A 72,089-nucleotide genomic window follows, 5' to 3' on the forward strand; every position below is an offset into this window, starting at 1 on the left:
TTGTCCTTCTAAATCGAGATACGTTTCTACGGAAACGATAGGATTTTCTTTGGGGTTCCGAGTATCACTTTTCCAATGCGTTATTCCTCCTTTACTGCATTTCTCGCTCCCTCACATTGACGAATTAACACACAATTTGCGTCCATATGAAATACTCTGGATTCCCTGCATTGTCCTTCTAAATCGAGATACGTTTCTACGGAAACGAGAGGATTTTCTTTGGGGTTCCGAGTATCTCTTTTCCGATGCATTATTCCTCCTTTACTGCATCCCTCGCTCCCTCACATTGACGAATTAACACACAATTTGCGTCCATATGAAATACTCTGGATTCCCTGCATTGTCCTTCTAAATCGAGATACGTTTCTACGGAAACGATAGGATTTTCTTTGGGGTTCCGAGTATCTCTTTTCCGATGCATTATTCCTCCTTTACTGCAGCCCTCGCTCCCTCACATTGACGAATTAACACACAATTTGCGTCCATATGAAATACTCTGGATTCCCTGCATTGTCCTTATAAATCTTTATTCGTTTCGACGGAAACGACAGGATTTACTTTGGGATTCCGAGTATCTCTTTTCCGATGCATTATTCCTCCTATACTGCATCCCTCGCTCCCTCACATTGCCGAATTAACACACAAATTGCGACCATTAGAAATACTCTGGGTTCCCTGCTTTATCTTTCTAAATCGAGATACGATTCTACGGAAACGATAGGAATTTCTTTTGGGAGTCGAGTATCTCTTTTCCGATGCATTATTCCTCCTTTACTGCATCCCTCGCTCCCTCACATTGACGAAATAACACACAATTTGCGTCCATATGAAATACTATGGATTCCCTGCATTGTCCTTCTAAATCGAGATACGTTTCTACGGAAACGATAGGATTTTCTTTGGGGTTCCGAGTATCTCTTTCCGATGCATTATTCCTCCTTTACTGCATCCCTCGCGCCCTCACATTGACGAATTAACACACAATTTGCGTCCATATGAAATACTCTGGATTCCCTGCATTGTCCTTCTAAATCAAGATACGTTTCTACGGAAACGATAGGATTTTCTTTGGGGTTCCGAGTATCTCTTTTCCGATGCATTATTCCTCCTTTACTGCATCCCTCGCTCCCTCACATTGACGAATTAACACACAATTTGCGTCCATATGAAATACTCTGGATTTCCTGCATTGTCATTCTAAATCGAGATACGTTTCTACGGAAACGATAGGACTTTCTTTGGGGTTCCGAGTACCTCTTTTCCGATGCATTATTCCTCCTTTACTGCATCCCTTGCTCCCTCACATTGACGAATTAACACACAATTTGCGTCCATATGAAATACTCTGGATTCCCTGCATTGTCCTTCTAAATCGAGATACGTTTCTACGGAAACGATAGGATTTTCTTTGGGGTTCCGAGTATCTCTTTTCCGATGCATTATTCCTCCTTTACTGCATCCCTCGCTCCCTCACATTGCCGAATTAACACACAATTTGCGTCCATATGAAATACTCTGGGTTCCCTGCATTATCTTTCTAAAACGAGATACGTTTCTACGATACGATAGGATTTTCTTTTGGGAGTCGAGTATCTCTTTTCCGATGCATTATTCCTCCTTTACTGCATCCCTCGCTCCCTCACATTGACGAATTAACACACAATTTGCGTCCATATGAAATAATCTGGATTCCCTGCATTGACTTCTAAATCGAGCTACGTTTGTACGGAAATGATAGGATTTTCTTTGGGGTCCCGTGTATCGCTTATCCGATGCATTATTCCTCCTTTACTGCATCCCTCGCTCCCTCACATTGACGAATTAACACACAATTTGCGTCCATATGGAATACTCTGGATTCCCTGCATTGTCCTTCTTAATCGAGATACGTTTCTACGGAAACGATAGGATTTTCTTTGGGGTTCCGAGTATCTATTTTCCGATGCATTATTGCCCCTTTACTGCATCCCTCGCTCCCTCACATTGACGAATTAACACACAATTTGTGTCCATATGGAATACTCTGGATTCCCTGCATTGTCCTTCTAAATCGAGATACGTTTCTACGGAAACGATAGGATTTTCTTTGGGGCTCCGAGTATCTCTTTTCCGATGTATTATTCCTCCTTTACTGCATCCCTCGCTCCCTCACATTGACGAATTAACACACAATTTGCGTCCATATGAAATACTCTGGATTCCCTGCATTGTCCTTCTAAATCGAGATACGTTTCTACGGAAACGATAGGATTTTCTTTGGGGTTCCGAGTACCTCTTTTCCGATGCATTATTCCTCCTTTACTGCATCCCTCGCTCCCTCACATTGACGAATTACCACACAATTTGCGTCCATATGAAATACTCTGGATTCCCTGCATTGTCCTTCTAAATCGAGATACGTTTCTACGGATACGATAGAATTTTCTTTGCGGTTCCGAGTATCTCTTTTCCGATGCATTATTCCTCCTTCACTGCATCCCTCGCTCCCTCACATTGACGAATTAACACACGATTTGCGTCCATATGAAATACTCTGGATTCCCTGCATTGTCCTTCTAAATCGAGATACGTTTCTACGGAAACGAGAGGATTTTCTTTGGGGTTCCGAGTATCTCTTTTCCGATGCATTATTCCTCCTTTACTGTATCCCTCGCTCCCTCACATTGACGAATTAACACACAATTTGCGTCCATATGAAATACTCTGGATTCCCTGCATTGTCCTTCTAAATCGAGATACGTTTCTACGGAAACGATAGGATTTTCTTTGGGGTTCCGAGTATCTCTTTTCCGATGCATTATTCCTCCTTTACTGCATCCCTCGCTCCCTCACATTGACGAATTAACACACAATTTGCGTCCATATGAAATACTCTGGATTCCCTGCATTGTCCTTCTAAATCGAGAAACGTTTCTATGGAAACGATAGGATTTTCTTTGGGGTTCCGAGTATCTCTTTTCCTATGCATTATTCCTCCTTCACTGCATCCCTCACTCCCTCACATTGACGAATTCACACACAAATTGCGTCCATATGAAATACTCTGGGTTTCCTGCATTGTCCTTCTAAATCGGGATTCGTTTCTACGGAAACGATAGGATTTTCTTTGGGGTTCCGAGTATCTTTTTTCCGATGCATTATTCTTCCTTTACTGCATCCCTCGCTCCCTCACATTGACGAATTAACACACAATTTGCGTCCATATGAAATACTCTGGATTCCCTGCATTGTCCTTCTAAATCGAGATACTTTTCTACGGAAATGATAGGATTTTCTTTGGGGTTCCAAGTATCTCTTTTCCGATGCATTATTCCTCCTTTACTGCATCCCTCGCTCCCTCACATTGACGAATTAACACACAATTTGCGTCCATTTGAAATACTCTGGATTCCCTGCATTGTCCTTCTAAATCGAGATACGTTTCTACGGAAACGATAGGATTTTCTTTGGGGTTCCGAGTATCTCTTTTCCGATGCATTATTCCTCCTTTACTGCATCCCTCGCTCCCTCACATTGACGAATTAACACACAATTTGCGTCCATATGAAATACTCTGGATTCCCTGCATTGTGCTTCTAAATCGAGATACGTTTCTACGGATACGATAGAATTTTCTTTGCGGTTCCGAGTATCTCTTTTCCGATGCATTATTCCTCCTTCACTGCATCCCTCGCTCCCTCACATTGACGAATTAACACACGATTTGCGTCCATATGAAATACTCTGGATTCCCTGCATTGTCCTTCTAAATCGAGATACGTTTCTACGGAAACGAGAGGATTTTCTTTGGGGTTCCGAGTATCTCTTTTCCGATGCATTATTCCTCCTTTACTGCATCCCTCGCTCCCTCACATTGACGAATTAACACACAATTTGCGTCCATATGAAATACTCTGGATTCCCTGCATTGTCCTTCTAAATCGAGATACGTTTCTACGGAAACGATAGGATTTTCTTTGGGGTTCCGAGTATCTCTTTTTCGATGCATTATTCCTCCTTTACTGCATCCCTCGCTCCCTCACATTGACGAATTAACACACAATTTGCGTCCATATGAAATACTCTGGATTCCCTGCATTATCCTTCTAAATCGAGATACGTTTCTATGGAAACGATAGGATTTTCTTTGGGGTTCCGAGTATCTCTTTTCCGATGCATTATTCCTCCTTCACTGCATCCCTCACTCCCTCACATTGACGAATTCACACACAAATTGCGTCCATATGAGATACTCTGGGTTTCCTGCATTGTCCTTCTAAATCGGGATTCGTTTCTACGGAAACGATAGGATTTTCTTTGGGGTTCCGAGTATCTTTTTTCCGATGCATTATTCCTCCTTTACTGCATCCCTCGCTCCCTCACATTGACGAATTAACACACAATTAGCGTCCATATGAAATACTCTGGATTCCCTGCATTGTCCTTCTAAATCGAGATACTTTTCTACGGAAATGATAGGATTTTCTTTGGGGTTCCGAGTATCTCTTTTCCGATGCATTATTCCTCCTTTACTGCATCCCTCGCTCCCTCACATTGACGAATTAACACACAATTTGCGTCCATATGAAATACTCTGGATTCCCTGCATTGTCCTTCTAAATCGAGATACGTTTCTACGGAAACGAAAGGATTTTCTTTGGGGTTCCGAGTATCTCTTTTCCGATACAGTATTCCTCCTTTACTGCATTCCTCGCTCCCTCACATTGACCAATTAGCACACAATTTGCGTCCATATGAAATACTCTGGATTCCCTGCATTGTCCTTCTAAATCGGGATTCGTTTCTACGGAAACGATAGGATTTTCTTTTGAGTCCCGAGTATCTCTTTTCCGATGCATTATTCCTCCTTTACTGCATCCCTCGCTCCCTCACATTGACGAATTAACACACAATTTGCGTCCATATGAAATACTCTGGATTCCCTGCATTGTCCTTGTAAATCGAGATACGTTTCTACGGAAACGATAGGATTTTCCTTTGGGAGTCGTGTATCTCTTTTCCGATGCATTATTCCTCCTTTACTGCATCCCTCGCTCCCTCACATTGACGAATTAACAGACAATTTGCGTCCATATGAAATACTCTGGATTCCCTGCATTGTCCCTCTAAATCGAGATACGTTTCTACGGAAACGATAGGATTTTCTTTGGGGTACCGAGTATCTCTTTTCCGATGCATTATTCCTCCTTTACTGCATCCCTCACTCCCTCACATTGACGAATTAACACACAATTTGCGTCCATATGAAATACTCTGGATTCCCTGCATTGTAATTCTAAATCAAGATACGTTTCTACGGAAACGATAGGATTTTCTTTGTGGTTCCGAGTATCTCTTTTCCGATGCATTATTCCTCCTTTACTGCATCCCTCGCTCCCTCACATTGACGAATTAACACACAATTTGCGTCCATATGAAATACTCTGGATTCCCTGCATTGTCCTTCTAAATCGAGATACTTTTCTACGGAAACGATAGGATTTTCTTTGGGGTTCCGAGTATCTCTTTTCCGATGCATTATTCCTCCTTTACTGCATCATTCGCTCCCTCACATTGACGAATTAACACACAATTTGCGTCCATATGAAATACTCTGGATTCCTTAAATTGTCCTTCTAAATCGAGATACGTTTCTACGGAAACGGTAGGATATTCTTTGGGTTCCGAGTATCTTTTTTCCGATGCATTATTCCTCCTTTACTGCATCCCTCGCTCCCTCACATTGCCGGATTAACACACAATTTGCGTCCATATGAAATACTCTGGGTTCCCTGCATTATCTTTCTAAAACGAGATACGTTTCTACGGAAACGATAGGATTTTCTTTTGGGAGTCGAGTATCTCTTTTCCGATGTATTATTCCTCCTTTACTGCATCCCTCGCTCCCTCACATTGAAGAATTAACACACATTTTGCGTCCATATGATATACTCTGGATTCCCTGCATTACCCTTCTAAATCGAGATACGTTTCTACGGAAACGATAGGATTTTCTATGGGGTTGCGAGTATCTCTTTTCCGATGCATTATTCCTCCTTTACTGCATCCCTCACTCCCTCACATTGACGAATTAACACACAATTTGCGTCCATATGAAATACTCTGGATTCCCTGCATTGTCCTTCTAAATCAAGATACGTTTCTACAGAAACGATAGGATTTTCTTTGGGGTTCCGAGTATCTCTTTTCCGATGCATTATTCCTCCTTTACTGCATCCCTCGCTCCCTCACATTGACGAATTAACACACAATTTGCGTCCATATGAAATACTCTGGATTCCCTGCATTGTCCTTCTGAATCGAGATACGTTTCTACGGAAACGATAGGATTTTCTTTGGGGTTCCGAGTATCTCTTTTCCGATGCATTATTCCTCCTTTACTGCATCATTCGCTCCCTCACATTGACGAATTAACACACAATTTGCGTCCATATGAAATACTCTGGATTTCTTGCATTGTCCTTCTAAATCGAGATACGTTTCTACGGAAACGATAGGATTTTCTTTGGGGTTCCGAGTATCTTTTTTCCGATGAATTTTCTCCTTTACTGCATCCCTCGCTCCCTCACATTGCCGAATTAACACACAATTTGCGTCCATATGAAATACTCTGGGTTCCCTGCATTATCTTTCTAAAACGAGATACGTTTCTACGGAAACGATAGGATTTTCTTTTGGGAGTCGAGTATCTCTTTTCCGATGCATTATTCCTCCTTTACTGCATCCCTCACTCCCTCACATTGACGAATTAACACACAATTTGCGTCCATATGAAATACTCTGGATTCCCTGCATTGTCCTTCTAAATCAAGATACGTTTCTACAGAAACGATAGGATTTTCTTTGGGGTTCCGAGTATCTCTTTTCCGATGCATTATTCCTCCTTTACTGCATCCCTCACTCCCTCACATTGACGAATTAACACACAATTTGCGTCCATATGAAATACTCTGGATTCCCTGCATTGTCCTTCTAAATCAAGATACGTTTCTACAGAAACGATAGGATTTTCTTTGGGGTTCCGAGTATCTCTTTTCCGATGCATTATTCCTCCTTTACTGCATCCCTCGCTCCCTCACATTGACGAATTAACACACAATTTGCGTCCATATGAAATACTCTGGATTCCCTGCATTGTCCTTCTAAATCGAGATACGTTTCTACGGAAACGATAGGATTTTCTTTGGGGTTCCGAGTATCTCTTTTCCGATGCATTATTCCTCCTTTACTGCATCATTCGCTCCCTCACATTGACGAATTAACACACAATTTGCGTCCATATGAAATACTCTGGATTTCTTGCATTGTCCTTCTAAATCGAGATACGTTTCTACGGAAACGATAGGATTTTCTTTGGGGTTCCGAGTATCTTTTTTCCGATGCATTATCCTCCTTTACTGCATCCCTCGCTCCCTCACATTGACGAATTAACACACAATTTGCGTCCATATGAAATACTCTGGGTTCCCTGCATTATCTTTCTAAAACGAGATACGTTTCTACGGAAACGATAGGATTTTCTATTGGGAGTCGAGTATCTCTTTTCCGATGCATTATTCCTCCTTTACTGCATCCCTCGCTCCCTCACATTGACGAATTAACACAAAATTTGCGTCCATATGATATACTCTGAATTCCCTGCATTGTCCTTCTAAATCGAGATACGTTTCTACGGAAACGATAGGATTTTCTTTGGGGTTCCGAGTATCACTTTTCCAATGCGTTATTCCTCCTTTACTGCATTTCTCGCTCCCTCACATTGACGAATTAACACACAATTTGCGTCCATATGAAATACTCTGGATTCCCTGCATTGTCCTTCTAAATCAAGATACGTTTCTACGGAAACGAGAGGATTTTCTTTGGGGTTCCGAGTATCTCTTTTCCGATGCATTATTCCTCCTTTACTGCATCCCTCGCTCCCTCACATTGACGAATTAACACACAATTTGCGTCCATATGAAATACTCTGGATTCCCTGCATTGTCCTTCTAAATCGAGATACGTTTATACGGAAACGATAGGATTTTCTTTGGGGTTCCGAGTATCTCTTTTCCGATGCATTATTCCTCCTTTACTGCATCATTCGCTCCCTCACATTGACGAATTAACACACAATTTGCGTCCATATGAAATACTCTGGATTTCTTGCATTGTCCTTCTAAATCGAGATACGTTTCTACGGAAACGATTGGATTTTCTTTGGGGTTCCGAGTATCTCTTTTCCGATGCATTATTCCTCCTTTACTGCATCCCTCGCTCCCTCACATTGACGAATTAACACACAATTTGCGTCCATATGAAATACTCTGGATTCCCTGCATTGTCCTTCTAAATCGAGATACGTTTCTATGGAAACGATAGGATTTTCTTTGGGGTTCCGAGTATCTCTTTTCCGATGCATTATTCCTCCTTTACTGCATCATTCGCTCCCTCACATTGACGAATTAACACACAATTTGCGTCCATATGAAATTCTCTGGATTTCTTGCATTCTCCTTCTAAATCGAGATACGTTTCTACGGAAACGATAGGATTTTCTTTGGGGTTCCGAGTATCTTTTCTCCGATGCATTATCCTCCTTTACTGCATCCCTCGCTCCCTCACATTGCCGAATTAACACACAATTTGCGTCCATATGAAATACTCTGGGTTCCCTGCATTATCTTTCTAAAACGAGATACGTTTCTACGGAAACGATAGGATTTTCTTTTGGGATTCGAGTATCTCTTTTCCGATGCATTATTCCTCCTTTACTGCATCCCTCGCTCCCTCACATTGACGAATTAACACACAATTTGCGTCCATATGATATACTCTGAATTCCCTGCATTGTCCTTCTAAATCGAGATACGTTTCTACGGAAACGATAGGATTTTCTTTGGGGTTCCGAGTATCACTTTTCCAATGCGTTATTCCTCCTTTACTGCATTTCTCGCTCCCTCACATTGACGAATTAACACACAATTTGCGTCCATATGAAATACTCTGGATTCCCTGCATTGTCCTTCTAAATCGAGATACGTTTCTACGGAAACGAGAGGATTTTCTTTGGGGTTCCGAGTATCTCTTTTCCGATGCATTATTCCTCCTTTACTGCATCCCTCGCTCCCTCACATTGACGAATTAACACACAATTTGCGTCCATATGAAATACTCTGGATTCCCTGCATTGTCCTTCTAAATCGAGATACGTTTCTACGGAAACGATAGGATTTTCTTTGGGGTTCCGAGTATCTCTTTTCCGATGCATTATTCCTCCTTTACTGCATCCCTCGCTCCCTCACATTGACGAATTAACACACAATTTGCGTCCATATGAAATACTCTGGATTCCCTGCATTGTCCTTCTAAATCGAGATACGTTTCTATGGAAACGATAGGATTTTCTTTGGGGTTCCGAGTATCTCTTTTCCGATGCATTATTCCTCCTTTACTGCATCCCTCGCTCCCTCACATTGACGAATTCACACACAAATTGCGTCCATATGAAATACTCTGGGTTTCCTGCATTGTCCTTCTAAATCGGGATTCGTTTCTACGGAAAAGATAGGATTTTCTTTGGGGTTCCGAGTATCTTTTTTCCGATGCATTATTCCTCCTTTACTGCATCCCTCGCTCCCTCACATTGACGAATTAACATACAATTTGCGTCCATATGAAATACTCTGGATTCCCTGCATTGTCCTTCTAAATCGAGATACTTTTCTACGGAAATGATACGATTTTCTTTGGGGTTCCGAGTATCTCTTTTCCGATGCATTATTCCTCCTTTACTGCATCCCTCGCTCCCTCACATTGACGAATTAACACACAATTTGCGTCCATATGAAATACTCTGGATTCCCTGCATTGTCCTTCTAAATCGAGATACGTTTCTACGGAAACGAAAGGATTTTCTTTGGGGTTCCAAGTATCTCTTTTCCGATACAGTATTCCTCCTTTACTGCATTCCTCGCTCTCTCACATTGACCAATTAACACACAATTTGCGTCCATATGAAATACTCTGGATTCCCTGCATTGTCCTTCTAAATCGAGATACGTTTCTACGGAAACGATAGGATTTTCTTTGGGGTTCCGAGTATCTCTTTTCCGATGCATTATTCCTCCTTTACTGCATCATTCGCTCCCTCACATTGACGAATTAACACGCAATTTGCGTCCATATGAAATACTCTGGATTCCCTGCATTGTCCTTCTAAATCGAGATACGTTTCTACGGAAACGATAGGATTTTCTTTGGGTTCCGAGTATCTTTTTTCCGATGCATTATTCCTCCTTTACTGCATCCCTCGCTCCCTCACATTGCCGAATTAACACACAATTTGCGTCCATATTAAATACTCTGGGTTCCCTGCATTATCTTTCTAAAACGAGATACGTTTCTACGGAAACGATAGGATTTTCTTTGGGTTCCGAGTATCTTTTTTCCGATGCATTATTCCTCCTTTACTGCATCCCTCGCTCCCTCACATTGCCGAATTAACACACAATTTGCGTCCATATTAAATACTCTGGGTTCCCTGCATTATCTTTCTAAAACGAGATACGTTTCTACGGAAACGATAGGATTTTCTTTTGGGAGTCGAGTATCTCTTTTCCGATGCATTATTCCTCCTTTACTGCATCCCTCGCTCCCTCCCATTGAAGAATTAACACACATTTTGCGTCCATATGATATACTCTGGATTCCCTGCATTGTCCTTCTAAATCGAGATACGTTTCTACGGAAACGAAAGGATTTTCTTTGGGGTTCCGAGTATCTCTTTTCCGATGCATTATTCCTCCTTTACTGCATCCCTCACTCCCTCACATTGACGAATTAACACACAATTTGCGTCCATATGAAATACTCTGGATTCCCTGCATTGTCCTTATAAATCAAGATACGTTTCTACGGAAACGATAGGACTTTCTTTGGGGTTCCAAGTATCTCTTTTCCGATGCATTACTCCTCCTTTACTGCATCCCTCGCTCCCTCACATTGACGAATTAACACACAATTTGCGTCCATATGAAATACTCTGGATTCCCTGCATTGTCCTTCTAAATCGAGATACGTTTCTACGGAAACGAGAGGATTTTCTTTTGGGAGTCGAGTATCTCTTTTCCGATGCATTATTCCTCCTTTACTGCATCCCTCGCTCCCTCACATTGAAGAATTAACACACATTTTGCGTCCATATGATATACTCTGGATTCCCTGCATTGTCCTTCTAAATCGAGATACGTTTCTACGGAAACGATAGGATTTTCTTTGGGGTTCCGAGTATCTCTTTTCCGATGCATTATTCCTCCTTTACTGCATCCCTCACTCCCTCACATTGACGAATTAACACACAATTTGCGTCCATATGAAATACTCTGGATTCCCTGCATTGTCCTTATAAATCAAGATACGTTTCTACGGAAACGATAGGACTTTCTTTGGGGTTCCAAGTATCTCTTTTCCGATGCATTACTCCTCCTTTACTGCATCCCTCGCTCCCTCACATTGACGAATTAACACACAATTTGCGTCCATATGAAATACTCTGGATTCCCTGCATTGTCCTTCTAAATCGAGATACGTTTCTACGGAAACGAGAGGATTTTCTTTGGGGTTCCGAGTATCTCTTTTCCAATGCGTTATTCCTCCTTTACTGCATTTCTCGCTCCCTCACATTGACGAATTAACACACAATTTGCGTCCATATGAAATACTCTGGATTCCCTGCATTGTCCTTCTAAATCGAGATACGTTTCTACGGAAACGAGAGGATTTTCTTTGGGGTTCCGAGTATCACTTTTCCAATGCGTTATTCCTCCTTTACTGCATTTCTCGCTCCCTCACATTGACGAATTAACACACAATTTGCGTCCATATGAAATACTCCGGATTCCCTGCATTGTCCTTCTAAATCAAGATACGTTTCTACGGAAACGAGAGGATTTTCTTTGGGGTTCCGAGTATCTCTTTTCCGATGCATTATTCCTCCTTTACTGCATCCCTCGCTCCCTCACATTGACGAATTAACACACAATTTGCGTCCATATGAAATACTCTGGATTCCCTGCATTGTCCTTCTAAATCGAGATACGTTTATACGGAAACGATAGGATTTTCTTTGGGGTTCCGAGTATCTCTTTTCCGATGCATTATTCCTCCTTTACTGCATCATTCGCTCCCTCACATTGACGAATTAACACACAATTTGCGTCCATATGAAATACTCTGGATTTCTTGCATTGTCCTTCTAAATCGAGATACGTTTCTACGGAAACGATTGGATTTTCTTTGGGGTTCCGAGTATCTCTTTTCCGATGCATTATTCCTCCTTTACTGCATCCCTCGCTCCCTCACATTGACGAATTAACACACAATTTGCGTCCATATGAAATACTCTGGATTCCCTGCATTGTCCTTCTAAATCGAGATACGTTTCTATGGAAACGATAGGATTTTCTTTGGGGTTCCGAGTATCTCTTTTCCGATGCATTATTCCTCCTTTACTGCATCATTCGCTCCCTCACATTGACGAATTAACACACAATTTGCGTCCATATGAAATACTCTGGATTTCTTGCATTCTCCTTCTAAATCGAGATACGTTTCTACGGAAACGATAGGATTTTCTTTGGGGTTCCGAGTATCTTTTTTCCGATGCATTATCCTCCTTTACTGCATCCCTCGCTCCCTCACATTGCCGAATTAACACACAATTTGCGTCCATATGAAATACTCTGGGTTCCCTGCATTATCTTTCTAAAACGAGATACGTTTCTACGGAAACGATAGGATTTTCTTTTGGGAGTCGAGTATCTCTTTTCCGATGCATTATTCCTCCTTTACTGCATCCCTCGCTCCCTCACATTGACGAATTAACACACAATTTGCGTCCATATGATATACTCTGAATTCCCTGCATTGTCCTTCTAAATCGAGATACGTTTCTACGGAAACGATAGGATTTTCTTTGGGGTTCCGAGTATCACTTTTCCAATGCGTTATTCCTCCTTTACTGCATTTCTCGCTCCCTCACATTGACGAATTAACACACAATTTGCGTCCATATGAAATACTCTGGATTCCCTGCATTGTCCTTCTAAATCGAGATACGTTTCTACGGAAACGAGAGGATTTTCTTTGGGGTTCCGAGTATCTCTTTTCCGATGCATTATTCCTCCTTTACTGCATCCCTCGCTCCCTCACATTGACGAATTAACACACAATTTGCGTCCATATGAAATACTCTGGATTCCCTGCATTGTCCTTCTAAATCGAGATACGTTTCTACGGAAACGATAGGATTTTCTTTGGGGTTCCGAGTATCTCTTTTCCGATGCATTATTCCTCCTTTACTGCATCCCTCGCTCCCTCACATTGACGAATTAACACACAATTTGCGTCCATATGAAATACTCTGGATTCCCTGCATTGTCCTTCTAAATCGAGATACGTTTCTATGGAAACGATAGGATTTTCTTTGGGGTTCCGAGTATCTCTTTTCCGATGCATTATTCCTCCTTTACTGCATCCCTCGCTCCCTCACATTGACGAATTCACACACAAATTGCGTCCATATGAAATACTCTGGGTTTCCTGCATTGTCCTTCTAAATCGGGATTCGTTTCTACGGAAAAGATAGGATTTTCTTTGGGGTTCCGAGTATCTTTTTTCCGATGCATTATTCCTCCTTTACTGCATCCCTCGCTCCCTCACATTGACGAATTAACATACAATTTGCGTCCATATGAAATACTCTGGATTCCCTGCATTGTCCTTCTAAATCGAGATACTTTTCTACGGAAATGATACGATTTTCTTTGGGGTTCCGAGTATCTCTTTTCCGATGCATTATTCCTCCTTTACTGCATCCCTCGCTCCCTCACATTGACGAATTAACACACAATTTGCGTCCATATGAAATACTCTGGATTCCCTGCATTGTCCTTCTAAATCGAGATACGTTTCTACGGAAACGAAAGGATTTTCTTTGGGGTTCCAAGTATCTCTTTTCCGATACAGTATTCCTCCTTTACTGCATTCCTCGCTCTCTCACATTGACCAATTAACACACAATTTGCGTCCATATGAAATACTCTGGATTCCCTGCATTGTCCTTCTAAATCGAGATACGTTTCTACGGAAACGATAGGATTTTCTTTGGGGTTCCGAGTATCTCTTTTCCGATGCATTATTCCTCCTTTACTGCATCATTCGCTCCCTCACATTGACGAATTAACACGCAATTTGCGTCCATATGAAATACTCTGGATTCCCTGCATTGTCCTTCTAAATCGAGATACGTTTCTACGGAAACGATAGGATTTTCTTTGGGTTCCGAGTATCTTTTTTCCGATGCATTATTCCTCCTTTACTGCATCCCTCGCTCCCTCACATTGCCGAATTAACACACAATTTGCGTCCATATTAAATACTCTGGGTTCCCTGCATTATCTTTCTAAAACGAGATACGTTTCTACGGAAACGATAGGATTTTCTTTGGGTTCCGAGTATCTTTTTTCCGATGCATTATTCCTCCTTTACTGCATCCCTCGCTCCCTCACATTGCCGAATTAACACACAATTTGCGTCCATATTAAATACTCTGGGTTCCCTGCATTATCTTTCTAAAACGAGATACGTTTCTACGGAAACGATAGGATTTTCTTTTGGGAGTCGAGTATCTCTTTTCCGATGCATTATTCCTCCTTTACTGCATCCCTCGCTCCCTCACATTGAAGAATTAACACACATTTTGCGTCCATATGATATACTCTGGATTCCCTGCATTGTCCTTCTAAATCGAGATACGTTTCTACGGAAACGATAGGATTTTCTTTGGGGTTCCGAGTATCTCTTTTCCGATGCATTATTCCTCCTTTACTGCATCCCTCACTCCCTCACATTGACGAATTAACACACAATTTGCGTCCATATGAAATACTCTGGATTCCCTGCATTGTCCTTATAAATCAAGATACGTTTCTACGGAAACGATAGGACTTTCTTTGGGGTTCCAAGTATCTCTTTTCCGATGCATTACTCCTCCTTTACTGCATCCCTCGCTCCCTCACATTGACGAATTAACACACAATTTGCGTCCATATGAAATACTCTGGATTCCCTGCATTGTCCTTCTAAATCGAGATACGTTTCTACGGAAACGAGAGGATTTTCTTTTGGGAGTCGAGTATCTCTTTTCCGATGCATTATTCCTCCTTTACTGCATCCCTCGCTCCCTCACATTGAAGAATTAACACACATTTTGCGTCCATATGATATACTCTGGATTCCCTGCATTGTCCTTCTAAATCGAGATACGTTTCTACGGAAACGATAGGATTTTCTTTGGGGTTCCGAGTATCTCTTTTCCGATGCATTATTCCTCCTTTACTGCATCCCTCACTCCCTCACATTGACGAATTAACACACAATTTGCGTCCATATGAAATACTCTGGATTCCCTGCATTGTCCTTATAAATCAAGATACGTTTCTACGGAAACGATAGGACTTTCCTTGGGGTTCCAAGTATCTCTTTTCCGATGCATTACTCCTCCTTTACTGCATCCCTCGCTCCCTCACATTGACGAATTAACACACAATTTGCGTCCATATGAAATACTCTGGATTCCCTGCATTGTCCTTCTAAATCGAGATACGTTTCTACGGAAACGAGAGGATTTTCTTTGGGGTTCCGAGTATCTCTTTTCCGATGCATTATTCCTCCTTTACTGCATCCCTCGCTCCCTCACATTGACGAATTAACACACAATTTGCGTCCATATGAAATACTCTGGATTCCCTGCATTGTCCTTCTAAATCGAGATACGTTTCTACGGAAACGATAGGATTTTCTTTGGGGTTCCGCGTATCTCTTTTCCGATGCATTATTCCTCCTTTACTGCATCCCTCGCTCCCTCACATTGACGAATTAACACACAATTTGCGTCCATATGAAATACTCTGGATTCCCTGCATTGTCCTTCTAAATCGAGATACGTTTCTATGGAAACGATAGGATTTTCTTTGGGGTTCCGAGTATCTCTTTCCCGATGCATTATTCCTCCTTTACTGCATCCCTCGCTCCCTCACATTGACGAATTCACACACAAATTGCGTCCATATGAAATACTCTGGGTTTCCTGCATTGTCCTTCTAAATCGGGATTCGTTTCTACGGAAAAGATAGGATTTTCTTTGGGGTTCCGAGTATCTTTTTTCCGATGCATTATTCCTCCTTTAGTGCATCCCTCGCTCCCTCACATTGACGAATTAACACACAATTTGCGTCCATATGAAATACTCTGGATTCCCTGCATTGTCCTTCTAAATCGAGATACGTTTCTACGGAAACGATAGGATTTTCTTTGTGGTTCCGAGTATCTCTTTTCCGATGCATTAATACTCCTTTACTGCATCCCTCGCTCCCTCACATTGATGAATTAACACACAATTTGCGTCCATATGAAATACTCTGGATTCCCTGCATTGTCCTTCTAAATCGAGATACGTTTCTATGGGAACGATAGGATTTTCTTTGGGGTTCCGAGTATCTCTTTTCCTATGCATTATTCCTCCTTTACTGCATCCCTCGCTCCCTCACATTGAAGAATTAACACACAGTTTGCGTCCATATGAAATACTCTGGATTCCCTGCATTGTCCTTCTAAATCGGGATTCGTTTCTACGGAAACGATAGGATTTTCTTTGGGGTCCTGAGTATCTCTTTTCCGATGCATTATTCCTCCTTTACTGCATCCCTCGCTCCCTCACATTGACGAATTAACACACAATTTGCGTCCATATGAAATACTCTGGATTCCCTGCATTGTCCTTCTAAATCGAGATACATTTCTACGGAAATGATAGGATTTTCTTTCGGGTACAGAGTATCTCTTTTCCGATGCATTATTCCTCCTTTACTGCACCCCTCGCTCCCTCACATTGACGAATTAACACACAATTTGCGTCCATATGAAATACTCTGGATTCCCAGCATTGTCCTTCTAAATCGAGATACGTTTCTACGGAAACGAAAGGATTTTCTTTGGGGTCCCGAGTATCTCTTTTCCGATGCATTATTCCTCCTTTACTGCATCCCTCGGTCCCTCACATTGACGAATTAACACACAATTTGCGTCCATATGATATACTCTGGATTCCCTGCATTGTCATTCTAAATCGAGATACGTTTCTACGGAAACGATAGGATTTTCTTTGGGGTTCCGAGTATCACTTTTCCAATGCATTATTCCTCCTTTACTGCATTTCTCGCTCCATCACATTGACGAATTAACACACAATTTGCGTCCATATGAAATACTCTGGGTTCCCTGCATTGTCCTTCTAAATCGAGCTACGTATCAACGGAAACGATAGGATTTTCTTTGGGGTCCCGTGTATCGCTTATCCGACGCATTATTCCTCCTTTACTGCATCCCTCGCTCCCTCACATTGACGAATTAACACACAATTTGCGTCCATATGAAATACTCTGGATTCCCTGCATTGTCCTTCTAAATCGAGATACGTTTCTACGGAAACGATAGGATTTTCTTTGGGGTTCCGAGTATCTCTTTTCTGATGCATTATTCCCCCTTTACTGCATCCCTCGCTCCCTCACATTGACGGATTAACACACAATTTGCGTCCATATGGAATACTCTGGATTCCCTGCATTGTCCTTCTAAATCGAGATACGTTTCTACGGAAACGATAGCATTTTCTTTGGGGTTCCGAGTATCTCTTTTCCGATGCATTATTGATCCTTTACTGCATCCCTTGCTCCCTCACATTGACGATTTAACACACAATTTGCGTCCATATGAAATACTCTGGATTCCCTGCATTGTCCTTCTAAATCGAGATACGTTTCTACGGAAACGATAGGATTTTCTTTGGGGTTCCGAGTATCTCTTTTCCGATGCATTATTCCTCCTTTACTGCATCCCTCGCTCCCTCACATTGACGAATTAACACACAATTTGCGTCCATATGAAATACTCTGGATTCCCTACATTGTCCTTCTAAATCGAGATACGTTTCTACGGAAACGATAGGATTTTCTTTGGGGTTCCGAGTATCTCTTTTCCGATGCATTATTCCTCCTTCACTGCATCCCTCGCTCCATCACATTGACGAATTAACACACAATTTGCGTCCATATGAAATACTCTGGATTCCCTGCATTGTCCTTCTAAATCGAGATACGTTTCTACGGAAACGAGAGGATTTTCTTTGGGGTTCCGAGTATCTCTTTTCCGATGCATTATTCCTCCTTTACTGCATCCCTCGCTCCCTCACATTGACGAATTAACACACAATTTGCGTCCATATGAAATACTCTGGATTCCCTGCTTTGTCCTTCTAAATCGAGGTACGTTTCTAAGGAAACGATAGGATTTTCTTTGGGGTTCCGAGTATCTCTTTTCCGATGCATTATTCCTCCTTTACTGCATCCCTCGCTCCCTCACATTGACGAATTAACACACAATTTGCGTCCATATGAAATACTCTGGATTCCCTGCATTGTCCTTCTAAATCGAGATACGTTTCTATGGAAACGATAGGATTTTCTTTGGGGTTCCGAGTATCTCTTTTCCGATGCATTACTCCCCCTTTACTGCATCCCTCGCTCCCTCACATTGACGAATTAACACACAATTTGCGTCCATATGGAATACTCTGGATTCCCTGCATTGTCCTTCTAAATCGAGATACGTTTCTATGGAAACGATAGGATTTTCTTTGGGGTTCCGAGTATCTCTTTTCCGATGCATTATTCCTCCTTCACTGCATCCCTCGCTCCATCACATTGACGAATTAACACACAATTTGCGTCCATATGAAATACTCTGGATTCCCTGCATTGTCCTTCTAAATCAAGATACGTTTCTACGGAAACGAGAGGATTTTCTTTGGGGTTCCGAGTATCTCTTTTCCGATGCATTATTCCTCCTTTACTGCATCCCTCGCTCCCTCACATTGACGAATTAACACACAATTTGCGTCCATATGAAATACTCTGGATTCCCTGCTTTGTCCTTCTAAATCGAGATACGTTTCTACGGAAACGATAGGATTTTCTTTGGGGTTCCGAGTATCTCTTTTCCGATGCATTATTCCTCCTTTACTGCATCCCTCGCTCCCTCACACTGACTAATTAACACACAATTTGCGTCCATATGAAATACTCTGGATTCCCTGCATTGTCCTTCTAAATCGAGATACGTTTCTATGGAAACGATAGGATTTTCTTTGGGGTTCCGAGTATCTCTTTTCCGATGCATTATTCCTCCGTTACTCCATCCCTCGCTCCCTCACATTGACGAATTAACACACAATTTGCGTCCATATGAAATACTCTGGATTCCCTGCATTGTCCTTCTAAATGGAGATACGTTTCTACAGAAACGATAGGATTTTCTTTGGGGTTCCTAGTATCTCTTTTCCGATGCATTATTCCTCCTTTACTGCATCCCTCGCTCCCTCACATTGCCGAATTAACACACAATTTGCGTCCATATGAAATACTCTGGGTTCCCTGCATTATCTTTCTAAAACGAGATACGTTTCTACGGAAACGATAGGATTTCCTTTTGGGAGTCGAGTATGTCTTTTCCGATGCATTATTCCTCCTTTACTGCATCCCTCGCTCCCTCACATTGACGAATTAACACACAATTTGCGTCCATATGATATACTCTGGATTCCCTGCATTGTCCTTCTAAATCGAGATACGTTTCTACGGAAACGATAGGATTTTCTTTGGGGTTCCTAGTATCACTTTTCCAATGCATTATTCCTCCTTTACTGCATTTCTCGCTCCATCACATTGACGAATTAACACACAATTTGCGTCTATATGGAATACTCTGGATTCCCTGCATTGTCCTTCTAAATCGAGATAGGTTTCTACAGAAACGGTAGGATTTTCTTTGGGGTTCCGAGTATCTCTTTTTCCGATGCATTATTCCCCCTTTACTGTATCCCTCGCTCCCTCACATTGACGAATTAACACACAATTTGCGTCCATATGGAATACTCTGGATTCCCTGCATTGTCCTTCTAAATCGAGATACGTTTCTACGGAAACGATAGGATTTTCTTTGGGGTTCCGAGTATCTCTTTTCCGATGCATTATTCCTCCTTTACTGCATCCCTCGCTCCCTGACATTGACGAATTAACACACAATTTGCGTCCATATGAAATACTCTGGATTCCCTGCATTGTCCTTGTAAATCGAGATACGTTTCTACGGAAACGAAAGGATTTTCTTTGGGGTTCCGAGTATCTCTTTTCCGATGCATTATTCCTCCTTTACTGCATCCCTCGCTCCCTCACATTGACGAATTAACACACAAATTGCATCCATATGAAATACTCTGGATTCCCTGCATTGCCCTTCTAAATCGAGATACGTTTCTACCGAAACGATATGTACAGGATGGCGGGTATGGGCAGGCGGTGGGCGTTGCGGAATAATAGGGTAATTTTTAGACAAAGGCCATTTATTGGCTAAAGCATGATGAAAAGGGGCTACATAGGCCTAGGGAGGTGAGGGTGAGCCAGAACTTATAATGTGGCGAACATTGTTCGCGAAGCTACCGAAAGTTGTTGTCTGCCATAACTAAGTCCACAGTGCCGTAGCACCGGGAGAAGCGGGAGATGTTCAATGCTACAGGGCGCGCATCCGACTCGCGGGTGAGCAAGAATACAAGAGAGCGGGCCCGGCGACGGGCGGCCGGGTATATTCGACGCACCACGCGGCTTCCTCCACCCTGATTGGTCAGGACCGAGCAAACCGTGCGGGCGGCATGGAACTTTCCAGAGCGTTGCCTGCTAAGCGACGCCTGGGACGGCGTTACCTCGTCAGCACACGAGAGAGGCGCGTGAACAAGGTGCCCTTTCTTGGTGCTGACTTCCTGTTACTAGACCGTGGGACGAAAGAATTTACAGGCAGCTAACACTGCCGGCCGTGGCTTGGCCGTAATGGAAAAATTAAGTTACCGTTTGGAGGCTCATATAATAAAATAAAATCCCTTATTGTCTGGCTCATCCTTTACATTCCTCCCCCTTCCGTGGGAGCGGAGAACGTACGTGAATTCGCTCAATGTAATTACTATTTGAATGTAAACAAATTTAGCTTGTAAAACAAAGTAATTATTACTTGATTAAGAATGGCCCTCACGGAAGACGGCAGGGGTCTTAGTCTATGGGAGGGTATAGAGACTCTAAAGACGTCCTAAGGGTCGCAAGGGGACTTACACATGTCGACAATATTGTGTGTATACAAGAATCATCATAAAACATCAAAACATAGTAAAACATCTGAACATCATAAAATATCATAGAAAATCAAAACAAAATTAGGACACAACATAGCAGTGTGAATTAGATAAATATGTCAAGTTTTCTTGTTGCTAAGTTGAATTAAAAATGTCTCTTTTTTTTCTTTTGTTGGAATAAGTTGAAAATATAAACATATCACCACTGATGAGTCACGGCGAGGGCGACAGACGCGAGGCGGCGTGGTATGTTGTCCTCAGCGGGCAGCGCGCAGGCTGCCGGCGGGTAGGGGGCGTGGCCGTGGCCAGGTCCGTGCACTGGAACTCAGCGCAGGGGGGGTATGAGGGGAGGTCCACATGTTTCAAAACACAGTTGAAAAGGGAGTTATCACTAAGGGAACACTTCACTACACTACGCTAGTTTTTCCACATTAACTGATATCTCAGTTTCACTCTTAAAACTAAGGGAGGGCACATGCCTGATGGGTTCTTGTTTTCTCTTTTTTGTTTAGTTTAGTTTGTGGCTGTTTGTCATTCATTCAAGTGTGCCAACAGGCGAACGTAAGAAATTTGTCCTTTCTCATGTTTTAGCAAGTCATCAATTGACGATAGGTGATCATTTTATTTCTTAGATAAAGCAGGGAATCACGAAAATGCTCCCAGGTATAAAAAACAAAAGTGGCGCGAATACTAAGTGAGTAAGCCGTAGAGGCATGAAAGGTTATTAATGGCGTTCCGACAGGAGCCGTTTGCTAAAGATCTGCGCGGAGGCTACGTCAAAGTATCAGCTGACTGCAAGGCCGAATCTCGAGCTACGTCAGAAACAAGCGCGGTAGATAATTTCGAAGGCCAGCGCGGCGTCAGAGCTGCACGCGGCAGCTGAGTAGCCAAGCCGAGGCGGCTACGTGCGCACGCAGTGCGCACGTGCGCGGCGCAGGAAGCATGCGTCAGGTGTAAGAGCGAGAGAGAGATGAAGCATACCGACGCTGTCCACTGCGCTGTCCGTACTTTACACACTCTCTACATGTTCGTGGGCTCCTGCGCCCGAGGGGCTTATTTATGTGCTCCAAAATGAGAAGTGACAAATATTGTCACAAAAGGCGTATACTGTTACTGAATAAAAGGGAAGTGCGCAATCGATTTGGTTTACTCAACGATGACCAACAAAACACAAGTGGGATTACTCGTGACATCACGCTAGATGAGTTGTTACAGTGGGTTCTGTTTAAAATTACATTATGCATCAGTAAATTGGTTAATAACATGAAAATATAAAAATGAGTTACACAAGTATTATGAATTGCTGCATGGGCTATATCAATACGTAAACAAAGAAAGTTAAGTGCCTCTTTGGGCTGACCCTAACGTGTAATGACGTTCACATTATGAGAAGTTTCTCATGCATCAATGTATTTGCTGAACATATCAAGTGAAATTAACAAAGAAAAGTGACACCAGTTTGGTGCAGGTGGGGTGCAGATTGTGTCGTTGGATGTCAAGGCTGTTGCTAACAAGAGGAGAAAAATGAAACTCGAAGAGAAGCTAGAGACTTCTATAGTGGGAACAGAAAGTGTAAGAATTTGAATTAGAAAAGACTAAGTTGAGCGTAATTTCTGAAGGACTTTTCCTTTATGAAGGTATAGTGCACGGCGCATCGTTGACACGACGTTATCGCCTACTTAACTGTGTATTTGACAATGCTGCGACTCCAAGATAGCTACTTCATACTTCTTCTACAAACTCGACTTCTCTCACATAAAAAAAACTTTACTGTGCGACAAAATTCGCCGTCTTTATCCTCTCAACATCTTGCGAATAACTTTACTTTGCGACCAAATTCACCGTCTTTATCCTCTCAACATCTTGCGACTAACTTTACTTTGCGACCAATTCGCCGTCTTTATCCTCTCAACATCTTGCGACTAAACTCGCCGTCTCTATAACTCCGTGGTGCTGGCCTCCTCGGGCCCAGCTTGTTGCTTAAAACTCCGTCTATCCTTGGTTATATCGCAGTGTCCTGGGACACGTCGTACGGTTAAATGCTACTACTTCAATAGTCGGTATTCCTTCGGAAAATACAATGGAAAACAAAGAAGGCTCAAGGTTTTGAACAGAGATTTCCGCTTACTGGCGTTTAGCTGCGGGCTAGACGCGGTCAGCGTCTGATGTTGCCTGATCAGCTGTCGTCAGAGAGCACGGAACACTGTTCTCGTGAACTCTTCTTCGAGATGGAAGATCAAAGTCTGGGCTGAATAGTTTTGTGTCTGTTGAAATTTGACAGATGAAAGTGGGTAGGTTGGACTATGTCGCGAAACGGAAAAGTGAAGAAACGACACAGACAGCTAAGGGTCCGCGCGGGAGCCAACCGCGTCACGTAAGGTACGTGCCCTTGCGGGTGGTTCATGACTCTTCAAGTGTTGTGTTGAGAGAGGAAAGATGAAAGTGGGTAGGTTGGACTATGTCGCGAAACGGAAAAGAGAAGAAACGACACAGACAGCTAAGGGACCGCGCGGGTGCCAGCCGCGTCACGTAAGGTACGTGCCCTCGCGGGTGGTTCATGACTCTTCAAGTGTTGTGTTGAGAGAGGAAAGATGAAAGTGGGTAGGTTGGACTATGTCGCGAAACGGAAAAGAGAAGAAACGACACAGACAGCTAAGGGACCGCGCGGGTGCCAGCCGCGTCACGTAAGGTACGTGCCCTCGCGGGTTGTTCATGACTCTTCAAGTGTTGTGTTGAGAGAGGAAAGATGAAATTGGGGAGGATGGACTATGTCGCGAAACGGAAAAGTGAAGAAACGACACAGACAGCTAAGGGACCGCGCGGGTGCCAGCCGCGTCACGTAAGGTACATGCCCCTGCGGGTGTGGTTCTCTTGTTCATCCAACAGACTTGGTATATAGTCAAAACTTGCTCGTTCTGGGGGTGTGATTCACTCTGTTTACGTTATCTATCACGGGGGTAGGCATGTGGTATGTCCCTCCAAATAAACATTCAAATACAAATGAAAATAAAGCATGGTTACATCCTAAATTACTCTTCCAAAACAATTTATCACCTAAGACATCATTATTATTAAACAAATAATTGGCAGTACTCGGGAACTTACTTTAGCATATTTGAAATCCTACAAAATGATTATCCTCATCAATATAGTAACACAGCGACACATGGAAACACTAGGTTGATACAAATACTAAATTACTGGTGCTGGCCAAACTTTAGCAAAATTCTCTAAATAGGTAGTAATAAAACAGTCAAAATGAACAACAATAATACATGGACTTAAATAATTGGACACAAGTAATTAGACACAAGTAATTAGACATAAGTAATTTGACATAAGTAATTGGCAACTCGTCATAGTGATACTACAAGACATGGCAAAACCGCAACAAAGCAAAAGTTTAAAATATTATTTCTTTTAAACAAAACTTCCTTATCCTCCAGTTACATTTCGTAGCAAAATGAATGTAAGCATCCCTTGGTATTCCTTTATGCTCTCGTTTGTATTTTCATTCGAACTAATCTTTGGTACTTCTACCCACAAGAAAACTGCCATTAAGTAATGGCAAAGTTGTGTGTAATGCTATGGAAGTGTGATGTCACGTTAATACTTCCTTTAACAAGACTCTGATGAAAAGTGGTTTTGTGTCGCCTTCAATGAACAGACCAATAATTATTAAACATGTGATATGCTGTTTGCTGTGTTGATTTGTTTTTGCAAATATTTGTGATTATCAGTCACCCAGTCAATCGTTCAGGGATATGATTGTTGTTCCTTTTGTTAATTCTCTCCGTTACCTGCTTCCATATAATCAATATCGGCGGCTCGACGAAGCTGGTTGCATCTCGAAGACGTTGATATGACTTACCTGTCGGTGCTTTGGTTTATAATAAAATTAGAGTTCATTTGTCATATAAAAAGTGTGTAGGGAGCAAAGTAAGTTCCTGACTATTGAAAATGTGCATAAAGTTATTCAAAGGGTTCGTTATACAATGGTTAAGTATTTCTGTGTTGAGATTCAGTGCAGCTTGAGGTGCTAAGGTGCGACAGGCGTCGCCCTCGCGAGATTGTAAGTTGCTGACAGTACAGCTGACAGTACGGCTGCGTCCGGTTTCACTGGCTCGGCAGCATAACTGGCGTTCACGCTCGGTCCGTCCTCTTGCTACGCGTGGAGTTTAGTCTCTCGGTACTGTCACTAAACTTCCTTCCAGAATTAGCTTATGTTGTTCACGACAGTTATGCATGGGGGATGTTCTTCTCTAAGGGACTCTAATAACTTCAATCGTTAGAGGTCACAAAACTATCGGGTTCCAATTATTTTATTTAAACACTCTGTTCTTCTAAAATTTAGGTAACTGGCAGGTGTTAGGCTTCTATAGAAACTGTATTTTGCGATGGCATTCCAAACCCAACTCCTTGGCTAACGCGTTTCCCACACAGCGGTCGTTTACAGGACAGATATAGCGGCAAGTGCCGGCTTCCTTGACACCATATAGATCCGTTTATTAACCGTGGTGGTAATACAACATAGCTGGAGATCGATCTGAAATTCCAATGTTTTCTAATCCTGATAGTTTCCACAATGCGTACCAGGAAAAAGTTCTCTCTCCGACAACACAAATAGATCCCCATCTTAGATCAGGCTAGTAAAATCTGTAGGGCAATATTAAGCTGGTGAATTTATTTCTATAATTATCACTTTAGGTTTGCTGTTTAAACTGCAACGTACGAATGTACCAATGTGTAGCGTGGCTGACGCACGTGGCGTGCAGGGCGAAGGGAGGGTGGTGAGGAGGGGCGACGGGAAAGGTGCAGATACTGTACGCGCCAAAGACAGTGGCGGTGGGTGGGGAAGGGGGAACTGCAATGGCCGCTCTCTCGGCAGGCTGGTGAGAGGGAAGGGAAGGGGGCCGCGTCGCCAGCTGACAGTGAGGGGCGGGACTCGGCGCATGTTGAACAGCTGTAGACAACAGCGGCGGTATTTACGCGACTCCTTTCGTGGCATTTGATATACAGAAATATGTGGTACCAAAAAACTTACCTTGTTGTTTGTTCAACATCGCATCATGAAAACAATAAAACAGCACTTGTGGAAGACTCCTTTTCTTTAGAATAACATATTGGTTGTTTAACTTGGACATACTTATTCTTGTTATTATCGTTGTGTGATCATTTAGCGACACATACATGTAATTGGGCGTATTTCAAAGGACAGGTAGACGGCAGCATGTAGTCACTGATCTACTGGCAGTTACGAAGGCGTGTTACTATCATGTTTTTATGGTAAAGCTGTGTTCGTTCACTATTCACTAAATTAACAGGTGAAATGTGAAACACTTTGATATATTCTAGATTAACTGATTCTTTCTCTAAGTGTTCTGTTGACAAGGACAACTTTTCCCTTAATCCCATGATCAAAAAATGGTTGTTTTTTTAATTCTCGACTGCTACGATAACATTACTGGAGACATTAAAAGACAAGACAAAATGATTACATAACTTCAATCACTTCCATTAACATGTGACGTCATAAATTCTATTACCAGTTACCAACAGTTGCCAATTCTTATATCTACTTATAACTAACATGCACAATTTAATTAAATGTATAGTAACTACGGTGTTTTCCGTCAATTGATTCTCTTGCTTCATGCAGGACTTTTTCAACTGTTTACATACCATTTCAGACCTACTTACTGGAACGCAAATCATAGGGGTTTGACCTTAGAGCATATCTACGTTGCTGTCTAGGCGGTTGTATTACCTTCTTTCTTGCTTTTTTGGGTGGAACTACTGGCGTAATAGGCCCGGTTTCACTGTTAGGTGGGGGTGGCTCGGGTCCTTTATACAGTTTCAATCTGTCAGAATGAACGATCACTGTCCGTTCCGCTAACTGAATTTCCGCATTTACTGGTGAAGTAAGCCGGATGATACGGTACGGTCCTTCGTAAGTAGGTGTAAACTTTTTGGTTCTTCCCTTTTTAACTACTGGATTGCTCAACATTACTAGGTCTCCTACCTTGTACTCAGGCATTTTTGCTTTTTGATTACTTCTCTTTAACTGTTGGGCGGTGGCTCGGGCATTGTTCCCTCTTACTTTTTTCCAAATGGATTTTAGACGTCGAGCTAGACCTTTCACAACTTTGGATTTAATTCCAGGGGGCAGTTTGTCGATTTCAAAAGGCGAATTCATAGGGCGGCCATATACTGCTTCATAAGGTGAGTACCCTGTAGCTTCATGGACACGGCTGTTATATGCTGACGTAACGTACTGAACATACTTGTCCCAGTCAGAGTGATGTTTATTAACATAGTAAGACAGCATGCGCATAACGGTGCGGTGGACTCGCTCCAGGCGACCGTTTGCTTTTGGGTGGAACGGCGTCGTTCGCCACTTTTTAATTCGCAATAACCGACAAACTTCGGTAAATACCGCAGACATGAAATTCGTACCCTGGTCTGTGAGTACAGCTTCAGGGCTTCCGTATGGTAACACCAAATTGGTGACAAAAGCACGCGCTACGGTTTCAGCGGACATATCTGGTATAGGAATGAGAATCAAGAACCTAGAGAAATGATCTATAAGGGACAGAATATACCGATTGTTTTGGGGGCTCACAGGGAAAGGACCGACAATATCTGCTGCTACTACTGCCCAGGGATAAGTGGCTTCTGGTACCTGCTGTAAAGGCACTTTCGTTCGAGGTGGTAATGACCTCTTAACACAAGGTAGACAATTTTGTATATACTTTTGCACGTCTTTCCGTCTTCCTGCCCAGAAATAACGGGCGGCTATTCGGCAGTTTGTGGCGCGAAGGCCGTTATGACATGCCTGCAGGCTATCGTGACACTGCGCGATAATCTTGGAACGTAATTCTTTCGGGATTACTGCCTGTTTACCCAAGTGGGTCTTTCGGTATAAAATTCCATCTTCAACTGAAAACTCAGGCAAAGCCACATATTTCTGACATTCGACGTCTCTTTGCTGTGCCTCCCTTAATTCTTCAATAGAAACGTCATTAGCTACGATCACTCTGACTTTTCGGCTTAATGCGTCGGCGTTTTGATGTAACTTGCCCGGTTTGTGTTTCACCTCATACTCAAATTCGCTCAATTTCAAAGCCCAACGAGTGAGCCTACTACTAGGGTCTTTTAAGCTCAACATCCACTGTAACGCGGCGTGATCAGTGATGACAGTGAATTTTCTCCCATACAAATAACATCGGAAATAAGTTACACCAAACATGAGTGCTAGAAGTTCCTTCTCAGTTGTGCTATAATTTGACTCTGCTTTATTTAGCTGTCGAGACGCATAACCAATTGGTAGTTCTTCGCCATCTATCTCTTGTGACAGGATGGCTCCTACAGCATAATCTGAGGCGTCCACTGACAGTATGAATGGTTTTTCAAAATCCGGGTACGCTAGTACAGGGGCTCTAGTTAAAACATGTTGAATTTGTTGCATAGCTTTATCACATTCTTTGGTCCAAATAAAACTAACTCCTTTTTTCAATAAATTAGTCAGGGGCTTAGCAAGGGTGGCATAATTATTCACAAAACGTCTGTAGTAGTTTGCAAGGCCTAAAAATGACTGTAGTTCTTTGACATTTGTCGGTGTTGGAAATTCCTTTACTGCGGTGGTCAAACGGGGGTCCGGTTTGACACCTTCTCCACTTATTATATGACCTAAATATTGTACTTGTGACTGGGCGAAAGCACACTTTTCTAATTTTACACTCAAATGAGCTCCTTTTAACCTTTGCAAAACATCCCTCAGTCTTTCTGCATGTTCTTTTATCGTTTTAGAAAAAATAATAATGTCATCTAAATACACCAAGCATGTTGTAGGTTTCAACCCACGCAGCAGCAAGTCTGCAAATCTTTGAAAAGTGGCAGGGGCGTTTCTCAATCCAAATGGCATCCTTACAAATTCATACAATCCTGTAGGTACAACAAAAGCAGTTTTATGGCGGTCCTGGGGTGCAACAGGGATTTGATGGTACCCAGGACGCAAATCAAGGGTGGTAAAATACTTACAGTTGCCCAATCGGTCCAATGTTTCATCAATGCGCGGTAACGGATATGTGTCTGGTGTCGTTACCCGATTTACTGCCCGCATATCGACACATAGGCGATAGGCTTTCTCCCCATTTACTGATTTCTTTGGCACAACGACCACGGGAGACGCCCACGCACTCGAGGAGGGTTGTATGATTCCTGCAGCTAATTGCTGCTGAATCGTATCTTCAACTACAGACTGCAAATGATATGGTATACGGTAAGGTTTTTGTGCAATTGGCCGAGCTTCTCCGGTCGGAATTTCGTGCTGAACCAAATCCGTAGCCGGTAGAAACTGCCTCTCTTCAAACAACCACGAAAATTCCTCTAATACTGGCTGCAACATTCTTTTCTCCTCACTGTTTAAATGACCTAACTTCTCTGCTAACTGACTTCTTAACGTCGACGCGACATATCGCACTTCTCTAACTGAACATTTCTTTCCTTTCCTTCCTTTCTTATCTTTATTTCGCTGCTTCTCAGCTCCTCTTATTTCCTCAAAAATTTCCTGACCACTGGCAACAATAGTACCCTTCGGTATCACAACATCTTCTACACCAAAATTATCTATACTTACTGGTATCGCAAAACCCTTCTGTCTCCTTTCCGGTCGGCAGATACTTCTCTTTACATGTACTGACTGACGATCTAAAACATCATTCTGGGTGAGCGGGTTAACCAGAATGTCTGTCTTGGGCTGTTCTTGATTTTTGACATCTATCCAGAGAATCTTTCCACTTCCGCCTTTTATCCTCACAGGGTCAGTGGTTTTTATCGCCCACATCTGCGGTTTTATGGGAGACTGTGAACGGCGCCTTTCGCAGCTCCCTCGCGTCTGACGGGGGTGCGCACTGGCAAATCGGTGAATTGCTTCGCCGAACTGCACAGTTCGCGTTCGATAATCCACTATCCCCTGATAACGGTGCAGGAAGTCATTCCCTAGTATGATGTCAAATTCACCCTTCTTTAGCCTTACTACTTCCATCCTCTGACTGTATTTACCCTCGTCTATTTGCAGATTCACTACACACGAACCTGCAGGGACAATTACTTCCTCTCCAAGGCCACTGATATGGTACCGGGGTGGCTGTTACACCCTTCGATCATTTTTCTCCACAAACAATACACTAACTTGAGCACCAGTATCAACTAAAATTCTAACTAATTTGTTCCCGAGTACACCAAATAGACTAACGTGTTCCACCTCTTTACATTTTTCGGTCCTAACCGGGTGTATTACTTTTGTCGGGGGCGCGGGTGGGTGGCGGAACCTGCCCCCCAAGCGTTTCCCTGATTCGACCCCACGTTGCGGCGGTGGCCGCGCATCTGATTAGAAAATGGAGACTTTGTGGGGCAAACGTTATTAGCATGACCTACTGTCTGGCAAATAGTGCAATACGGCGCGCGACAGCGCATTGCCGTATGGTTGGGCTTCCCACAACGCTGACAAAATACTTCTTTTGCTGGGACCGGTACTGGGTTTGTTGGGCGCGGGGCGGCAGCGCAAAAACGCAACACCTCTTCGCGTAGCATTGCCAAACGAACAGCTTCAAACAGAGAAGTGGGGGAGGCTGCTTTGACTTCTCCTCCGATGCGGGGGTCAATACCGCGAACAAATGCATCAATTGCACGCGCTTCGGCTTCTGAGCGCAAAATTCTGTTTTCACTGGCATTTCCACCTAGCTTGTAGGTACGACAAGACACTGCTCGTATGCGATCTGCAAAGGCATCAAAATCCTCATTAGGCTTCTGCCTAAGGGTTGACAATTGATCTCTGTAATATGCGGTACCTCTGGTATCGGAATAGCGCGTAGTCAATCCGCGGGCCAATACTTCAAATTCGTGCGTGTCACGCAATTCGTCCACTGTTTCTATGAACATTCGGGCTTCCCCTGTCAACTTGAGTCTGGCTACATTGACCAATAGATCATCCGGCCAGGCACACGTGCGACCCACATCACGAATATTTTGTAAAAACATAGCCACATTTTCGTGGGACTTCCCAGAAAACGTGGGAATGAAATCAGCCGCAGGAAAATTGCTTACAGTCGCCATGTTAGCAGGAATTGTGGCGTTTGTATTAGAGACAGAATTAGTGTTAGTTGCCTCTGTTTGAGCATTTGTTACAGGGGTGGAGCTAGCCACAGGTATGGAAGTTCGCGCACTAGCTTCCAGCGTCTGTTTCAAGACGCGGTTTTGCTCAAGTAGCTCCAGATTTTGTGCGAATAACTGGCGCATTTGTGCATTTATGGCCTCGAGCGGGTCTTGCGAGACAGGTGCCTCTACGGGGGTATCCCGTTCCGTCGCTCGTGTTCCCATCGGCATGTTTACAATTTTATGGGACGCTAGTGACCAGAAAAAAGTAATGATTGTTACAAAAAAAGGACGGCCACAAAGATTCTCAATCCAGCGGCGGAAGATCGTCGAAGCTATAGTTGCAAGCATCGCGGCGACTTACATGGCGATGGATGCGGTGCGACGCATTGGTGGCGGCGACGGCATGGTGCAGTGGCTGCGGCGGCGGTGGTCGGTGGTCGGCGGGCGGCAGGGGGCGGTGGCGGCGGTGTCCGGACCCTCGGGCGGCGGCAAATATGTTGGCGGCGGACGGCGCTGGCTCGGCCGGTCGGCGATGGCGGCAGGCCCCTGGCGCGTCGGTGACAGCGGCGGGCGGCGGCGGCAGCGGATGACGGCGGCGGATGACGGCGGCCCGGCCGGTCGCGCAGCGCAGCGCAGGCCCCTCGAACTCAGGCAGCGGGCAGCGCGGCGGCGTCCGGCTCACGTGGCTGACTAGCGTGGGCTGCCTCGCTGCAGCGCGCGCCCTGTGCGTGTTTAGTGGAGCAGCCACGGCCCACGTGGAGCAAACGTGGCGGCCGGTTGGCGCATTCCATGCGCGAAGAGTACGGCGTCTTGCCGGGAGAAATTTAGTGTAGCGACAAAGTCACTACGGGAACGAATCCCACTTCTGACACCAATTGTACAGGATGGCGGGTATGGGCAGGCGGTGGTCGTTGCGGAATAATAGGGTAATTTTTAGACAAAGGCCATTTATTGGCTAAAGCATGATGAAAAGGGGCTACATAGGCCTAGGGAGGTGAGGGTGAGCCAGAACTTATAATGTGGCGAACATTGTTCGCGAAGCTACCGAAAGTTGTTGTCTGCCATAACTAAGTCCACAGTGCCGTAGCACCGGGAGAAGCGGGAGATGTTCAATGCTACAGGGCGCGCATCCGACTCGCGGGTGAGCAAGAATACAAGAGAGCGGGCCCGGCGACGGCCGGCTGGGTATATTCGACGCACCACGCGGCTTCCTCCACCCTGATTGGTCAGGACCGAGCAAACCGTGCGGGCGGCATGGAACTTTCCAGAGCGTTGCCTGCTAAGCGACGCCTGGGACGGCGTTACCTCGTCAGCACACGAGAGAGGCGCGTGAACAAGGTGCCCTTTCTCGGTGCTGACTTCCTGTTACTAGACCGTGGGACGAAAGAATTTACAGGCAGCTAACACTGCCGGCCGTGGCTTGGCCGTAATGGAAAAATGAAGTTACCGTTTGGAGGCTCATATAATAAAATAAAATCCCTTATTGTCTGGCTCATCCTTTACAGATAGGATTTTCTTTGGGGTTCCGAGTATCTCTTTTCCGATGCATTATTCCTCCTTCACTGCATCCCTCGCTCCCTCACATTGACGAATTAACACTCAATTTGCGTCCATATGAAATACTCTGGATTCCCTGCATTGTCCTTCTAAATCGAGATACGTTTCTACGGAAACGAGAGGATTTTCTTTGGGGTTCCGAGTATCTCTTTTCTGATGCATTATTCCTCCTTTACTGCATCCCTCGCTCCCTCACATTGACGAATTAACACACAATTTGCGTCTATATGAAATACTCTGGATTCCCTGCTTTGTCCTTCTAAATCGAGATACGTTTCTACGGAAACGATAGGATTTTCTTTGGGGTTCCGAGTATCTCTTTTCCGATGCATTATTCCTCCTTTACTGCATCCCTCGCTCCCTCACATTGACGAATTAACACACAATTTGCGTCCATATGAAATACTCTGGATTCTCTGCATTGTCCTTCTAAATCGAGATACGTTTCTATGGAAACGATAGGATTTTCTTTGGGGTTACTAGTATCTCTTTTCCGATGCATTATTCCCCCTTTACTGCATCCCTCGCTCCCTCACATTGACGAATTAACACACAATTTGCGTCCATATGGAATACTCTGGATTCCCTGCATTGTCCTTCTAAATCGAGGTACGTTTCTACGGAAACGATAGGATTTTCTTTGGGGCTCCAAGTATCTCTTTTCCGATGCATTATTCCTCCTTTACTGCATCCCTCGCTCCCTCACATTGACGAATTAACACACAATTTGCGTCCATATGAAATACTCTGGATTCCCTGCATTGTCCTTCTAAATCGAGATACGTTTCTATGGAAACGATAGGATTTTCTTTGGGGTTCCGAGTATCTCTTTTCCGATGCATTATTCCCCCTTTACTGCATCCCTCGCTCCCTCACATTGACGAATGAACACACAATTTTCGTCCATATGGAATACTCTGGATTCCCTGCATTGTCCTTCTAAATCGAGATACGTTTCTACGGAAACGATAGGATTTTCTTTGGGGTTCCGAGTATCTCTTTTCCGATGCATTATTCCTCCTTTACTGCATCCCTCGCTCCCTCACATTGACGAATTAACACACAATTTGCGTCCATATGAAATACTCTGGATTCCCTGCATTGTCCTTCTAAATCGAGATACGTTTCTACGGAAACGATAGGATTTTCTTTGGGGTTCCGAGTATCTCTTTTCCGTTGCATTATTCCTCCTTTACTGCATTCCTCGCTGCCTCACATTGACGAATTAACACACAATTTGCGTCCATATGAAATACTCTGGATTCCCTGCTTTGTCCTTCTAAATCGAGATACGTTTCTACGGAAACGATAGGATTTTCTTTGGGGTTCCGAGTATCTCTTTTCCGATGCATTATTCCTCCTTTACTGCATCCCTCGCTCCCTCACATTGACGAATTAACACACTATTTGCGTCCATATGAAATACTCTGGATTCCCTGCATCGTCCTTCTAAATCGAGATACTTTTCTACGGAAACGATAGGATTTTCTTTGGGGTTCCGAGTATCTCTTTTCCGATGCATTATTCCTCCTTTACTGCATCCCTCGCTCCCTCACATTGACGAATTAACACACAATATGCGTCCATATGAAATACTCTGGATTCCCTGCATTGTCCTTATAAAACGAGATACGTTTCTACGGAAACGAAAGGATTTTCTTTGGTGTTCCTAGTATCTCTTTTCCGATACAGTATTCCTCCTTTACTGCATCCCTCGCTCCCTCACATTGACCAATTAACACACAATTTGCGTCCATATGAAATACTCTGGATTCCCTGCATTGTCCTTCTCAATCGAGATACGTTTCTACGGAAACGATAGGATTTTCTTTGGGGTTCCGAGTATCTCTTTTCTGATGCATTATTCCTCCTTTACTGCATACCTCGCTTCCTCACATTGACAAATTAACACACAATTTGCGTCCATATGAAATTCTCTGGATTCCCTGCATTGTCCTTCTAAATCGGGATTCGTTTCTACGGAAACGTAAGGATTTTCTTTGGGGTCCTGAGTATCTCTTTTCCGATGCATTATTCCTCCTTTACTGCATCCCTCGCTCCCTCACATTGACGAATTAACACACAATTTGCGTCCATATGAAATACTCTGGATTCCGTGCATTGTCCTTCTAAATCGAGATACGTTTCTACGGATAAGATAGGATTTTCTTTGGGGTTAGGAGTATCTCTTTTCCGATGCATTATACCTCCTTTACTGCATTCCTCGCTCCCTCACATTGACGAATTAACACACAATTTGTGTCCATATGAAATACTCTGGATTCCCTGCATTGTCCTTCAAAATCGAGATACGTTTCTACGGAAACGATAGGATTTTCTTTGGGGTTCCGAGTATCTCTTTTCCGATGCATTATTCCTCCTTTACTGCATCCCTCGCTCCCTCACATTGAAGAATTAACACACAATTTGCGTCTATATGAAATACTCTGGATTCCCTGCATTGTCCTTCTAAATCGAGATACGTTTCTACGGAAAGGGTAGGATTTTCCTTGGGGTTCCGAGTATCTCTTTTCCGATGCATTATTCCTCCTTTACTGCATCCCTCGCTCCCTCACATTGACGAATTAACACACAATTTGCGTCCATATGAAATACTCTGGATTCCCTGCATTGTCCTTCTAAATCGAGATACGTTTCTATGGAAACGATAGGATTTTCTTTGGGGTTCCGAGTATCTCTTTTCCGATGCATTATTCCTCCTTTACTGCATCCCTCGCTCCCCCACATTGACGAATTAACGCACAATTTGCGTCCATATGAAATACTCTGGGCTCCCTGCATTGTCATTCTAAATCGGGATTCGTTTCTACGGAAACGATAGGATTTTCTTTGGGGTACCGAGTATCTCTTTTCCGATGCATTATTCCTCCTTTACTGCATCCCTCGCTCCCTCACATTGACGAATTAACACACTATTTGCGTCCATATGAAATACTCTGGATTCCCTGCATCGTCCTTCTAAATCGAGATACTTTTCTACGGAAACGATAGGATTTTCTTTGGGGTTCCGAGTATCTCTTTTCCGATGCATTATTCCTCCTTTACTGCATCCCTCGCTCCCTCACATTGACGAATTAACACACAATTTGCGTCCATATGAAATACTCTGGATTCCCTGCATTGTCCTTATAAATCGAGATACGTTTCTACGGAAACGAAAGGATTTTCTTTGGGGTTCCTAGTATCTCTTTTCCGATACAGTATTCCTCCTTTACTGCATCCCTCGCTCCCTCACATTGACCAATTAACACACAATTTGCGTCCATATGAAATACTCTGGATTCCCTGCATTGTCCTTCTCAATCGAGATACGTTTCTACGGAAACGATAGGATTTTCTTTGGGGTTCCGAGTATCTCTTTTCTGATGCATTATTATACCTTTACTGCATACCTCGCTCCCTCACATTGACAAATTAACACACAATTTGCGTCCATATGAAATTTTCTGGATTCCCTGCATTGTCCTTCTAAATCGGGATTCGTTTCTACGGAAACGATAGGATTTTCGTTGGGGTCCTGAGTATCTCTTTTCCGATGCATTATTCCTCCTTTACTGCATCCCTCGCTCCCTCACATTGACGAATTAACACACAATTTGCGTCCATATGAAATACTGTGGATTCCGTGCATTGTCCTTCTAAGTCGAGATACGTTTCTATGGAAATGATAGGATTTTCTTTCGGGTTCCGAGTATCTCTTTTCCGATGCATTATTCCTCCTTTACTGCATCCCTCGGTCCCTCACATTGACGAATTAACACACAATTTGCGTCCATATGAAATACTCTGGATTCCGTGCATTGTCCTTCTAAATCGAGATACGTTTCTACGGATAAGATAGGATTTTCTTTGGGGTTAGGAGTAACTCTTTTCCGATGCATTATACCTCCTTTACTGCATTCCTCGCTCCCTCACATTGACGAATTAACACACAATTTGTGTCCATATGAAATACTCTGGATTCCCTGCATTGTCCTTCAAAATCGAGATACGTTTCTACGGAAACGATAGGATTTTCTTTGGGGTTCCGAGTATCTCTTTTCCGATGCATTATTCCTCCTTTACTGCATCCCTCGCTCCCTCACATTGAAGAATTAACACACAATTTGCGTCTATATGAAATACTCTGGATTCCCTGCATTGTCCTTCTAAATCGAGATACGTTTCTACGGAAAGGGTAGGATTTTCCTTGGGGTTCCGAGTATCTCTATTCCGATGCATTATTCCTCCTTTACTGCATCCCTCGCTCCCTCACATTGACGAATTAACACACAATTTGCGTCCATATGAAATACTCTGGATTCCCTGCATTGTCCTTCTAAATCGAGATACGTTTCTATGGAAACGATAGGATTTTCTTTGGGGTTCCGAGTATCTCTTTTCCGATGCATTATTCCTCCTTTACTGCATCCCTCGCTCCCCCACATTGACGAATTAACGCACAATTTGCGTCCATATGAAATACTCTGGGCTCCCTGCATTGTCATTCTAAATCGGGATTCGTTTCTACGGAAACGATAGGATTTTCTTTGGGGTTCCGAGTATCTCTTTTCCGATGCATTATTCCTCCTTTACTGCATCCCTCGCTCCCTCACATTGACGAATTAACACACTATTTGCGTCCATATGAAATACTCTGGATTCCCTGCATCGTCCTTCTAAATCGAGATACTTTTCTACGGAAACGATAGGATTTTCTTTGGGGTTCCGAGTATCTCTTTTCCGATGCATTATTCCTCCTTTACTGCATCCCTCGCTCCCTCACATTGACGAATTAACACACAATTTGCGTCCATATGAAATACTCTGGATTCCCTGCATTGTCCTTATAAATCGAGATACGTTTCTACGGAAACGAAAGGATTTTCTTTGGGGTTCCTAGTATCTCTTTTCCGATACAGTATTCCTCCTTTACTGCATCCCTCGCTCCCTCACATTGACCAATTAACACACAATTTGCGTCCATATGAAATACTCTGGATTCCCTGCATTGTCCTTCTCAATCGAGATACGTTTCTACGGAAACGATAGGATTTTCTTTGGGGTTCCGAGTATCTCTTTTCTGATGCATTATTCCACCTTTACTGCATACCTCGCTCCCTCACATTGACAAATTAACACACAATTTGCGTCCATATGAAATTTTCTGGATTCCCTGCATTGTCCTTCTAAATCGGGATTCGTTTCTACGGAAACGATAGGATTTTCGTTGGGGTCCTGAGTATCTCTTTTCCGATGCATTATTCCTCCTTTACTGCATCCCTCGCTCCCTCACATTGACGAATTAACACACAATTTGCGTCCATATGAAATACTCTGGATTCCGTGCATTGTCCTTCTAAGTCGAGATACGTTTCTATGGAAATGATAGGATTTTCTTTCGGGTTCCGAGTATCTCTTTTCCGATGCATTATTCCTCCTTTACTGGATCCCTCGCTCCCTCACATTGACGAATTAACACACAATTTGCGTCCATATGAAATACTCTGGATTCCCTGCATTGTCCTTCTAAATCGAGATACGTTTCTACAGATAAGATAGGATTTTCTTTGGGGTTAGGAGTATCTCTTTTCCGATGCATTATACCTCCTTTACTGCATTCCTCGCTCCCTCACATTGACGAATTAACACACAATTTGTGTCCATATGAAATACTCTGGATTCCCTGCATTGTCCTTCAAAATCGAGATACGTTTCTACGGAAACGATAGGATTTTCTTTGGGGTTCCGAGTATCTCTTTTCCGATGCATTATTCCTCCTTTACTGCATCCCTCGCTCCCTCACATTGAAGAATTAACACACAATTTGCGTCTATATGAAATACTCTGGATTCCCTGCATTGTCCTTCTAAATCGAGATACGTTTCTACGGAAACGGTAGGATTTTCCTTGGGGTTCCGAGTATCTCTTTTCCGATGCATTATTCCTCCTTTACTGCATCCCTCGCTCCCTCACATTGACAAATTAACACACAATTTGCGTCCATATGAAATACTCTGGATTCCCTGCATTGTCCTTGTAAATCGAGATACGTTTCTACGGAAATGATAGGATTTTCTTTTGGGATTCGAGTATCTCTTTTCCGATGCATTATGCCTCCTTTACTGCATCCCTCGCTCCCTCACATTGACGAATTAACACACAATTTGCGTCCATATGAAATACTCAGGATTCCCTGCATTGTCCTTCTAAATCGAGATACGTTTCTACGGAAACGATAGGATTTTCTTTGGGGTTCCGAGTATCTCTTTTCCGATGCATTATTTCTCCCTTACTGCATCACTCACTCCCTCACATTGACGAATTAACACACAATTTGCGTCCATATGAAATACTCTGGATTCCCTGCATTGTCCTTCTAAATCAAGATACGTTTCTACGGAAACGATAGTATTTTCTTTGGGGTTCCGAGTATCTCTTTTCCGATGCATTATTCCTCCTTTACTGCATCCCTCTCTCCCTCACATTGACGAATTAACACAAAATTTGCGTCCATATGAAATTCTCTGGATTCCCTGCATTGTCCTTCTAAATCGAGATACGTTTCTACGGAAACGATAGGATTTTCTTTGGGGTTCTGCGTATCTCTTTTCCGATGCATTATTCCTCCTTTACTGCATCCCTCGCTCCCTCACATTGACGAATTAACACACAATTTGCGTCCATATGAAATACTCTGGATTCCCTGCATTGTCCTTCTAAATCGAGATACGTTTCTTCGGAAACGATAGTATTTTCTTTGGGGTTCCGAGTATCTCTTTTCCGATGCATTATTCCTCCTTTACTGCATCCCTCGCTCCCTCACATTGACGAATTAACACACAATTTGCGTCCATATGAAATACTCTGGATTCCCTGCATTGTCCTTCTAAATCGAGATACGTTTCTACGGAAACGATAGGATTTTCTTTGGGGTTCCGAGTATCTCTTTTCCGATGCATTATTCCTCCTTTACTGCATCCCTCGCTCCCTCACATTGACGAATTAACACACAATTTGCGTCCATATGAAATACTCTGGATTCCTTGCATTGTCCTTCTAAATCGAGATACGTTTCTACGGAAACGATAGGATTTTCTTTGGGGTTCCGAGTATCTCTTTTCCGATGCATTATTCCTCCTTTACTGCATCCCTCGCTCCCTCACATTGACGAATTAACACACAATTTGCGTCCATATGAAATACTCTGGATTCCCTGCATTGTCCTTCTAAATCGAGATACGTTTCTTCGGAAACGATAGTATTTTCTTTGGGGTTCCGAGAATCTCTTTTCCGATGCATTATTCCTCCTTTACTGCATCCCTCGCTCCCTCACATTGACGAATTAACACACAATTTGCGTCCATATGAAATACTCTGGATTCCTTGCATTGTTCTTCTAAATCGAGATACGTTTCTACGGAAACGATAAGATTTTCTTTGGGGTTCCGAGTATCTCTTTTCCGATGCATTATTCCTCCTTTACTGCATCCCTCGCTCCCTCACATTGACGAATTAACACACAATTTGCGTCCATATGAAATACTCTGGGTTCCCTGCGTTATCTTTCTAAAACGAGACACGTTTCTACGGAAACGAGAGGATTTTCTTTTGGGAGTCGAGTATCTATTTTACGATGCATTATTCCTCCTTTACTGCATCCCTCGCTCCCTCACATTGACGAATTAACACACAATTTGCGTCCATATGAAATACTCTGGATTCCCTGCATTGTCCTTCTAAATCGAGATACGTTTCTACGGATTAAGATAGGATTTTCTTTGGGGTTAAGAGTATCTCTTTTCCGATGCATTATTCCTCCTTTACTGCATTCCTCGCTCCCTCACATTGACGAATTAACACACAATTTGTGTCCATATGAAATACTCTGGATTCCCTGCATTGTCCTTCTAAATCGAGATATGTTTCTACGGAAACAATAGGATTTTCTTTGGGGTTCCGAGTATCTCTTTTCCGATGCATTATTCCTCCTTTACTGCATCCCTCGCTCCCTCACATGGAAGAATTAACACACAATTTGCGTCTATATGAAATACTCTGGATTCCCTGCATTGTCCTTCTAAATCGAGATACGTTTCTACGGAAACGGTAGTATTTTCCTTGGGGTTCCGAGTATCTCTTTTCCGATGCATTATTCCTCCTTTACTGCATCCCTCGCTCCCTCACATTGACGAATTAACACACAATTTGCGTCCATATGAAATACTCTGGATTCCCTGCATTGTCCTTGTAAATCGAGATACGTTTCTACGGAAACGATAGGATTTTCTTTTGGGATTCGTGTATCTCTTTTCCGATGCATTATTCCTCCTTTACTGCATCCCTCGGTCCCTCTCATTGACGAATTAACACACAATTTGCGTCCATATGAAATACTCTGGATTCCCTGCATTGTCCTTCTAAATCGAGATACGTTTCTACGGAAACGATAGGATTTTCTTTGGGGTTCCGAGTATCTCTTTTCTGATGCATTATTCCTCCTTTACTGCATACCTCGCTCCCTCACATTGACCAAATAACACACAATTTGCGTCCATATGAAATTCTCTGGATTCCCTGCATTGTCCTCCTAAATCGGGATTCGTTTCTACGGAAACGATAGGATTTTCTTTGGGGTTCCGAGTATCTCTTTTCCGATGCATTATTCCTCCTTTACTGCATACCTCGCTCCCTCACATTGACCAAATAACACACAATTTGCGTCCATATGAAATTCTCTGGATTCCCTGCATTGTCCTTCTAAATCGGGATTCGTTTCTACGGAAACGATAGGATTTTCTTTGGGGTCCCGAGTATCTCTTTTCCGATGCATTATTACTCCTTTACTGCATCCCTCGCTCCCTCACATTGACCAATTAACACACAATTTGCGTCCATATGAAATACTCTGGATTCCCTGCATTGCCCTTCTAAATCGAGATATGTTTCTACGGAAACTATAGGATTTTCTTTGGGGTTCCGAGTATCTCTTTTCTGATGCATTATTCCTCCTTTACTGCATACCTCGCTCCCTCACATTGACCAAATAACACACAATTTGCGTCCATATGAAATTCTCTGGATTCCCTGCATTGTCCTTCTAAATCGGGATTCGTTTCTACGGAAACGATAGGATTTTCTTTGGGGTCCCGAGTATCTCTTTTCCGATGCATTATTACTCCTTTACTGCATCCCTCGCTCCCTCACATTGACGAATTAACACACAATTTGCGTCCATATGAAATACTCTGGATTCCCTGCATTGTCCTTCTAAATCGAGATACGTTTCTACGGATTAAGATAGGATTTTCTTTGGGGTTAAGAGTATCTCTTTTCCGATGCATTATTCCTCCTTTACTGCATTCCTCGCTCCCTCACATTGACGAATTAACACACAATTTGTGTCCATATGAAATACTCTGGATTCCCTGCATTGTCCTTCTAAATCGAGATATGTTTCTACGGAAACAATAGGATTTTCTTTGGGGTTCCGAGTATCTCTTTTCCGATGCATTATTCCTCCTTTACTGCATCCCTCGCTCCCTCACATGGAAGAATTAACACACAATTTGCGTCTATATGAAATACTCTGGATTCCCTGCATTGTCCTTCTAAATCGAGATACGTTTCTACGGAAACGGTAGTATTTTCCTTGGGGTTCCGAGTATCTCTTTTCCGATGCATTATTCCTCCTTTACTGCATCCCTCGCTCCCTCACATTGACGAATTAACACACAATTTGCGTCCATATGAAATACTCTGGATTCCCTGCATTGTCCTTGTAAATCGAGATACGTTTCTACGGAAACGATAGGATTTTCTTTTGGGATTCGTGTATCTCTTTTCCGATGCATTATTCCTCCTTTACTGCATCCCTCGGTCCCTCTCATTGACGAATTAACACACAATTTGCGTCCATATGAAATACTCTGGATTCCCTGCATTGTCCTTCTAAATCGAGATACGTTTCTACGGAAACGATAGGATTTTCTTTGGGGTTCCGAGTATCTCTTTTCCGATGCATTATTCCTCCTTTACTGCATCCCTCGCTCCCTCACATTGACGAATTAACACACAATTTGCGTCCATATGAAATACTCTGGATTCCCTGCATTGTCCTTCTAAATCGAGATACGTTTCTACGGAAACGATAGGATTTTCTTTGGGGTTTCGAGTATCTCTTTTCCGATGCATTATTCCTCCTTTACTGCATCCCTCACTCCCTCACATTGACGAATTAACACACAATTTGCGTCCATATGAAATACTCTGGATTCCCTGCATTGTCCTTCTAAATCAAGATACGTTTCTACGGAAACGATAGGATTTTCTTTGGGGTTCCGAGTATCTCTTTTCCGATGCATTATTCCTCCTTTACTGCATCCCTCGCTCCCTCACATTGACGAATTAACACAAAATTTGCGTCCATATGAAATACTCTGGATTCCCTGCATTGTCCTTCTAAATCGAGATACGTTTCTACGGAAACGATAGGATTTTCTTTGGGGTTCCGGGTATCTCTTTTCCGATGCATTATTCCTCCTTTACTGCATCCCTCGCTCCCTCACATTGACGAATTAACACACAAATTGCGTCCATATGAAATACTCTGGATTCCCTGCATTGTCCTTCTAAATCGAGTTACGTTTCTACGGAAACGATAGGATTTTCTTTGGGGTTCCGAGTATCTCTTTTCCGATGCATTATTCCTCCTTTACTGCATCCCTCGCTCCCTCACATTGACGAATTAACACACAATTTGCGTCCATATGAAATACTCTGGATTCCCTGCATTGTCCTTCTAAATCGAGATACGTTTCTACGGAAACGATAGGATTTTCTTTGGGGTTCCGAGTATCTCTTTTCCGATGCATTATTCCTCCTTTACTGCATCCCTCGCTCCATCACATTGACGAATTAACACACAATTTGCGTCCATATGAAATATACTGGGTTCCCTGCATTATCTTTCTAAAACGAGATACGTTTCTACGGAAACGAGAGGATTTTCTTTTGGGAGTCGAGTATCTCTTTTCCGATGCATTATTCCTCCTTTACTGCATCCCTCGCTCCCTCACATTGACGAATTAACACACAATTTGCGTCCATATGAATTACTGTGGATTCCCTGCATTGTCCTTCTCAATCGAGATAGGTTTCTACGGAAACGATTGGATTTTCATTGGGGTTCCGAGTATCTCTTTTCCGATGCATTATTCCTCCTTTACTGCATCCCTCGCTCCCTCACATTGACGAATTAACAGACAATTTGCGTCCATATGAAATACTCTGGATTCCCTGCATTGTCCTTCTAAATCGAGATACGTTTCTACGGAAACGATAGGATTTTCTTTTAGGTTCCGAGTATCTCTTTTCCGATGCATTATTCCTCCTTCACTGCATCCCTCGCTCCCTCACATTGACGAATTAACACACAATTTGCGTCCATATGAAATACTCTGGATTCCCTGCATCGTCCTTCTAAATCGAGATACGTTTCTACGGAAACGAGGGGATTTTCTTTGGGGTTCCGAGTATCTCTTTTCCGATGCATTATTCCTCCTTTACTGCATCCCTCGCTCCCTCACATTGACGAATTAACACACAATTTGCGTCCATATGAAATACTCTGGATTCCCTGCATTATCTTTCTAAAACGAGATACGTTTCTACGGAAACGATAGGATTTTCTTTGGGAGTCGAGTATCTCTTTTCCGATGCATTATTTCTCCTTTACTGCATCCCTCGCTCCCTCACATTGACGAATTAACACACATTTTGCGTCCATATGAAATACTCTGGATTCCCTGCATTGTACTTCTAAATCGAGATACGTTTCTACGGAAACGATAGGATTTTCTTTGGGGTTCCGAGTATCTCTTTTCCGATGCATTATTCCTCCTTCACTGCATCCCTAGCTCCCTCACATTGACGAATTAACACACAATTTGCGTCCATATAAAATACTCTGGATTCCCTGCATTGTCCTTCTAAATCGAGATACGCTTCTACGGATAAGATAGGATTTTCTTTGTGGTTAAGAGTATCTCTTTTCCGATGCATTATTCCTCCTTTACTGCATTCCTCGCTACCTCACATTGACGAATTAACACACAATTTGTGTCCATATGAAATACTCTGGATGCCCTGCATTGTCGTTCTAAATCGAGATACGTTTCTATGGAAACGATAGGATTATCTTTGGGGTTCCGAGTATCTCTTTTCCGATGCATTATTCCTCCTTTACTGCATCCCTCGCTCCCTCACATTGAAGAATTAACACACAATTTGCGTCTATATGAAATACTCTGTATTCCCTGCATTGTCCTTCTAAAGCGAGATACGTTTCTACGGAAACGGTAAGATTTTCCTTGGGGTTCCGACTATCTCTTTTCCGATGCATTATTCCTCCTTTACTGCATCCCTCGCTCCCTCACATTGACGAATTAACACACAATTTGCGTCCATATGAAATACTCTGGATTCCCTGCATTGTCCTTGTAAATTGAGATACGTTTCTATGGAAATGATAGGATTTTCTTTGGAATTCCGAGTATCTCTTTTCCGATGCATTATTCCTCCTTTACTGCATCCCTCGCTCCCACACAGTGCCGAGTTAACACACAAGTTGCGTCCATATGATATACTCTGCATTCCCTGCATTGTCCTTCTAAATCGAGAGACGTTTCTACGGAAACGATAGGATTTTCTTTGGGGTTCCGAGTATCTCTTTTCCGATGCATTATTCCTCCTTTACTGCATCCCTCGCTCCCTCACATTGACGAATTAACACACAATTTGAGTCCATATGAAATACATTGGATTCCCTGCATTGTCCTCCTAAATCGAGATACGTTTCTACGGAAACGATAGGATTTTCTTTGGGGTTCCGAGTATCTCTTTTCCGATGCATTATTCCTCCTTTACTGCGTCCCTCGCTCCCTCACATTGACGAATTAACACACAATTTGAGTCCATATGAAATACTCAGGATTCCCTGCATTTTCCTTCTAAACCAAGATACGTTTCTACGGAAACGATAGGATTTTCTTTGGGGTTCCGAGTATCTCTTTTCCGATGCATTATTCCTCCTTTACTGCATCCCTCGCTCCCTCACATTGCCGAATTAACACACAAATTGCGTCCATATGAAATACTCTGGGTTCCCTGCGTTATCTTTCTAAAACGAGATACGTTTCTACGGAAACGATAGGATTTTCTTTTGGGAGTCGAGTATCTCTTTTCCGGTGCATTATTCCTCCTTTACTGCATCCCTCGCTCCCTCACATTGACGAATTAACACACAATTTGCGTCCATATGAAATACTCTGGATTCCCTGCAATGTCCTTCTAAATCGAGATACGTTTCTACGGAAACGAGAGGATTTTCTTTGGGGTTCCGAGTATCTCTTTTCCGATGCATTATTCCTCCTTCACTGCATCCCTCGCTCCCTCACATTGATGAATTAACACACAATTTGCGTCCATATGAAATACTCTGGATTCTCTGCATTGTCCTTCTAAATCGAGATACGCTTCTACGGATAAGATAGGATTTTCTTTGGGGTTAAGAGTATCTCTTTTCCGATGCATTATTCCTCCTTTACAGCATTCCTCGCTCCCTCACATTGACGAATTAACACACAATTTGTGTCCATATGAAATACTCTGGATTCCCTGCATTGTCGTTCTAAATCGATCTACGTTTCTACGGAAACGAAAGGATTTTCTTTGGGGTTCCGAGTATCTCTTTTCCGATGCATTATTCCTCCTTTACTGCATCCCTCGCTCCCTCACATTGAAGAATTAACACACAATTTGCATCTATATGAAATACTCTGGATTCCCTGCATTGTCCTTCTAAATCGAGATACGTTTCTACGGAAACGGTAAGATTTTCCTTGGGATTCCGAGTATCTCTTTTCGGATGCATTATTCCTCCTTTACTGCATCCCTCGCTCCCTCACATTGACGAATTAACACACAATTTGCGTCCATATGAAATACTCTGGATTCCCTGCATTGTCCTTCTAAATCGAAATACGTTTCTACGGAACCGAGAGGATTTTCTTTGGGGTTCCGAGTATCTCTTTTCCGATGCATTATTCCTCCTTTACTCCATCCCTCGCTCCCTCACATAGACGAATTAACACACAATTTGCGTCCATATGAAATACTCTGGATTCCCTACTTTGTCCTTCTAAATCAAGATACGTTTCTACGGAAACGATAGGATTTTCTTTGAGGTTCCGAGTATCTCTTTTCCTATGCATTATTCCTCCTTTACTGCATGACTCGCTCCCTCACATTGACGAATTAACACACAATTTGCGTCCATATGATATACTCTGGATTCCCTGCATTGTCCTTCTAAATCGAGATACGTTTCTACGGAAACGATAGGATTTTCTTTGGGGTCCGCGTATCTCTTTTCAGATGCATTATTCCTCCTTTACTGCATCCCTCGCTTCCTCAAATTGACGAATTAACACACAATTTGCGTCCATATGAAATACTCTGTATTCCCTGCATTGTCCTTCTAAATCGAGATACGTTTCTACGGAAACGATAGGATTTTCTTTGGGGTTCCGAGTATCTCTTTTCCGATGCATTATTCCTCCTTTACTGCATCCCTCGCTCCCTGACATTGACGAATTAACACACAATTTGAGTCCATATGAAATACTCTGGATTCCCTGCATTCTCCTTGTAATTCGAGATACGTTTCTACGGAAACGATAGGATTTTCTTTGGGGTTCCGAGTATCTCTTTTCCGATGCATTATTCCTCCTTTACTGCATCCCTCGCTCCCTCACATTGACGAATTAACACACAATTTGCGTCCATATGAAATACTCTGGATTCCCTGCATTGTCCTCCTAAATCGAGATACGTTTCTACGGAAACGATAGGATTTTCTTTGGGGTTCCGAGTATCTCTATTCCGATGCATTATTCCTCCTTTACTGCATCCCTCGCTCCCTCACATTGACGAATTAACACACAATTTGCGTCCATATGAAATACTCAGGATTCCCTGCATTGTCCTTCTAAATCGAGATACGTTTCTACGGAAAGGATAGGATTTTCTTTGGGGTTCCGCGTATCTCTTTTCCGATGCATTATTCCTCCTTTACTGCATCCCTCGCTTCCTCACATTGACGAATTAACACACAATTTGCGTCCATATGAAATACTCTGGATTCCCTGCATTGTCCTTCTAAATCGAGGTACGTTTCTACGGAAACGATAGGATTTTCTTTGGGGTCCGCGTATCTCTTTTCAGATGCATTATTCCTCCTTTACTGCATCCCTCGCTCCCTCACATTGACGAATTAACACACAATTTGCGTCCATATGAAATACTCTGGATTCCCTGCATTGTCCTTGTAAATCGAGATACGTTTCTACGGAAACGATAGGATTTTCTTTTGGGATTCGTGTATCTCTTTTCCGATGCATTATTCCTCCTTTACTGCATCCCTCGGTCCCTCTCATTGACGAATTAACACACAATTTGCGTCCATATGAAATACTCTGGATTCCCTGCATTGTCCTTCTAAATCGAGATACGTTTCTACGGAAACGATAGGATTTTCTTTGGGGTTCCGAGTATCTCTTTTCCGATGCATTTTTCCTCCTTTACTGCATCCCTCGCTCCCTCACATTGACGAATTAACACACAATTTGCGTCCATATGAAATACTCTGGATTCCCTGCATTGTCCTTCTAAATCGAGATACGTTTCTACGGAAACGATAGGATTTTCTTTGGGGTTTCGAGTATCTCTTTTCCGATGCATTATTCCTCCTTTACTGCATCCCTCACTCCCTCACATTGACGAATTAACACACAATTTGCGTCCATATGAAATACTCTGGATTCCCTGCATTGTCCTTCTAAATCAAGATACGTTTCTACGGAAACGATAGGATTTTCTTTGGGGTTCCGAGTATCTCTTTTCCGATGCATTATTCCTCCTTTACTGCATCCCTCGCTCCCTCACATTGACGAATTAACACAAAATTTGCGTCCATATGAAATACTCTGGATTCCCTGCATTGTCCTTCTAAATCGAGATACGTTTCTACGGAAACGATAGGATTTTCTTTGGGGTTCCGGGTATCTCTTTTCCGATGCATTATTCCTCCTTTACTGCATCCCTCGCTCCCTCACATTGACGAATTAACACACAAATTGCGTCCATATGAAATACTCTGGATTCCCTGCATTGTCCTTCTAAATCGAGTTACGTTTCTACGGAAACGATAGGATTTTCTTTGGGGTTCCGAGTATCTCTTTTCCGATGCATTATTCCTCCTTTACTGCATCCCTCGCTCCCTCACATTGACGAATTAACACACAATTTGCGTCCATATGAAATACTCTGGATTCCCTGCATTGTCCTTCTAAATCGAGATACGTTTCTACGGAAACGATAGGATTTTCTTTGGGGTTCCGAGTATCTCTTTTCCGATGCATTATTCCTCCTTTACTGCATCCCTCGCTCCATCACATTGACGAATTAACACACAATTTGCGTCCATATGAAATATACTGGGTTCCCTGCATTATCTTTCTAAAACGAGATACGTTTCTACGGAAACGAGAGGATTTTCTTTTGGGAGTCGAGTATCTCTTTTCCGATGCATTATTCCTCCTTTACTGCATCCCTCGCTCCCTCACATTGACGAATTAACACACAATTTGCGTCCATATGAATTACTGTGGATTCCCTGCATTGTCCTTCTCAATCGAGATAGGTTTCTACGGAAACGATTGGATTTTCATTGGGGTTCCGAGTATCTCTTTTCCGATGCATTATTCCTCCTTTACTGCATCCCTCGCTCCCTCACATTGACGAATTAACAGACAATTTGCGTCCATATGAAATACTCTGGATTCCCTGCATTGTCCTTCTAAATCGAGATACGTTTCTACGGAAACGATAGGATTTTCTTTTAGGTTCCGAGTATCTCTTTTCCGATGCATTATTCCTCCTTCACTGCATCCCTCGCTCCCTCACATTGACGAATTAACACACAATTTGCGTCCATATGAAATACTCTGGATTCCCTGCATCGTCCTTCTAAATCGAGATACGTTTCTACGGAAACGAGGGGATTTTCTTTGGGGTTCCGAGTATCTCTTTTCCGATGCATTATTCCTCCTTTACTGCATCCCTCGCTCCCTCACATTGACGAATTAACACACAATTTGCGTCCATATGAAATACTCTGGATTCCCTGCATTATCTTTCTAAAACGAGATACGTTTCTACGGAAACGATAGGATTTTCTTTGGGAGTCGAGTATCTCTTTTCCGATGCATTATTTCTCCTTTACTGCATCCCTCGCTCCCTCACATTGACGAATTAACACACATTTTGCGTCCATATGAAATACTCTGGATTCCCTGCATTGTACTTCTAAATCGAGATACGTTTCTACGGAAACGATAGGATTTTCTTTGGGGTTCCGAGTATCTCTTTTCCGATGCATTATTCCTCCTTCACTGCATCCCTAGCTCCCTCACATTGACGAATTAACACACAATTTGCGTCCATATAAAATACTCTGGATTCCCTGCATTGTCCTTCTAAATCGAGATACGCTTCTACGGATAAGATAGGATTTTCTTTGTGGTTAAGAGTATCTCTTTTCCGATGCATTATTCCTCCTTTACTGCATTCCTCGCTACCTCACATTGACGAATTAACACACAATTTGTGTCCATATGAAATACTCTGGATGCCCTGCATTGTCGTTCTAAATCGAGATACGTTTCTATGGAAACGATAGGATTATCTTTGGGGTTCCGAGTATCTCTTTTCCGATGCATTATTCCTCCTTTACTGCATCCCTCGCTCCCTCACATTGAAGAATTAACACACAATTTGCGTCTATATGAAATACTCTGTATTCCCTGCATTGTCCTTCTAAAGCGAGATACGTTTCTACGGAAACGGTAAGATTTTCCTTGGGGTTCCGACTATCTCTTTTCCGATGCATTATTCCTCCTTTACTGCATCCCTCGCTCCCTCACATTGACGAATTAACACACAATTTGCGTCCATATGAAATACTCTGGATTCCCTGCATTGTCCTTGTAAATTGAGATACGTTTCTATGGAAATGATAGGATTTTCTTTGGAATTCCGAGTATCTCTTTTCCGATGCATTATTCCTCCTTTACTGCATCCCTCGCTCCCACACAGTGCCGAGTTAACACACAAGTTGCGTCCATATGATATACTCTGCATTCCCTGCATTGTCCTTCTAAATCGAGAGACGTTTCTACGGAAACGATAGGATTTTCTTTGGGGTTCCGAGTATCTCTTTTCCGATGCATTATTCCTCCTTTACTGCATCCCTCGCTCCCTCACATTGACGAATTAACACACAATTTGAGTCCATATGAAATACATTGGATTCCCTGCATTGTCCTCCTAAATCGAGATACGTTTCTACGGAAACGATAGGATTTTCTTTGGGGTTCCGAGTATCTCTTTTCCGATGCATTATTCCTCCTTTACTGCGTCCCTCGCTCCCTCACATTGACGAATTAACACACAATTTGAGTCCATATGAAATACTCAGGATTCCCTGCATTTTCCTTCTAAACCAAGATACGTTTCTACGGAAACGATAGGATTTTCTTTGGGGTTCCGAGTATCTCTTTTCCGATGCATTATTCCTCCTTTACTGCATCCCTCGCTCCCTCACATTGCCGAATTAACACACAAATTGCGTCCATATGAAATACTCTGGGTTCCCTGCGTTATCTTTCTAAAACGAGATACGTTTCTACGGAAACGATAGGATTTTCTTTTGGGAGTCGAGTATCTCTTTTCCGGTGCATTATTCCTCCTTTACTGCATCCCTCGCTCCCTCACATTGACGAATTAACACACAATTTGCGTCCATATGAAATACTCTGGATTCCCTGCAATGTCCTTCTAAATCGAGATACGTTTCTACGGAAACGAGAGGATTTTCTTTGGGGTTCCGAGTATCTCTTTTCCGATGCATTATTCCTCCTTCACTGCATCCCTCGCTCCCTCACATTGACGAATTAACACACAATTTGCGTCCATATGAAATACTCTGGATTCTCTGCATTGTCCTTCTAAATCGAGATACGCTTCTACGGATAAGATAGGATTTTCTTTGGGGTTAAGAGTATCTCTTTTCCGATGCATTATTCCTCCTTTACAGCATTCCTCGCTCCCTCACATTGACGAATTAACACACAATTTGTGTCCATATGAAATACTCTGGATTCCCTGCATTGTCGTTCTAAATCGATCTACGTTTCTACGGAAACGAAAGGATTTTCTTTGGGGTTCCGAGTATCTCTTTTCCGATGCATTATTCCTCCTTTACTGCATCCCTCGCTCCCTCACATTGAAGAATTAACACACAATTTGCATCTATATGAAATACTCTGGATTCCCTGCATTGTCCTTCTAAATCGAGATACGTTTCTACGGAAACGGTAAGATTTTCCTTGGGATTCCGAGTATCTCTTTTCGGATGCATTATTCCTCCTTTACTGCATCCCTCGCTCCCTCACGTTGACGAATTAACACACAATTTGCGTCCATATGAAATACTCTGGATTCCCTGCATTGTCCTTCTAAATCGAAATACGTTTCTACGGAACCGAGAGGATTTTCTTTGGGGTTCCGAGTATCTCTTTTCCGATGCATTATTCCTCCTTTACTCCATCCCTCGCTCCCTCACATAGACGAATTAACACACAATTTGCGTCCATATGAAATACTCTGGATTCCCTACTTTGTCCTTCTAAATCAAGATACGTTTCTACGGAAACGATAGGATTTTCTTTGAGGTTCCGAGTATCTCTTTTCCTATGCATTATTCCTCCTTTACTGCATGACTCGCTCCCTCACATTGACGAATTAACACACAATTTGCGTCCATATGATATACTCTGGATTCCCTGCATTGTCCTTCTAAATCGAGATACGTTTCTACGGAAACGATAGGATTTTCTTTGGGGTCCGCGTATCTCTTTTCAGATGCATTATTCCTCCTTTACTGCATCCCTCGCTTCCTCAAATTGACGAATTAACACACAATTTGCGTCCATATGAAATACTCTGTATTCCCTGCATTGTCCTTCTAAATCGAGATACGTTTCTACGGAAACGATAGGATTTTCTTTGGGGTTCCGAGTATCTCTTTTCCGATGCATTATTCCTCCTTTACTGCATCCCTCGCTCCCTGACATTGACGAATTAACACACAATTTGAGTCCATATGAAATACTCTGGATTCCCTGCATTCTCCTTGTAATTCGAGATACGTTTCTACGGAAACGATAGGATTTTCTTTGGGGTTCCGAGTATCTCTTTTCCGATGCATTATTCCTCCTTTACTGCATCCCTCGCTCCCTCACATTGACGAATTAACACACAATTTGCGTCCATATGAAATACTCTGGATTCCCTGCATTGTCCTCCTAAATCGAGATACGTTTCTACGGAAACGATAGGATTTTCTTTGGGGTTCCGAGTATCTCTATTCCGATGCATTATTCCTCCTTTACTGCATCCCTCGCTCCCTCACATTGACGAATTAACACACAATTTGCGTCCATATGAAATACTCAGGATTCCCTGCATTGTCCTTCTAAATCGAGATACGTTTCTACGGAAAGGATAGGATTTTCTTTGGGGTTCCGCGTATCTCTTTTCCGATGCATTATTCCTCCTTTACTGCATCCCTCGCTTCCTCACATTGACGAATTAACACACAATTTGCGTCCATATGAAATACTCTGGATTCCCTGCATTGTCCTTCTAAATCGAGGTACGTTTCTACGGAAACGATAGGATTTTCTTTGGGGTTCCGAGTATCTCTTTTCCGATGCATTATTCCTCCTTTACTGCATCCCTCGCTCCCTCACATTGACGAATTAACACACAGTTTGGGTCCATATGAAATACTCTGGATTCCCTGCATTGTCCTTATAAATCGAGATACGTTTCTACGGAAACGATAGGATTTTCTTTGGGATTCCGAGTATCTCTTTTCCGATGCAATATTCCACGTTTACTGCATCCCTCGCTCCTTCACATTTGCGAATTAACACACAATTTGCGTCCATATGAAATACTCTGGATTCCTTGCATTGTCCTTGTAAATCGAGATACGTTTCTACGGAAACGATAGGATTTTCTTTGGGGTTCCGAGTATCTCTTTTCCGATCCATTATTCCTCCTTTACTGCATCCCTCGCTCCCTCACATTGCCGAATTAACACACAATTTGCGTCCATATGATATACTCTGGATTCCCTGCATTGTCCTTCTAAATCGAGATACGTTTCTACGGAAACGATAGGATTTTGTTTGGGGTTCCGAGTATCTCTTTTCCGATGCATTATTCCTCCTTTACTGCATCCCTCGCTCCCTCACATTGACGAATTAACACACAATTTGCGTCCATATGAAATACTCTGAATTACCTGCATTGTCCTCCTAAATCGAGATACGTTTCTACGGAAACGATAGGATTTTCTTTGGGGTTCCGAGTATCTCTTTTCCGATGCATTATTCCTCCTTCACTGCATCCCTCGCTCCCTCACATTGACGAATTAACACACAATTTGCGTCCATATGAAATACTCAGGATTCCCTGCATTGTCCTCCTAAATCGAGATACGTTTCTACGGAAACGATACTCTTTTCCGATGCATTATTCCTCCTTTACTGCATCTATTCCTCCTTTACTGCATCCCTCGCTCCCTCACATTGACGAATTAACACACAATTTGCGTCCATATGATATACTCCGGATTCCCTGCATTGTCCTTCTATATCGAGATACGTTTCTACGGAAACGATAAGATTTTCTTTGGGGTTCCGAGTATCTCTTTTCCGATGCATTATTCCTCCTTTACTGCATCCCTCGCTTCCTCACATTGACGAACTAACACACAATTTGCGTCCATATGAAATACTCTGGATTCCCTGCATTGTCCTTCTAAATCAGGATTCGTTTCTACGGAAACGACAGGATTTTCTTTGGGGTTCCGAGTATCTCTTTTCCGATGCATTATTCCTCCTTTACTGCATCCCTCGCTCCCTCACATTGACGAATTAACACACAAATTACGTCCATATGAAATACTCTGGATTCCCTGCATTATCTTTCTAAATCGAGATACGTTTCTACGGAAACGATAGGATTTTCTTTGGGGTTCCGAGTATCTCTATTCCGATGCATTATTCCTCCTTTACTGCATCCCTCGCTTCCTCACATTGACGAATTAACACACAATTTGCGTCCATATGAAATACTCTGGATTCCCTGCATTGTCCTCCTAAATCGAGATACGTTTCTACGGAAACGATAGGATTTTCTTTGGGGTTCCGAGTATCTCTTTTCCGATGCATTATTCCTCCTTTACTGCATCCCTCGCTTCCTCACATTGACGAACTAACACACAATTTGCGTCCATATGAAATACTCAGGATTCCCTGCATTGTCCTTCTAAATCGAGATACATTCCTACGGAAACGATAGGATTTTCTTTGGGGTACCGCGTATCTCTTATCCGATGCATTATTCCTCCTTTACTGCATCCCCCGCTAACTCACATTGACGAATTAACACACAATTTGCGTCCATATGAAATACTCTGGATTCCCTGCATTGTCCTTCTAAATCGAGATACGTTTCTATGGAAACGATAGGATTTTCTTTGGGGTTCCGCGTATCTCTTTTCCAATGCATTATTCCTCCTTTACTGCATCCCTCGCTCCCTCACATTGACGAATTAACACACAATTTGCGTCCATATGAAATACTCTGTATTCCCTGCATTGTCCTTCTAAATCGAGATACGTTTCTACCGAAACGATAGGATTTTCTTTGGGGTTCCGAGTATCTCTTTTCCGATGCATTATTCCTCCTTTACTGCATCCCTCACTCCCTCCCATTGACGAATTAACACACAATTTGCGTCCATATGAAATACTCTGGATTCCTTGCATTGTCCTTCTAAATCGAGATACGTTTCTACGGAAACTATAGGATTTCTTTGGGGTTCCGAGAATTTCTTTTCCGATGCATTATTCCTCCTTTACTGCATCCCTCGCTCCCTCACATTGCCGAATTAACACACAATTTGCGTCCATATGAAATACTCTGGGTTCCCTGCATTATCTTTCTAAAACGAGATACGTTCTTACGGAAACGATAGGATTTTCTTTTGGGAGTCGAGTATCTCTTTTCCGAAGCATTATTCCTCCTTTACTGCATCTATTCCTCCTTTACTGCATCCCTCGCTCCCTCACATTGACGAATTAACACACAATTTGCGTCCATATGATATACTCCGGATTCCCTGCATTGTCCTTCCATATCGAGATACGTTTCTACGGAAACGATAGCATTTTCTTTGGGGTTCCGAGATTCTCTTTTCGATGCATTATTCATCCTTTACTGCATCCCTCGCTCCCTCACATTGACGATTTAACACACATTTTGCGTCCATATGAAGTACTCTGGATTCCCTGTATTGTCCTTCTAAATCGAGATACGTTTCTACGGAAACGATAGGATTTTCTTTGGGGTTCCGAGTATCTCTTTTCCGATGCATTATTCCCCCTTTACTGCATCCCTCGCTCCCTCACATTGACGAATTAACACACAATTTGCGTCCATATGAAATACTCTGGATTCCCTGCATTGTTCTCCTAAATCGAAATACGTTTCTACGGAAACGATAGGATTTTCTTTGGGGTTCCGAGTATCTCTTTTCCGATGCATTTTTCCTCCTTTACTGCATCCCTCGCTCCCTCACATTGACGAATTAACACACAATTTGCGTCCATATGAGGTACTCTGGATTCCCTGCATTGTCCTCCTAAATCGAGATACGTTTCTACGGAAACGATAGGATTTTCTTTGGGGTTCAGAGTATCTCTTTTCCGATGCATTATTCCTCCTTTACTGCATCCCTCGCTCCCTCACATTGACGAATTAACACACAATTTGCGTCCATATGAAATACTCAGGATTCCCTGCATTGTCCTCCTAAATCGACATACGTATCTACGGAAACGAGAGGATTTTCTTTGGGTTTCCGAGTATCTCTTTTCCGATGCATTATTCCTCCTTTACTGCATCCCCCGCTAACTCACATTGACGAATTAACACACAATTTGCGTCCATATGAAATACTCTGGATTCCCTGCATTGTCCTTCTAAATCGAGATACGTTTCTACGGAAACGATAGGATTTTGTTTGGGGTTCCGAGGATCTCTTTTCCGATGCATTATTCCTCCTTTACTGCATCCCTCGCTTCCTCACATTGACGAATTAACACACAATTTGCGTCCATATGAAATACTCTGGATTCGCTGCATTGTCCTTCTAAATCGGGATTCGTTTCTACGGAAACGACAGGATTTTCTTTGGGGTTCCGAGTATCTCTTTTCCGATGCATTATTCCTCATTTACTGCATCCCTCGCTCCCTCACATTGACGAATTAACACACAAATTGCGTCCATATGAAATACTCTGGGTTCCCTGCATTATCTTTCTAAATCGAGATACGTTTCTACGGAAAAGATAGGATTTTCTTTGGGGTTCCGAGTATCTCTATTCCGATGCATTATTCCTCCTTTACTGCATCCCTCGCTTACTCACATTGACGAATTAACACACAATTTGCGTCCATATGAAATACTCTGGATTCCCTGCATTGTCCTCATAATCGAGATACCTTTCTACGGAAACGATAGGATTTTCTTTGGGGTTCCGAGTATCTCTTTTCCGATGCATTATTCCTCCTTTACTGCATCCCTCGCTCCCTCACATTGACGAATTAACACGCAATTTGCGTCCATATGAAATACTCAGGATTCCCTGCATTGTCCTTCTAAATCGAGATACGTTCCTACGGAAACGATAGGATTTTCTTTGGGGTTCCGCGTATCTCTTCTCCGATGCATTATTCCTCCTTTACTGCATCCCTCGCTTCCTCACATTGACGAATTAACACAGAATTTGCGTCCATATGAAATACTCTGGATTCCCTGCATTGTCCTTCTAAATCGAGATACTTTTCTACGGAAACGATAGGATTTTCTTTGGGGTTCCGCGTATCTCTTTTCCAATGCATTATTCCGCCTTTACTGCATCCCTCGCTCCCTCACATTGACGAATTAACATACAATTTGCGTCCATATGAAGTACTCTGGATTCCCTGTATTGTCCTTCTAAATCGAGATACGTTTCTACGGAAACGATAGGATTTTCTTTGGGGTTCCGAGTATCTCTTTTCCGATGCATTATTCCCCCTTTACTGCATCCCTCGCTCCCTCACATTGACGAATTAACACACAATTTGCGTCCATATGAAATACTCTGGATTCCCTGCATTGTCCTCCTAAATCGAAATTCGTTTCTACGGAAACGATAGGATTTTCTTTGGGGTTCCGAGTATCTCTTTTCCGATGCATTATTCCTCCTTTACTGCATCCCTCGCTCCCTCACATTGACGAATTAACACACAATTTGCTTCCATATGAAATACTCAGGATTCCCTGCATTGTGTTTCTAAATCGAGATACGTTTCTACGGAAACGATAGGATTTTCTTTGGGGTTCCGAGTATCTCTTTTCCGATGCATTATTCCTCCTTTACTGCATCCCTCGCTAACTCACATTGACGAATTAACACACAATTTGCGTCCATATGAAATACGCTGGATTCCCTGCATTGTCCTTCTAAATCGGGATTCGTTTCTACGGAAGCGACAGGATTTTCTTTGGGGTTCCGAGTATCTCTTTTCCGATGCATTATTCCTCCTTTACTGCATCCCTCGCTCCATCACATTGACGAATTAACACACAATTTGCGTCCATATGAAATACTCAGGATTCCCTGCATTGTCCTTCTAAATCGAGATACGTTTCTACGGAAACGATAGGATTTTCATTGGGGTTCCGAGTATCTCTTTTCCGATGCATTATTCCTCCTTTACTGCATCCCTCGCTTACTCACATTGACGAATTAACACACAATTTGCGTCCATATGAAATACTCTGGATTCCCTGCATTGTCCTCATAATCGAGATACCTTTCTACGGAAACGATAGGATTTTCTTTGGGGTTCCGAGTATCTCTTTTCCGATGCATTATTCCTCCTTTACTGCATCCCTCGCTCCCTCACATTGACGAATTAACACACAATTTGCGTCCATATGAAATACTCTGGATTCCCTGCATTGTCCTTGTAAATTGAGATACGTTTCTATGGAAATGATAGGATTTTCTTTGGAATTCCGAGTATCTCTTTTCCGATGCATTATTCCTCCTTTACTGCATCCCTCGCTCCCACACAGTGCCGAGTTAACACACAAGTTGCGTCCATATGATATACTCTGCATTCCCTGCATTGTCCTTCTAAATCGAGAGACGTTTCTACGGAAACGATAGGATTTTCTTTGGGGTTCCGAGTATCTCTTTTCCGATGCATTATTCCTCCTTTACTGCATCCCTCGCTCCCTCACATTGACGAATTAACACACAATTTGAGTCCATATGAAATACATTGGATTCCCTGCATTGTCCTCCTAAATCGAGATACGTTTCTACGGAAACGATAGGATTTTCTTTGGGGTTCCGAGTATCTCTTTTCCGATGCATTATTCCTCCTTTACTGCGTCCCTCGCTCCCTCACATTGACGAATTAACACACAATTTGAGTCCATATGAAATACTCAGGATTCCCTGCATTTTCCTTCTAAACCAAGATACGTTTCTACGGAAACGATAGGATTTTCTTTGGGGTTCCGAGTATCTCTTTTCCGATGCATTATTCCTCCTTTACTGCATCCCTCGCTCCCTCACATTGCCGAATTAACACACAAATTGCGTCCATATGAAATACTCTGGGTTCCCTGCGTTATCTTTCTAAAACGAGATACGTTTCTACGGAAACGATAGGATTTTCTTTTGGGAGTCGAGTATCTCTTTTCCGGTGCATTATTCCTCCTTTACTGCATCCCTCGCTCCCTCACATTGACGAATTAACACACAATTTGCGTCCATATGAAATACTCTGGATTCCCTGCAATGTCCTTCTAAATCGAGATACGTTTCTACGGAAACGAGAGGATTTTCTTTGGGGTTCCGAGTATCTCTTTTCCGATGCATTATTCCTCCTTCACTGCATCCCTCGCTCCCTCACATTGACGAATTAACACACAATTTGCGTCCATATGAAATACTCTGGATTCTCTGCATTGTCCTTCTAAATCGAGATACGCTTCTACGGATAAGATAGGATTTTCTTTGGGGTTAAGAGTATCTCTTTTCCGATGCATTATTCCTCCTTTACAGCATTCCTCGCTCCCTCACATTGACGAATTAACACACAATTTGTGTCCATATGAAATACTCTGGATTCCCTGCATTGTCGTTCTAAATCGATCTACGTTTCTACGGAAACGAAAGGATTTTCTTTGGGGTTCCGAGTATCTCTTTTCCGATGCATTATTCCTCCTTTACTGCATCCCTCGCTCCCTCACATTGAAGAATTAACACACAATTTGCATCTATATGAAATACTCTGGATTCCCTGCATTGTCCTTCTAAATCGAGATACGTTTCTACGGAAACGGTAAGATTTTCCTTGGGATTCCGAGTATCTCTTTTCGGATGCATTATTCCTCCTTTACTGCATCCCTCGCTCCCTCACGTTGACGAATTAACACACAATTTGCGTCCATATGAAATACTCTGGATTCCCTGCATTGTCCTTCTAAATCGAAATACGTTTCTACGGAACCGAGAGGATTTTCTTTGGGGTTCCGAGTATCTCTTTTCCGATGCATTATTCCTCCTTTACTCCATCCCTCGCTCCCTCACATAGACGAATTAACACACAATTTGCGTCCATATGAAATACTCTGGATTCCCTACTTTGTCCTTCTAAATCAAGATACGTTTCTACGGAAACGATAGGATTTTCTTTGAGGTTCCGAGTATCTCTTTTCCTATGCATTATTCCTCCTTTACTGCATGACTCGCTCCCTCACATTGACGAATTAACACACAATTTGCGTCCATATGATATACTCTGGATTCCCTGCATTGTCCTTCTAAATCGAGATACGTTTCTACGGAAACGATAGGTTTTTCTTTGGGGTCCGCGTATCTCTTTTCAGATGCATTATTCCTCCTTTACTGCATCCCTCGCTTCCTCAAATTGACGAATTAACACACAATTTGCGTCCATATGAAATACTCTGTATTCCCTGCATTGTCCTTCTAAATCGAGATACGTTTCTACGGAAACGATAGGATTTTCTTTGGGGTTCCGAGTATCTCTTTTCCGATGCATTATTCCTCCTTTACTGCATCCCTCGCTCCCTGACATTGACGAATTAACACACAATTTGAGTCCATATGAAATACTCTGGATTCCCTGCATTCTCCTTGTAATTCGAGATACGTTTCTACGGAAACGATAGGATTTTCTTTGGGGTTCCGAGTATCTCTTTTCCGATGCATTATTCCTCCTTTACTGCATCCCTCGCTCCCTCACATTGACGAATTAACACACAATTTGCGTCCATATGAAATACTCTGGATTCCCTGCATTGTCCTTCTAAATCGAGGTACGTTTCTACGGAAACGATAGGATTTTCTTTGGGGTTCCGAGTATCTCTTTTCCGATGCATTATTCCTCCTTTACTGCATCCCTCGCTCCCTCACATTGACGAATTAACACACAGTTTGGGTCCATATGAAATACTCTGGATTCCCTGCATTGTCCTTATAAATCGAGATACGTTTCTACGGAAACGATAGGATTTTCTTTGGGATTCCGAGTATCTCTTTTCCGATGCAATATTCCACGTTTACTGCATCCCTCGCTCCTTCACATTTGCGAATTAACACACAATTTGCGTCCATATGAAATACTCTGGATTCCTTGCATTGTCCTTGTAAATCGAGATACGTTTCTACGGAAACGATAGGATTTTCTTTGGGGTTCCGAGTATCTCTTTTCCGATCCATTATTCCTCCTTTACTGCATCCCTCGCTCCCTCACATTGCCGAATTAACACACAATTTGCGTCCATATGATATACTCTGGATTCCCTGCATTGTCCTTCTAAATCGAGATACGTTTCTACGGAAACGATAGGATTTTGTTTGGGGTTCCGAGTATCTCTTTTCCGATGCATTATTCCTCCTTTACTGCATCCCTCGCTCCCTCACATTGACGAATTAACACACAATTTGCGTCCATATGAAATACTCTGAATTACCTGCATTGTCCTCCTAAATCGAGATACGTTTCTACGGAAACGATAGGATTTTCTTTGGGGTTCCGAGTATCTCTTTTCCGATGCATTATTCCTCCTTCACTGCATCCCTCGCTCCCTCACATTGACGAATTAACACACAATTTGCGTCCATATGAAATACTCAGGATTCCCTGCATTGTCCTCCTAAATCGAGATACGTTTCTACGGAAACGATACTCTTTTCCGATGCATTATTCCTCCTTTACTGCATCTATTCCTCCTTTACTGCATCCCTCGCTCCCTCACATTGACGAATTAACACACAATTTGCGTCCATATGATATACTCCGGATTCCCTGCATTGTCCTTCTATATCGAGATACGTTTCTACGGAAACGATAAGATTTTCTTTGGGGTTCCGAGTATCTCTTTTCCGATGCATTATTCCTCCTTTACTGCATCCCTCGCTTCCTCACATTGACGAACTAACACACAATTTGCGTCCATATGAAATACTCTGGATTCCCTGCATTGTCCTTCTAAATCAGGATTCGTTTCTACGGAAACGACAGGATTTTCTTTGGGGTTCCGAGTATCTCTTTTCCGATGCATTATTCCTCCTTTACTGCATCCCTCGCTCCCTCACATTGACGAATTAACACACAAATTACGTCCATATGAAATACTCTGGATTCCCTGCATTATCTTTCTAAATCGAGATACGTTTCTACGGAAACGATAGGATTTTCTTTGGGGTTCCGAGTATCTCTATTCCGATGCATTATTCCTCCTTTACTGCATCCCTCGCTTCCTCACATTGACGAATTAACACACAATTTGCGTCCATATGAAATACTCTGGATTCCCTGCATTGTCCTCCTAAATCGAGATACGTTTCTACGGAAACGATAGGATTTTCTTTGGGGTTCCGAGTATCTCTTTTCCGATGCATTATTCCTCCTTTACTGCATCCCTCGCTTCCTCACATTGACGAACTAACACACAATTTGCGTCCATATGAAATACTCAGGATTCCCTGCATTGTCCTTCTAAATCGAGATACATTCCTACGGAAACGATAGGATTTTCTTTGGGGTACCGCGTATCTCTTATCCGATGCATTATTCCTCCTTTACTGCATCCCCCGCTAACTCACATTGACGAATTAACACACAATTTGCGTCCATATGAAATACTCTGGATTCCCTGCATTGTCCTTCTAAATCGAGATACGTTTCTATGGAAACGATAGGATTTTCTTTGGGGTTCCGCGTATCTCTTTTCCAATGCATTATTCCTCCTTTACTGCATCCCTCGCTCCCTCACATTGACGAATTAACACACAATTTGCGTCCATATGAAATACTCTGTATTCCCTGCATTGTCCTTCTAAATCGAGATACGTTTCTACCGAAACGATAGGATTTTCTTTGGGGCTCCGAGTATCTCTTTTCCGATGCATTATTCCTCCTTTACTGCATCCCTCACTCCCTCCCATTGACGAATTAACACACAATTTGCGTCCATATGAAATACTCTGGATTCCTTGCATTGTCCTTCTAAATCGAGATACGTTTCTACGGAAACTATAGGATTTCTTTGGGGTTCCGAGAATTTCTTTTCCGATGCATTATTCCTCCTTTACTGCATCCCTCGCTCCCTCACATTGCCGAATTAACACACAATTTGCGTCCATATGAAATACTCTGGGTTCCCTGCATTATCTTTCTAAAACGAGATACGTTCTTACGGAAACGATAGGATTTTCTTTTGGGAGTCGAGTATCTCTTTTCCGAAGCATTATTCCTCCTTTACTGCATCTATTCCTCCTTTACTGCATCCCTCGCTCCCTCACATTGACGAATTAACACACAATTTGCGTCCATATGATATACTCCGGATTCCCTGCATTGTCCTTCCATATCGAGATACGTTTCTACGGAAACGATAGCATTTTCTTTGGGGTTCCGAGATTCTCTTTTCGATGCATTATTCATCCTTTACTGCATCCCTCGCTCCCTCACATTGACGATTTAACACACATTTTGCGTCCATATGAAGTACTCTGGATTCCCTGTATTGTCCTTCTAAATCGAGATACGTTTCTACGGAAACGATAGGATTTTCTTTGGGGTTCCGAGTATCTCTTTTCCGATGCATTATTCCCCCTTTACTGCATCCCTCGCTCCCTCACATTGACGAATTAACACACAATTTGCGTCCATATGAAATACTCTGGATTCCCTGCATTGTTCTCCTAAATCGAAATACGTTTCTACGGAAACGATAGGATTTTCTTTGGGGTTCCGAGTATCTCTTTTCCGATGCATTTTTCCTCCTTTACTGCATCCCTCGCTCCCTCACATTGACGAATTAACACACAATTTGCGTCCATATGAGGTACTCTGGATTCCCTGCATTGTCCTCCTAAATCGAGATACGTTTCTACGGAAACGATAGGATTTTCTTTGGGGTTCAGAGTATCTCTTTTCCGATGCATTATTCCTCCTTTACTGCATCCCTCGCTCCCTCACATTGACGAATTAACACACAATTTGCGTCCATATGAAATACTCAGGATTCCCTGCATTGTCCTCCTAAATCGACATACGTATCTACGGAAACGAGAGGATTTTCTTTGGGTTTCCGAGTATCTCTTTTCCGATGCATTATTCCTCCTTTACTGCATCCCCCGCTAACTCACATTGACGAATTAACACACAATTTGCGTCCATATGAAATACTCTGGATTCCCTGCATTGTCCTTCTAAATCGAGATACGTTTCTACGGAAACGATAGGATTTTGTTTGGGGTTCCGAGGATCTCTTTTCCGATGCATTATTCCTCCTTTACTGCATCCCTCGCTTCCTCACATTGACGAATTAACACACAATTTGCGTCCATATGAAATACTCTGGATTCGCTGCATTGTCCTTCTAAATCGGGATTCGTTTCTACGGAAACGACAGGATTTTCTTTGGGGTTCCGAGTATCTCTTTTCCGATGCATTATTCCTCATTTACTGCATCCCTCGCTCCCTCACATTGACGAATTAACACACAAATTGCGTCCATATGAAATACTCTGGGTTCCCTGCATTATCTTTCTAAATCGAGATACGTTTCTACGGAAAAGATAGGATTTTCTTTGGGGTTCCGAGTATCTCTATTCCGATGCATTATTCCTCCTTTACTGCATCCCTCGCTTACTCACATTGACGAATTAACACACAATTTGCGTCCATATGAAATACTCTGGATTCCCTGCATTGTCCTCATAATCGAGATACCTTTCTACGGAAACGATAGGATTTTCTTTGGGGTTCCGAGTATCTCTTTTCCGATGCATTATTCCTCCTTTACTGCATCCCTCGCTCCCTCACATTGACGAATTAACACGCAATTTGCGTCCATATGAAATACTCAGGATTCCCTGCATTGTCCTTCTAAATCGAGATACGTTCCTACGGAAACGATAGGATTTTCTTTGGGGTTCCGCGTATCTCTTCTCCGATGCATTATTCCTCCTTTACTGCATCCCTCGCTTCCTCACATTGACGAATTAACACAGAATTTGCGTCCATATGAAATACTCTGGATTCCCTGCATTGTCCTTCTAAATCGAGATACTTTTCTACGGAAACGATAGGATTTTCTTTGGGGTTCCGCGTATCTCTTTTCCAATGCATTATTCCGCCTTTACTGCATCCCTCGCTCCCTCACATTGACGAATTAACATACAATTTGCGTCCATATGAAGTACTCTGGATTCCCTGTATTGTCCTTCTAAATCGAGATACGTTTCTACGGAAACGATAGGATTTTCTTTGGGGTTCCGAGTATCTCTTTTCCGATGCATTATTCCCCCTTTACTGCATCCCTCGCTCCCTCACATTGACGAATTAACACACAATTTGCGTCCATATGAAATACTCTGGATTCCCTGCATTGTCCTCCTAAATCGAAATTCGTTTCTACGGAAACGATAGGATTTTCTTTGGGGTTCCGAGTATCTCTTTTCCGATGCATTATTCCTCCTTTACTGCATCCCTCGCTCCCTCACATTGACGAATTAACACACAATTTGCTTCCATATGAAATACTCAGGATTCCCTGCATTGTGTTTCTAAATCGAGATACGTTTCTACGGAAACGATAGGATTTTCTTTGGGGTTCCGAGTATCTCTTTTCCGATGCATTATTCCTCCTTTACTGCATCCCTCGCTAACTCACATTGACGAATTAACACACAATTTGCGTCCATATGAAATACGCTGGATTCCCTGCATTGTCCTTCTAAATCGGGATTCGTTTCTACGGAAGCGACAGGATTTTCTTTGGGGTTCCGAGTATCTCTTTTCCGATGCATTATTCCTCCTTTACTGCATCCCTCGCTCCATCACATTGACGAATTAACACACAATTTGCGTCCATATGAAATACTCAGGATTCCCTGCATTGTCCTTCTAAATCGAGATACGTTTCTACGGAAACGATAGGATTTTCATTGGGGTTCCGAGTATCTCTTTTCCGATGCATTATTCCTCCTTTACTGCATCCCTCGCTTACTCACATTGACGAATTAACACACAATTTGCGTCCATATGAAATACTCTGGATTCCCTGCATTGTCCTCATAATCGAGATACCTTTCTACGGAAACGATAGGATTTTCTTTGGGGTTCCGAGTATCTCTTTTCCGATGCATTATTCCTCCTTTACTGCATCCCTCGCTCCCTCACATTGACGAATTAACACGCAATTTGCGTCCATATGAAATACTCAGGATTCCCTGCATTGTCCTTCTAAATCGAGATACGTTCCTACGGAAACGATAGGATTTTCTTTGGGGTTCCGCGTATCTCTTCTCCGATGCATTATTCCTCCTTTACTGCAACCCTCGCTTCCTCACATTGACGAATTAACACACAATTTGCGTCCATATGAAATACTCTGGATTCCCTGCATTGTCCTTCTAAATCGAGATACGTTTCTACGGAAACGATAGGATTTTCTTTGGGGTTCCGCGTATCTCTTTTCCAATGCATTATTCCGCCTTTACTGCATCCCTCGCTCCCTCACATTGACGAATTAACACACAATTTGCGTCCATATGAAATACTCTGGATTCCCTGCATTGTCCTTCTAAATCGAGATACGTTTCTACCGAAACGATAGGATTTTCTTTGGGGTTCCGAGTATCTCTTTTCCGATGCATTATTCCTCCTTTACTGCATCCCTCACTCCCTCCCATTGACGAATTAACACACAATTTGCGTCCATATGAAATACTCTGGATTCCTTGCATTGTCCTTCTAAATCGAGATACGTTTCTACGGAAACAATAGGATTTTCTTTGGGGTTCCGAGTATCTCTTTTCCGATGCATTATTCCTCCTTTACTGCATCCCTCGCTCCCTCACATTGCCGAATTAACACACAATTTGCGTCCATATGAAATTCTCTGGGTTCCCTGCATTATCTTTCTAAAACGAGATACGTTCTTACGGAAACGATAGGATTTTCTTTGGGGTTCCGAGTATCTCTTTTCCGATGCATTATACCCCCTTTACTGCATCCCTCGCTCCCTCACATTGACGAATTAACACACAATTTGCGTCCATATGAAATACTCTGGATTCCCTGCATTGTCCTCCTAAATCGAAATTCGTTTCTACGGAAACGATAGGATTTTCTTTGGGGTTCCGAGTATCTCTTTTCCGATGCATTATTCCTCCTTTACTGCATCCCTCGCTCCCTCACATTGACGAATTAACACACAATTTGCTTCCATATGAAATACTCAGGATTCCCTGCATTGTGTTTCTAAATCGAGATACGTTTCTACGGAAACGATAGGATTTTCTTTGGGGTTCCGAGTATCTCTTTTCCGATGCATTATTCCTCCTTTACTGCATCCCTCGCTAACTCACATTGACGAATTAACACACAATTTGCGTCCATATGAAATACGCTGGATTCCCTGCATTGTCCTTCTAAATCGGGATTCGTTTCTACGGAAGCGACAGGATTTTCTTTGGGGTTCCGAGTATCTCTTTTCCGATGCATTATTCCTCCTTTACTGCATCAGTTGCTCCCTCACATTGCCGAATTAACACACAAATTGAGTCCATATGAAATACTCTGGGATCCATGCATTATCTTTCTAGATCGAGATAGGTTTCTACGGAAACGATAGGATTTTCTTTTGGGAGTCGAGTATCTCTTTTCCGATGCATTATTCCTCCTTTACTGCATCACTCGCTCCCTCACATTGACGAATTAACACACAATTTGCGTCCATATGAAATACTCTGGATTCCCTGCATTGTCCTTCTAAATCGAGATACGTTTCTACGGAGACGATAGGATTTTCTTTGGGGTTCCGAGTATCTCTTTTCCGATGGATTATTCCTCCTTTACTGCATCCCTCGCTCCCTCACATTGACGAATTAACACACAATTTGCGTCCGTATGAAATACTCTGGATTCCCTGCATTGTCCTTCTAAATCGAGATATGTTTCTACGGAAACGATAGGATTTTCTTTGGAGTTCCGCGTATCTCTTTTCCGATGCAATATTCCTCCTTTACTGCATCCCTCGCTCCCTCACATTGATAATTAACACACACTTTGCGTCCATACGAAATACTCTGGATTCCCTGCATTGTCCTTCTAAATCGAGATACGTTTCTACGGAAACGAGAGGATTTTCTTTGGGGTTCCGAGTATCTCTTTTCCGATGCTTTATTCCTCCTTTACTGCATCCCTCGCACCCTCACATTGACGAATTAACACACATTTTGCGTCCATATGAAATACTCTGGTTTCCCTGCATTGTCCTTCTACATCGAGATACGTTTCTATGGAAACGACAGGATTTTCTTTGAGGTTCCGAGTATCTCTTTTCCGATGCATTATTCCTCCTTTACTGCATCCCTCGCTAACTGACATTGACGAATTAACACACAATTTGCGTCCATATGAAATACTCTGGATTCCTGCATTGTCCTTCTAAATCGAGATACGTTTCTACCGAAACGATAGGATTTTCTTTGGGGTTCCGAGTATCTCTTTTTCCGATGGATTATTCCTCCTTTACTGCATCCCTCGCTCCCTCACATTGACGAATTAACACACAATGTGCGTCCGTATGAAATACTCTGGATTCCCTGCATTGTCCTTCTAAATCGAGATATGTTTCTACGGAAACGATAGGATTTCCTTTGGGGTTCCGCGTATCTCTTTTCCGATGCATTATTCCTGCCTTACTGCATCCCTCGCTTCCTCACATTGACGAATTAACACACAATTTGCGTCCATATGAAATACTCTGGATTCCCTGCATTCTCCTTCTACATCGAGATACGAGTGTACGGAAACGATAGGATTTTCTTTGGGGTTCCGAGTATCTCTTTTCCGATGCAATATTCCTCCTATACTGCATCCCTCGCTCCCTCACATTGATAATTAACACACACTTTGCGTCCATATGAAATACTCTGGATTCCCTGCATTGTCCTTCTAAATCGAGATACGTTTCTACGGAAACGATAGGATTTTCTTTGAGGTTCCGAGTATCTCTTTTCCGATGCATTATTCCTCCTTTACTGCATCCCTCGCTATCTCACATTGAGGAATTAACACACAATTTGCGTACATATGAAATACTCTGGATTCCCTGCATTGTCCTTCTAAATCGAGATACGTTTCTACGGAAACGATAGGATTTTCTTTGGGGTTCCGAGTATCTCTTTTCCGATGCATTATTCCTCCTTTTCTGCATCCCTCGCTCCCTGACATTGACGAATTAACACACAATTTCCGTCCATATGAAATACTCTAGATTCCCTGCATTGTCCTTGTAAATCGAGATACGTTTCTACGGAAACGATAGGATTTTCTTTGGGGTTCCGAGTATCTCTTTTCCGATGCATTATTCCTCCTTTACTGCATCCCTCGCTCCCTCACATTGACAAATTAACACACAATTTGCGTCCGTATGATATACTCTTGATTCCCTGCATTGTCCTTCTAAATCGAGATACGTTTCTACGGAAACAATAGGATTTTCTTTGGGGTTCCGAGTATCTCTTTTCCGATGCATTATTCCTCCTTTACTGCATCCCTCGCTCCCTCACATTGCCGAATTAACACACAATTTGCGTCCATATGAAATTCTCTGGGTTCCCTGCATTATCTTTCTAAAACGAGATACGTTCTTACGGAAACGATAGGATTTTCTTTTGGGAGTCGAGTATCTCTTTTCCAATGCATTATTCCTCCTTTACTGCATCTATTCCTCCTTTACTGCATCCCTCGCTCCCTCACATCGACGAATTAACACACAATTTGCGTCCATATGATATACTCCGGATTCCCTGCATTGTCCTTCTATATCGAGATACGTTTCTACGGAAACGATAGTATTTTCTTTGGGATTCCGAGTATCTCTTTTCGATGCATTATTCATCCTTTACTGCATCCCTCGCTCCCTCACATTGACGAATTAACATACAATTTGCGTCCATATGAAGTACTCTGGATTCCCTTTATTGTCCTTCTAAATCGAGATACGTTTCTACGGAAACGATAGGATTTTCTTTGGGGTTCCGAGTATCTCTTTACCGATGCATTATTCCCCCTTTACTGCATCCCTCGCTCCCTCACATTGACGAATTAACACACAATTTGCGTCCATATGAAATACTCTAGATTCCCTGCATTGTCCTCCTAAATCGAAATTCGTTTCTACGGAAACGATAGGATTTTCTTTGGGGTTCCGAGTATCTCTTTTCCGATGCATTATTCCTCCTTTACTGCATCCCTCGCTCCCTCACATTAACGAATTAACACACAATTTGCTTCCATATGAAATACTCAGGATTCCCTGCATTGTGTTTCTAAATCGAGATACGTTTCTACGGAAACGATAGGATTTTCTTTGGGGTTCCGAGTATCTCTTTTCCGATGCATTATTCCTCCTTTACTGCATCCCTCGCTAACTCACATTGACGAATTAACACACAATTTGCGTCCATATGAAATACGCTGGATTCCCTGCATTGTCCTTCTAAATCGGGATTCGTTTCTACGGAAGCGACAGGATTTTCTTTGGGGTTCCGAGTATCTCTTTTCCGATGCATTATTCCTCCTTTACTGCATCAGTCGCTCCCTCACATTGCCGAATTAACACACAAATTGAGTCCATATGAAATACTCTGGGATCCATGCATTATCTTTCTAAATCGAGATAGGTTTCTACGGAAACGATATTATTTTCTTTTGGGAGTCGAGTATCTCTTTTCCGATGCATTATTCCTCCTTTACTGCATCACTCGCTCCCTCACATTGACGAATTAACACACAACTTGCGTCCATATGAAATACTCTGGATTCCCTGCATTGTCCTTCTAAATCAAGATACGTTTCTACAGAGACGATAGGATTTTCTTTGGGGTTCCGAGTATCTCTTTTCCGATGGATTATTCCTCCTTTACTGCATCCCTCGCTCCCTCACATTGACGAATTAACACACAATTTGCGTCCGTATGAAATACTCTGGATTCCCTGCATTGTCCTTCTAAATCGAGATATGTTTCTACGGAAACGAGAGGATTTTCTTTGGAGTTCCGCGTATCTCTTTTCCGATGCAATATTCCTCCTTTACTGCATCCCTCGCTCCCTCACATTGATAATTAACACACACTTAGCGTCCATACGAAATACTCTGGATTCCCTGCATTGTCCTTCTAAATCGAGATACGTTTCTACGGAAACGATAGGATTTTCTTTG

This window comes from Schistocerca nitens, chromosome 2 (assembly GCF_023898315.1).
Source record: "Schistocerca nitens isolate TAMUIC-IGC-003100 chromosome 2, iqSchNite1.1, whole genome shotgun sequence".
NCBI classification, from domain to species: domain Eukaryota; kingdom Metazoa; phylum Arthropoda; class Insecta; order Orthoptera; family Acrididae; genus Schistocerca; species Schistocerca nitens.